The sequence below is a fragment of the Ornithorhynchus anatinus genome, chromosome 11 (assembly GCF_004115215.2).
Source record: "Ornithorhynchus anatinus isolate Pmale09 chromosome 11, mOrnAna1.pri.v4, whole genome shotgun sequence".
In the NCBI taxonomy this organism is placed as follows: Eukaryota; Metazoa; Chordata; class Mammalia; order Monotremata; family Ornithorhynchidae; genus Ornithorhynchus; species Ornithorhynchus anatinus.
In genome coordinates, this window is record NC_041738.1 from 17,152,129 (window position 1) to 17,224,217 (window position 72,089).

Genomic DNA, 72,089 nt, shown 5'->3' on the forward strand with positions numbered 1-72,089 from the left:
TAGGTTGGCTTTTTGGTATGCACTCATTTTAAGGGGAGGGCGGTTTTAGAGAACTGGTGGAGAAAGGAAGCCCCTTTTCTTTCAGGTGAGCGCGGAGGAGGCCGTTCAGAGTGGATTCTGGGACCTATGACACTGCCCGACTGGGGTCCCACGTGCCTGTGGTATTTTTCCACAGTCCGGACAAATAGGCTGGCCGGGCTGGGCCGGGACGGGGAGGGGAGGAGGGGCCCAGTTGTTGACTTAAAAGACCGGGAGCCGGGCCGCCTTCCCCTGCAGGGGAGCGGAAAACTGTACCTGTCAGGACTGGAGGATGTCTGTGCCGGGGGAACGCTCCAACTAACCCTGGATTTGCCGCTGGGCTGTCTCGTGTCCTGTCATTCCTCTTCAGCCTAGGACGCCGGCGGCTCCATCCCCGGTCTCCTGGGTCCCTTGGCTTGGGGCTCGTGCTCTAGGGATCCTTGCTGCTCCCCTGCGCCCCGACGAACCTCAACTTTCAGCCCGAGCCGGGACCCTAGCAGCGGGCACTCATGGGCAAGGTGGGTGGTGCCTCCCCCAACTCGGGGAGAAGGGAAGCGGCAGAGGGCGAAGGGGAGGGAGGTGGGAGAAGGGAAGGGGAGAGGAAGAGGGCGGAGATGAGCGGAGAGGTACGGAGGGGAGGGGAGCGATGGTGGGGAGGACGTGGGGAGGGGAAGTCTGGAAAGGCAGGGCGGAGGACGAGACTGGGGCTGCCCCAGAGCGGCAGGGATGTCTTCTCGATCCGAGCAACCAAATCCCGATTCCTCTGCCCCTGGCGCCTAGAGCTGGGGGAGATGGACCCCAGAGGAGCTGTTCGGGGACTACGGAGTCCAGAGCAGGGGCCGGGGGCGAGCCTCCCGCGGGACCCGGGGAATGGAGTCTGCGCTTCGAGGTCCTGCAAAGCTGGGGTCCTTGTGCACCGCCCCCCTCCCCCCCTCCCCACCCCCACCCCGCCAAGGATGCACCCTTCCCTCGGGGAAGGATAATAATAATAATAATGTTGGTATTTGTTAAGCGCTTATTAGGTGCAGAGCACTGTTCTAAGCGCTGGGGTGGATACAGGGTAATCATATTGTCCCACGTGAGGCTCACAGTCTTACTCCCCATTTTACAGATGAGGTAACTGAGGCACAGGGAAGTTATACAGGACAGCCCTAGAGACTTGGGGATTGAAAGGAGGGACGGTGGGGAGAGAGAGAGAGGGAGAGAGAGCAGTCAGTCAATATCTTGATCTAGCATTTATTGTTTACCTATCTGGTCTCTCCCAGTGGTTGCCAATTCCCCGAGGGCAGACACCGGTTCACACTTATGCACCGTCCCTAATTGCCCCTCCACCCCACTACTCTCGCTTGCTCTCAACCCAGCAGTTAATACTGAATCTACTCCAAACCTTGGCTTCTGTTCTAGAAGAGGTCTGAAGTTTACTCCGTGGAGATCCATGGGACAAAGGATATCGAGAAGACTGTCGAGGGGGTTGCTGAGGAAAAGTACAGGGACCTGAAGAAGAATCCGTTCAGGCGCAAGAAGAAGGACTCTCAGAAAGAAGACTTGAAAAAAGAGCTTGTTCTGGTCAGTTGCCTTGGATAGGGCTTGGAGCAATCTTCCCACTGGTTTTTGCTCCACTGACTCTCTTGCTCTCTCTCTCTCCCTGCTTCAGTCCACAGTCTCTTTCTTCTCTGGCTCTGTCTCTTTAACCTGCTTCTTATAAAAGAAGACTCAATTTTAGGGCTTTGAAAATGCATCTGAAAAATTTGTTCCATGTTAAAATTAGGGAGATAAAAATCTTTGCCCAGCGGCCCTGTACTAGATTGAGTTACTGATTTCACCATGTGTCAAATAGACCCATGAGTTTAGCAGCTATATAGACACACAAAGGTGTATGGCTCTTGAAGCCCAATAACTAGACCTCTAGAGGTCATCTGTTCTATTCTTCAGGCTCTAGGCAAAGACATAAACCAATCAGGATAGATGGCTCTCTATTTTTGTAAAGATCTCCTGGGATAGAGATTCTATCATATTCTGTTGGGCCCTCTCCCTATGTATGGCAGTTGAGAAGTGCTTCTTCTAACTGAATTTCTCTTGCTGCTGTTTGGTTTGGTTCTTCCTTTCCCCAATCCCCATCCCCCTTTTTGGGTGGGCCCTTCTTGAATCATTGCATCTTGCATCTTGGTCATCTGCTGTCAGATTTCTCTCGTGTTTTAGCTAGATTGAATTTAAGAAGCAATTCCAAAGTTTTTAGCCCACTAATGATGAAAGAAAAGGAGATCAAAAGATGAATCCCAAGCTCAGGAAAAGATGTCTCCCCATTGCCCCCGAATCTCTCAAGGGCTCCTTAGGTGTTTAAAATATATTGGAAAGTGAGCTTCTAATATAGGGATTTTAGAACACAGTGGACTTTCCCTTTGTGTTTGATTTTCTTGGAAGTCTCCATTTTGGGAGATATTGGAGGGCAGATGCTTGAACCCTAGGATTGGAACAATAAATCAATCAGTAACATTTATCAAATGTCTATTGTTTGCTGAACCATCTAGAGAATATTATAGAATTAGTATACATGGTCCATGTCCTCAAGGAATTTATACTCTAGTTCAGGGGACAGACATTTAAATCAATTATGAATAGGAGAAAGTATGAGAGCATTTAAGACAGGTAATGATAGGGGTGAGAGGCCAGCTAACATGGAATTCTGGACAGTGCTAGTCAGTGCTAGACAGACATCACCCGAAAGCCAGTGACCTAACTAGCCTCCCAGTTTAAGGAGGGAAAAAGTTTTCGTAGTCAGTAGTATCATCTTAGGGGGTTGATCTTCCAGCATAATAATAACAGTGCTCTTTATTACGCTTTTACTTTGAGCCAAGTACTGGGGTAGATAATCAGGGCATAGATAGTTCCTGTCTTTCATGGGGCTCACAATCTAAGTAGGAAGGAGAGCAGGCACTGAATTCCCACTTTGTAGATGAGGAAGCCAAGGCACAGAGAAGTTAAATGATTTGCCCAAGGTCACAAAGTAGACACAGAGCCAAGTCTTCTGACTCCCAGGCTGTGCTGTTTTTGCTAGGCCATGGTTTGTCACTCAAGTCTGGCAAGAGTAAAGGGAGAAAAGGGAGTAAAGGGAGTAAAATAAAGAGTAAAGAGACAGGGCACTAGGCCTTGCTGCTTCCCAGTATCCACTCCTGGCTGTGGCCCAAGCAGGGTTCTGGGCATGAAGGGATGGGTCTAGCTTGACCAGGTCTCTTGCCTGCTACTCTTGATCTGGGATCCACTGAACTTACCTGCCTGAGGCGGCCATTTTGGGAAGGCATCACTCCCTCTTCCCCCTTGAGGTGATACATCTCCCCTGCCCCCGCCCCGGTCGACAATGTCATTGTTCCCACCATGTTACCTTACCTTAGCTGCCGCCTACGGCCGCCACCCACCCCGGACAACCTCAGGGCCCCCCGCCGCCACAGGGACATTTGGTCATGAGCTCTGGGACTCTCTCGGCCGCTGGCCGCTTGACTTTGAGTCTGATCCGGTAGGGTCGGCTCGTCCCCCGACCCTGGTCATCGCCTGCTTATTAACACTATTGTAGTGTGTCTTACTGTACCATGTTGCTATATTAGCGATTTTGCTTGTTATTGTTTATTGTCGTCAGACTTTGAGTTTGATCAGGTCGCCCCTTAATCGAGTCTACCCCGACCCTGGTTATCGCCCTTTTATTAACATGACTATATTGTATCATACTGTATCATGTTGCTATATTAGCACTACTGTATTGTATCATACTGTATTATGTTGCTATATTACCGATTTCATTTATTACTGTTTATTGTTGTCAGTGCTGTCACCCACCTCTCTGGCCTCACCATGTCCCTCCTGCCCCCCCCCCGGCCCCTTCCTATCCTCCCCTTCCCCTTCCCCTCTCTCGCTCAGTTCTTTCCCGCTCTCTCCTCTGTCTCCTCCCCCCCTCCCCTCCCCTGCCCTAGAACCCCACTTTACCAGCGCTACCCCTCTTCCCCCTCCCCCTACTCTTCCCCCCACCAAACCCCCTCCTCACCCCCTCCCCCCTTCTCTCTTCCCCACCCACGCCCCATCCCAGTCCTCTTGTCCCACCGCTACCCCTCATCCCCCTCTCCCCGTCCAGGGCCCCGCCACCTCCTTCCCATCCGAACCCTCCCCTCCCCCCGCCCTTCACCCCCTCCCCCCCTTGCACCCACAGCTACTTTCAAGTGTGGCCTCTGGAACCCCCGCTCTATTACAGGTAAGCTACCTTTCGTCCATGACCTTTTCCTCTCCCGCTCTCTCCTCCTCCTCGCCCTTTCGGAAACGTGGCTCTCTCCCGAAGACACGGTCTCCGCCACCGCTCTCTCCGGCGGAGGCCTCTCCTTCTCCCACTCCCCCAGACTCACCGGTAAGGGAGGAGGCGTCGGCTTCCTCCTCTCGCCCCGTTGCCGCTTCCACACTATTCCTCCTCCCCCCTCCCTCTCCTTCCCCTCCTTCGAAGCCCATATCATTCGCCTCTACCACCCCCTCCAGTTACTTGTCGCTGTCATCTACCGCCCTCCCGGTCCCACCTCCGACTTCTTCAACCATCTTGACCCCTTTCTCACCTTCCTTCTCTCCTTCTCTCTGCCCACTCTGATCCTCAGAGACTTCAACATCCATATGGATGTACCCGATGACTCCTCTGCCGCCCGCCTGCTATCCCTCCTCGACTCTGCCGACCTCCTCCTCCACCATACCGTGCCCACTCACCGACTCGGTCACACCCTCGATCTCGTCATCTCCTACCGCTGCACTATCTCCTCCCTCACCGACTCTGAAATCCCTCTCTCTGACCATAACCTTCTCACCTGCCTCATCTCTCACACTCCCTCCCCCTGCAAATCTTCGCTACTGCCCCACAGAGACCTCCGTTCTCTCAATCCCATCCGTCTTTCCAATAGCATCTCTCCTCACCTTGCCGCCCTGTCCTCTCTTCCCACTCTCGATGATCAGGTCTCCGCTCTCAACTCCACTCTCTCTACTCATCTCGACTCTCTTGCCCCCCTTTCCCTCCGCCGCTCTCGCTCCACTAACCCACAGCCCTGGATCACCTCCTCTGTCTGCCTCCTACGCTCCTATGCTCGAGCTGCTGAGCGCTGCTGGCGAAAGTCCAAGCACCAAGCCGACCTCACACACTTCAAATTTATCCTTTCCTGCCTTAACTCTGCCCTCTCCTCCGCCAGGCAAAACTTCTTCTCCTCCCTCATCGATACCCATGCCCGTCACCCCCGCCGATTGTTCCGGACCTTTAACTCTCTCCTTAGGCCCCCTGTTCCTCCCCCTCCCCCATCTCTCACCCCCAATGATCTGGCCACCTATTTCCTCACGAAAATCAACACAATCAGGTCTGAGCTCCCCAAAGTCACCCCTCCGCCTCTCCCCTCCCCCCCACCAACCCTCTCCCCTACTTTCTCCTTCCCTGCAGTATCCTCAGAGGAGATCTCCTCCCTCCTCGCAAGTGCCACCCCCTCCACCTGCGCCTCGGACCCCATTCCCTCTCACCTTATTAAAACCATCGCCCCTGCCCTCCTCCCTTCCTTGACTTCTATTTTTAACCACTCAATCTCCAATGGCTCCTTCCCCTCTGCCTTCAAACATGCCCACGTCTCCCCCATCCTAAAAAAACCCGCTCTTGACCCCACTTCCCCCTCCAGTTATCGCCCTATCTCCCTACTATCCTTCCTTTCCAAAATCCTAGAACGAGTCGTCTACAATCGATGCTTAGAATTCCTTAACTCCCATTCTCTCCTAGACCCACTCCAATCTGGCTTCTGTCCCCTCCACTCTACCGAGACTGCTCTCTCTAAAGTCACCCATGACCTCCTTCTTGCCAGATCCAATGGCTCCTACTCCATTCTAATCCTCTTTGACCTCTCTGCTGCCTTTGACACTGTCGACCATCCCCTCCTCCTCCATACCTTATCTCACCTTGGCTTCACGGACTCTGTCCTCTTCTGGTTCTCCTCTTACCTCTCTGGCCGGTCATTCTCGGTCTCCTTTGCTGGAGCCTCCTCCCCCTCCCATCCTTTAACTGTTGGAGTTCCTCAAGGGTCAGTTCTTGGCCCTCTTCTGTTCTCCATTTACACTCATTCCCTCGGTGAACTCATTCGCTCTCACGGCTTTGACTACCATCTCTACGCAGATGACACACAGATCTACATCTCCGCCCCTGTCCTCTCCCCCTCCCTTCAGGCTCGCATCTCCTCCTGCCTCCAGGATGTCTCCACCTGGATGTCGGCCCGCCACCTAAAACTCAACATGAGCAAGACTGAGCTCCTCATCTTCCCTCCCAAACCCAGTCCTCTCCCAGACTTCCCTATCACCGTGGATGGCACGACCATCCTTCCCGTCTCTCAGGCCCACAATCTCGGTGTCATCCTTGACTCGTCTCTCTCGTTCACCCCACACATCCTATCCGTTACCAAGACCTGCTGGTTTCATCTCTACAATATCGCCAAGATCCGCCCTTTCCTCTCCACCCAAATGGCTACCTTACTGCTACAGGCTCTTGTTATATCCCGGCTAGACTACTGTGTCAGCCTTCTCTCTGACCTCCCTTCCTCCTCTCTCGCCCCTCTCCAGTCTATTATTCACTCCGCTGCCCGGCTCATCTTCCTGCAGAAACGATCTGGGCATGTCACTCCCCTTCTTAAACAACTCCAGTGGTTGCCTATCAACCTCCGCTCCAAACAAAAACTCCTCACTCTAGGCTTCGAGGCTCTACATCACCTTGCCCCTTCCTACCTCTCCTCCCTTCTCTCTTTCTACCGCCCACCCCGCACGCTCCGCTCTTCTGCCGCCCACCTCCTCACCATCTCTCGGTCTCGCCCATCCCGCCGTCGACCCCTGGGCCACGTCCTCCTGCGGTCCTGGAACGCCCTCCCTCCTCACCTCCGCCAAACTGATTCTCTTCCCCTCTTCAAAACGCTACTTAAAACTCACCTCCTCCAAGAGGCCTTCCCAGACTGAGCTCCTTTTCTCCCTCTACTCCCTCTGCCACCCCCCCTTCACCTCTCCGCAGCTAAACCCTCTTTTTCCCCTTTTCCCTCTGCTCCTCCCCCTCTCCCTTCCCATCCCCACAGCACTGTACTCGTCCGCTCAACTGTATATATTTCCATTACCCTATTTATTTTGTTAATGAATTGTACATCGCCTTGATTCTATTTAGTTGCCATTGTTTTTACAAGATGTTCTTCCCCTTGACTCTATTTATTGCCATTGTTCTTGTCTGTCCATCTCCCCCGATTAGACTGTAAGCCTGTCAAACGGCAGGGACTGTCTCTATCTGTTGCCGACTTGTTCATCCCAAGTGCTTAGTAACAGTGCTCTGCACATAGTAAGCGCTCAATAAATACTATTGAATGAATGAATGAATGAATTACCTTGTTCTTTCCTTTGGGTTTCAGAATGACCACAAACTCAGCACTAAAGAATTGGAAGAAAAGTACAGTACAAACATCACCAGAGTAAGTCAAGGGGAGATTGTGGACTTAACAAGCACCCCCCATTCTGTCACGCTCTCTCTGTAAAACTGCTCTTGATCAATGGGCCTGAACTGTCTTTATGTGCATTCAGAAGGTGGGGAAAGAGATGTGGGGAGGATAAGAAACAGAAATCGCCTGGGAGTGGAAGCCAAGCAACCCTTGAACTACATGCAATTGCTTTTGTGATGTTTGAAGAGTTCAATGCCTTACTGAGCCACAAACAAAGTTGAAGTGAGAATCACTTCTCCCTCTTGCCTAGGTGATAGTCAGGCTACCACATTCCTGGGGATAGACCGGGGGCAAGTCTGGAGTTGTGACTGATTTGGCTTGATTTCCTTTTCTTTGACTGGAAGGGCATCAGGGATTGGGAAGGTAGACTCACAGGGCAGCAATCTTAAGAGATGGTCAGTGACATCTAGGAAGCCTATTCCTTTGTGGTGACCTTTGAGGTGTATCAGTGAGGATCTCTGAGAATGGGGGGTGGGAAGCTCCCATTTGTGGGAATTGATTTCTGGGGAAATGCACAAAGTCTGATGTAGGGCTGCCAAAGCAATATTCAGTGGTGGCACTGCTGGTTTCCTGAGTTAAACAGTCCCTATCACTGCTTCCCAAGTTTCTCCATTGTAGGAAGTTAGTGGTCTAACTGGGGGAAAGGCCAGTTTTTGACCTCAATCCTAGCAGAGAAGCAGTGTTGTCTTGTCTATAAATCTGACTTTGAACATGTGGCAGAGTTAATCTTGATCCTGGTAGACTGCAGCAGGAAGCACAGATCTGGTTGTGATGGGGGATAATAATAATTATGGGACTTGTTAAGTGCTTACAGTGTGCCAAGCACTGTTCTAAGCACTGGGGTAGGTACAAGTTAATCAGGTTGGCCACAGTCCCTGTCCCCCATGGAGCTCACTCACACTCTTAATCCCCGTTTTACAGATGAGGGAACTGATGATAATGCTGGACCAATCACTAGTGGCTGATGAATTCCCATTTGGTAAAAAGGAGCTAGTGTTTGCCTAAGGGTGAGTGACCTTCAATTAGCAGCCAGGGCAGGCAATATATTTAGTATCTGTACTTGGGCCACCTGCAACTTTACTGGTTAAGAACTATTTTACTGGGGGGTGTTGGGGGTACAGATGCTACTTACATCACCTGCATAGGTCTCAAATCTCCAGATCAGGGCAGTTGCTCTTGTGCAAGCAGGAGGTTGTGGAGTTGCAGACCCTGCCCACCTTGCCTTCCTCCCCTTAGAGCAAAGTGGTAGTCCAGATTCCCTGAGCTAAAAAATGAATGGGAGAGGTGCAGACTGGAGGGTCACAAGGAGGGGAAAAAGGAAGAAGGTCAGGGGGAGTCTCAGGATAGGCCGTAGCATGGTCCCAGCCATGGCTGTCCTTGGACAACATGGCTGGGGAGAAGTGGTAGCAGGGATGGGGTGCAGGGGTTCACTGCTATTTCATTCAACATGGCCCCTGCTGACCTGGCTCACACCTGACCAAACCTGCATAATGATATTGTTTGACCCAATCTTTGCAGCTGCCCCTACTGGCTGGGTCAGGGAACATGCAGGTCTTAATAATAATAATAACAATAATAATAATAATATTTGCTAAGTGCTTACAATGTGCTAAGCACCGAACTAAGCCCTGGGATAAGTACATTCATTCATTCATCATATTTATTGAGTGCTTACTTTGTGCAGAGCACTGTACTGAGTGCTTGGAAAGTACAATTTGGCAACAGATAGAGACAATCCCTACTCAACAACAGGCTCACAGTCTAGAAGGGGGAGACAGACAACAAAATAAAACAAGTAGACAGGCATCAATAGCATCAAAATAGATAAATAGAATTATAGATTTATACACATCATTAATAAAATAGACTAATAAATGTGTACAAATATACACAAGTACTGTGGGGCAGAGAAGGGGGTAGAGCAGCAGGCAGTTGGGGTGATGGGGAGGGGAGGAGGAGCAGAGTAAAAGGGGGGCTCAGTTTGGGAAAGCCTCCTGGAGGAGATGAGCTCTCAGTAGGACTTCGAGAGGGGAAGAGAGCTAGTTTGGCGGATGTGAGGAGGGAGGGCATTTGAGGCCACAGGTAGGACATGGGCCAGGGGTCGACAGCGGGACAGGTGAGAACGAGGCACAGTGAGCAGATTAGCAGCAGAGGAGTGGAGTTTGTGGACTGAGCTGTAGAAGGAGAGAAGTGAGGTGAGGTAGGAGGGGGCAAGGTGATGGATTGCTTTGAAGCCAACAGTGAGGAGCTGATAGTCAGGTCCCACATGAGGCTAACAGTCTAAGTAGGAGGGAAAATGGCTATTGAATCCTCATTTTTCAGATGAGGGAACTGAGGCACAAAGAAATTATTCAACTTGCCCAGAGTCCCTCTGTCAGAATTAGAACCCAGGTCCTCGAATTCTCAGGCCCATGCTCTTTCCCCTAGGACATACTGTTTCATGGACTAGTAACAACCTTAGGCTGTGTAGGTGTTCTGGAAAAGACCCCCAAATACCTCACTACTGCCTCAAGACTTGGAGACATCTCTAGGAAAGTGAAATATATTATTTTCTTTCTCTCAGTCAATCAATCAAGTGCCCAAATTGAACTTACACCACATACAAAGCACCATGCTAAATACTTGGGTAACCTAAATGGAGTAAGAAGACATGATCCCTGCCCTCAAGGAGTTTCCAATCTAATAGATTACCCTAGCCTTTAAGGGGTGAAATCTCCAGGAGATGGCTTTAAGTCATAAATCTAGTTAGGTGTCCCTTATTTATGTTCTCTTCTGTCCCTTTTTCACATTGCTCCATCCCGGCAGGGTCTCACCAATGGAAAAAGCAGCAGAGGTCCTGGCCTGCGATGGCCCCAATGCCCTCACCCCCCCTAAAGAAACTCCAGAAATCATCAAATTCCTCAAGCAGATGGTGGGGGGATTCTCAACACTGCTCTGGGTCGGGGCCATCCTCTGCTGGATTGCATTTGGGATTCAGTATGCCGAGGACCATTCCACCTCCCTGGACAACGTATGTATGGCATTGGTACCCTCTAGAGGCAGGGTCATCATGGCACCATATGGTAGGGCATAAAGGAGAACCAGGTATTGAATAGGCCAAAAGAGAAACTCCAGTTCCAAGTCCTGGATCTTGACCTTGGACAAGTCCCATGACCTCTTTGAGCATCTATCACCCAATCTTTAAAATGTGGGCACAATTTCTGCTTTTCCCTATCTTTCAGAGGTGGCCACGGTGCAGCTTGCAGGCCAAACATGGCTCTTCTTCCCTTGCTTATGCATGTTAACTTTGTTATTCCATGCCGAAATGGGTTTGCAGTTTGCCACTGCTCCCAAGCCCTCTTGAGGGCACAACAGGACCCCTCCCATGTGGACTTTGGCTGGTAAGGGATGACACTTGACCCAACTCCCGGCCTCTTCCTCACCTGTCGTTTGCCCCCACCATTGCTCATTGTCCTCCTCCTCCACTGCTTACCCTGCTAAAGGAGTTTTTTTGATCTGTGGATCTATTATGTTTTTTGGTTTATGACTCTTTAGTTCATGAGGATTGTCCCACCCCATTCTAGATAAGGATGGCTAATATTGTTGTTGAAGCAATATTTGCTATTCTCACCTGATTCCTTGATCTCTCAGCTCTACCTGGGTGTGGTTCTCGCCTTGGTCGTCATCCTCACTGGGATCTTTGCTTATTACCAAGAAGCTAAGAGCACTAACATCATGGCCAGTTTCAGTAAAATGATTCCCCAGGTGAGTGATGGCACTGCCTCTACTACCAGTCAGTCAATCAGTGATACTGTGTGCAGATCTCTGTTACTAAGAGCTTCAGAGAGTGAAGTACAACAGAGTTGGTAGACATGACCACTGCCCTCAAGGAGCTTATAGCCTATATGGGGAGACAAACATTAAAATAAATTACAGATGGGGAGGCGGCATAGTATAAGGATATGCACATAGGTACTGTGGGGTTGGGTGAGGGGTGGGTGTCAATGTGCTGAAGAGTTACAGGCACACAGTGACACAGGATGTAGGGAGAATGGGGTGGAGAAATGAGAAGTTAATCGGTTGTTGCATCTTTCAATACCCTTATCACTATAATAGTTGCTGACTCCTTACAGTTGGCCAGGGTTGGAGTTCTAAGGGAGGAGAATGCATGGCTTAAAATTTTCTTTCCCATTTGGCTTCCTAGAAAGCTCTTGTCATCCGAGAAGGAGACAAAAAGGAGGTTCCTGCAGACCAGCTGGTGGTAGGGGATGTAGTGGAGATAAAAGGAGGAGATCGGATTCCTGCTGATATCCGACTGGTTGCTACTCAGGGGTGCAAGGTAAAAACAATCCTCTCCCAACTCCCAGTCAAATGCTGAAACCTGGTGGTGGCAACATGGAACAGGTGATTAATCCTGTCTACTTCCTAATATCATCTCTTCAGGTAGATAACTCATCTCTCACAGGAGAATCAGAGCCTCAGTCACGCTCCTCTGAGTTCACTCATGAAAACCCCCTGGAGACAAAGAACATTGGATTTTACTCCACCACTTGCCTGGAAGGTAAGTCCAGCTGTCCAGAGAAGGTGCTCCAGTAAAATGGAATATGAATTTAAATCCTAATACAGTATCTCTCAGTCTTTATTAAAAGTGCCTTTTGTTCAGTACTTCCCTCTACAGGGACCAAGGTCTGCCCTTCTTAGAGTTGGATGTCCCTTCTTGTTCTCATACAGGCACTGCCACGGGTATCGTCATCAACACAGGCGACCGAACCATCATTGGGCGGATTGCTTCACTGGCCTTAGGAGTGGGGAATGAAAAGACCCCTATCGCCATTGAGATTGAACACTTTGTCCACATTGTGGCAGGACTGGCTATCTCCATTGGCATCCTCTTCTTCATCATTGCTGTGTCCATGAAGTACCGAGTCCTGGAGTCCATCATCTTCCTCATTGGTATTATTGTGGCCAATGTGCCTGAAGGCCTCCTAGCCACTGTCACCGTAAGTCCCAGGAATCATTGGTCTAGTTCTGTCTGATCTTGAACTAATAATAATGTTGGTATTTGTTAAGCGCTTACTATGTGCAGAGCACTGTTCTAAGCGCTGGGGTAGATACAGGGGAATCAGGTTGTCCCACGTGGGGCTCACAGTCTTCATCCTCATTTTACAGATGAGGTAACTGAGGCACAGAGAAGTTAAGTGACTTGCCCACAGTCACACAGCTGACAGGTGGCAGAGCTGGGATTCGAACTCATGAGCTCTGACTCCAAAGCCCAGGCTCTTTCCACTGAGCCACGATCTTGAACTCTTCAGTCTTGTTGGCTCCTTTCATCACCACTATCAGATGGAGGTGTTGAACACCGAACAAAGCTGCAGAATAACAATAATAATAATAATATTCATAATATTCATACTTGTTAAGTACTTAGTATGTGTTAAGCCCTATATTAAGTGAGGGGGTAGATAGAGGATAATAAGGTTGGACACAGTCCTGTCCACACAAGGCTTACAGTCTTCTTTCCTGATGTACCAAGCCAAGGAAAATCAGTTGTTCCTAGGATCTTGTGCAGACTGAAAAGAGGTTCAAAAGGGACTTCTGAGAAGTCCCCAGTATGGATGAAAGGTCCCCAGTATTTTTTTGAGGGAAGGTTAGAGGTTCCAAAGAGTATATTCAGGTGTCAGAGAGTTCACTTCTAACCATGAGGATAGATGCCTAGGACGGCAACTATCACAATGTTCCTCCATGTGTTTGGAGAGAGAGCCTCCAGCTGGATGAACCATTCATCTGACCTAGTATGACTTACTTTGTAATCTTTGATTCCCATAATTGGAACTGGGAGATTTGGGAATGTACTCCTGTAGAAACACAACATAGCCTAGTAGAAAAAGCCCGGGCCTGGAAGTCAGATTACTTGGGTTCTAATCCTGGCTCTACCATGTGTCTGCTGTGTGGCCTTTGGAAAGTCACTTAACTTCTCTATGCCTCAGTTATCTCACCTGTAAAATGGGGATTAAGACTGTGAACCTTAACTGGGACAGGAACTATGTCCAACCTGATTCTACTCAATAGGAAAAATTAACACCATCAGGTCTGTGCTCCCCAAAGTCACCCCCCGCCCCCCCCAACCCTCTCCTCTACTTCCCCATCCTTCCAGCAGTATCTTCAGAGGAGATCTCCTCCCTCCTCGCAAGTGCCACCCTTCCACCTGTGATTCGGACCCCATTCCCACTCATCTTATAAAAACTATTGCCCCTTCCCCCCTCCCTCCTTAACTTCCACCTTAACCACTCACTCTCCAACGTCTTCTTCCCTCTGTCTTCAAACATGCCCATGTTTCCCATCCTAAAAAAAACCCTCTCTTATCCCACTGCCCCTTCAGTTATTGCCATATCTCCCTCCTACCCTTCCTTTCCAACTCCTAGAACAAGTCGTCTACAGTAGCTGCTTTGAATTCCTCAACTCCAGCTCTCTCCTGGACCCCCTCAATCTGGCTTCCGTCCCCTCCACTCCACCAAAACTGCCTTCTCAAAGGTCACTAATGACCTCCTTCTCACCAAATCCAATTGCTCCTACTCTATCCTAATCCTCCTTGACCTCTCAGCTGCCTGTGACACTGTCAACCATCCCCTTTTCCTCAACACATTATCCAACCTTAGCTTCACAGACTCCCTTCTCTCCTGCTTCTTTCTTATCTCCCTGGCCATTCATTCTCGGTCTCCTTCGTGGGCTCCTCCTCCCCCTCCCATTCTCTAATGCAGGGGTTCCTCTTGGGTCAGTTCTTGGTCCCCTTCTGTTCTCTCATACTCACTGCCTTGGTGAACTCATTCACTCCCACAGCTTCAACTATCATCTCTACGCAGATAACATCCAAGTCTACATCTCCTCCCCTGTTCTTTCTCCTCTCTCCAAGCTCATATCTCTCCTCCTTCAGGACTTCCCCACCTAGATGTCTGCCCACCACCTATAACTCAACATGTCCATGACTGAGCTCCTTATCTTCCCTCCCAAACCCTATCCTCTTCCTGACTTTCCCATCACTGTGGATGGCACTACCATCCCTCTCATCTCACAAGCTCACAACCTTGGTGTCTTCCTTGACTCTGCTCTCTCATTCACTCCACACATCCAATCCATAACCAAAACCTGCCAGTCTCACCTTCACAACATCACCAAGATACTCCCTTTCCTCTCCGTCCAAACTGCTACCTCATTGGTACAAGCTCTCATAATATCCCGACTGGATTATTGTATCAGCATCCTCTTTGATTTCCCATCCTTTCTGTCTCTTCCCGCTTCAGTCTATACTTCACTGTTGCCTGGATTATCTTTCTACAGAAATGCTCTGGGCATGTCACTCCCCTCCTCAAAAACCTCCAGTGGTTGCCTGTCAACCTTCACATGAAGCAAAAACTCCTCACTCTTGGCTTCAAAGCTCTCCATGACTTTGCCCCCTCCTACCTCACCTCCCTTCTCTCCTTCTACAACTATGCCCACACACTCCGCTCCTCTGCTGCTAACATCCTCACTGTGCCTGTCCGCATTGACCCCTGGCCCAAATCCTACTGACCTAGAATTCCTCCCTCCTCACATCTGCCAAACTAACTCTCTCCCTTTTCAAAGCCCTACTGGGAGCTCACCTCCTCCAGGAACCGTCCCCTTCCCTTTCCTTCTGCCCTTCCCCTCCCCTTTCCCCTACTCCCTCCCTCTGCTCTACTCCCTTCCCCTCTCCACAGCACTTGTGTATATTTGTATATATTATTACGCTATTTTATTACTGATGTATATATATCTATGATTCTATTTATCTATTTTAATGGTATTGATGCCTATTTGTTTTGTTTTGTGGTCTGTCTCCCCCTTTTAGACTGTGAGTCCGTTGTTGGGCAGGGATTGTCTTTATGTTTGCGAATTGTGCATTCCAAGCACTTAGTACAGTGCATTGCACAAAGCGCTCAATAAATATGAATGAATAAATGAATGAATGAATGAATCTTGTACCTACCCCAGTGCTTAGTGACTGGCAAAAATGCCATTAGAAAAAAGGGTAGATTTCCTATCTTAAGACACTTTAATTGAAGACTCGCCCTACTGCCTGCTGCAGGTCTCTCAAAAGGCAGGGGGTTGGAATAACTGAACCTAAAGTCCCACCTAAATCTGAGAAGTTCACCAGTCCCAGATGGACACAGTCCCTGTCCCACACAAGTTCAATCTTAAGGTAGAAAAGATGCTTGAATAACAAGTAGCCTTTAAGCTGTGGAAGTTGGGAGATTTTAACAGAGAGGCAGGAGACTTTGGACAATGGAGCATTTGAAAGGCAATGTAAAGGATTTCTTATGTAAAAAGAGAGCACAGGGAGTGCATCCTGGGGACAATCACTTTGGCAGGACTCTGCTCACATCTCCCTTACATGTCCTCACCCAGGATTTCTGTTAAGTGTGACTGTCAAAGGCCCAGGTCTGTTGTTGACTACACCCAAAGATTGACCATGGAAGTATTCCCAGTTATTCATGGGGTCAGTTAGAACTGCCAAAAGGACAAAAAAAATGGAGAAGGATGAAATCTCATGAAAAATAATTGTCTTGTAGCTCTGGAGGCAGTTGTTCTTAGAATTAGATGTCTGATTCCCTCCCCTCCTGTTTCCAGGTGAGCTTGTCACTGACAGCAAAACAGATGGCCAAGAAGAACTGCCTGGTGAAGAACCTGGAGGCAGTGGAGACACTGGGTTCCACCTCCATCATCTGCTCAGACAAGACAGGGACCCTCACTCAGAATAGGATGACCGTGGCCCACCTTTGGTTTGACAATCAGATCTACTTGGCTGATACCAGTGAAGAGCAGACAGGTGAGTCTGGTGTGTCCCCCACAGTGGACATGGATGTGCTGATCAGAAGACAATTCATATATAGAATGGTTGTCAGGCTAGTCCTGTTGAGACTTGTTCTTTTGGGACACCCAGCCCCTGTCTGTCTCATCCTGTCACCTCTCCTTTACCTCACAGTTCATGGTGACCTCCTTCAGATAGCCTTCCTTGATTAACCTCACCCACTCGCCACGCCTTCAGCACAATCTGACCCCATTTCTTTCCTTCAAAGTCATTCTGTCTTTTCTGCTCTATTTGCATCTTTTTATGTGGGTGGTATTTAAGCATGGCTTCTCTCCCCCATCTGATGGTAAGCTTCCTTAAGGGTAGTGGTGGTCTATTCTTTAACATGAAGCTCAAATATGAAGCCTGAGCTAGGTGACCTTGTGAGTGGGCAATAAACTGTCAGGGCTTGTTGACTGACTGAATTAATTTTGCCTCCCAGCTCAAGTCTTTGACCAAAGTTCTGGGACCTGGGCTGCCTTATCTAAAATTATCACCCTGTGCAACCGGGCGGAATTCAGATCGGGTCAGGAAAGCATTCCAATCATGAAGGTAGGTCCTCACAGAGCAAGACCACTGGGGAAGATTCTCTTGATTTTCAAAGATGATAGATTGGGCTTGAACTTTGCTCTGATTTGCCCACAAAACTGCAGGAAATTGAAAGGGAGAGACGCAGAAATCACCCTCTAGAATTGATGGTAGTAAGAGTGGTGTAGTGGCTAGAACAAGAGGTAGGCTAGTCCTAAATCCTGATTACAACTGCCTGATTAAACCACCTCCTATATTCCACTGGCTACAGATGCAGAGAGGTTTGGTTCACTGCTGTTTTAAAGCCATTGAGTACCTCAGTTCAAATGAAAGGCTCATGGTAGAGTGGGATCAGGGAGAAGTGGAGAAAGCTTGTTCCTAATTCATGGGGGTTTTCTTTGGTTCCCAGAAAGTGGTGGTGGGAGATGCTTCTGAAACTGCCCTGCTCAAGTTCTCTGAAGTCATCCTGGGAGATGTGATGGGGATAAGACAGCGAAACCGCAAAGTGTCTGAAATCCCTTTTAATTCAACCAACAAATTCCAGGTATGTTTGAGCTCCTGGCTGGGTTTTCCATCTGTTTCAGGGTGGGTGTCGGGAAGGAGTGGATATTGAACTCACTCTCCACAGGTTGGATGGGTCAAAGCTGAGCCTGTTTGTTGGACAGGTTCTGAATGAGGCTGAGGGTCTTGGCCTTTCAGACTGCCCACTGGAGGTTTTGTTTCCCTGGTTTGTTGTTCTTGGTCTTGGGGAGACAGTTAGGAGATGGCCTTAAACCCTGCTTCCTGCCCTTCTCATCTCCCCACAGTTCTGGACCTCGACTGCTCCAGTGCTCTTGATCTGACTTTGTGCTCTCTGAGAGGTGGGAAACAGTACTGGGAGGGGCACACTGTGGGGTGATAACACCTAGTCCCAGAATCCTTCTACACTGTATGAGGCCCTTCTGCTGAGGTTTCCTTACAGCGCATCTCTATAGTGATGTCCCATAAGCTCTTCAAGCTCAAGATACTTAAACCTAAACTCTTTATCTTTCCTTCCAAACCCACTCTTCCTCTGAACTTTCCCATTAGTCAACAACATCATCAGCTTCCCTATTGCAGAAGCCACACTTTGGTTTATCCTTTGCTCCTTACTATCTTTCAACTCTCTCATTCAGCCATTGTGAAATCCTACCGGCTTTTCCTTCACAGCATTTCCAATCCACCCTTTCCTCTCTATCCATCATCAGTGGTATTTATTGAGTGCTTACTGTGTACAGAGCACTGTACTAAGTGCTTCGGAGAGTATAATAAAGCAGGGTTGTATTGTTGTAACATTCCCTGCCCATAATGAGCTTACAGTTTAGAGGAGGAGACAAACATTAATATAAATAGATAATATATAATAGGCTCTCCATCACCCTGCCCTTCTACTTTTCCTCCCTTCTCTCTTTCTACTGCCACCCCACACGCTCCTCTGCCCCCACTCCTCATGTCCCCTGTTCTCGCCTATCCCACCGCCGACCCCTGGACCACGTCCTCCCGCAGTGCTGGAATGCCCTCCCTCCTCATCTCCGCCAAACTAATTCTCTTTCCCTCTTCAAAACCCTACTTAAAGCTCACCTCCTCCAAGAGGCCTTCCCAGACTGAGCTCCCCTTTTCCCTCTGCTCCCTCTACCCCCCGACCTCTCTGCAGCTAACCCTCTTCTCCCCCTTTCCTCTGCTCCTCCCCTCTCCCATCCATCCCCTCAGCACTGTACTCGTCCGCTCAACTGTATATATCTTCATCACCCCTAATTATTTTGTTAATGAGATGTACACACCTTGATTCTATTTATTTGCTATTGTTTTAATGAGATGTTCTTCCCCTTGATTATATTTATTGCCATTGTTCTTGTCTGTCTGTCTCCCCCGATTAGACTGTCAGCTCATCAAAGGGCAGGGACTGTCTGTATCTGTTACCGATTTGTACATTCCAAGCACTTAGTACAGTGCTCTGCACATAGTAAGCGCTTAATAAATACTATTGAATGAATGAATAAGTGCTGTAGGGCTAAGGGTGGGGTGAACATCAAATGCCCAGTGGTCACAGATCCAAATGCAGAGATGATGCAGAAGGGAGAGGGAACTGGGGAAAAGAGTTTAATTGGGAAAGGCCTTTTGGAGGAGATAGATGTGACCTTAATAAAGCTTTGAAGCTGGGGAGAGTGGTAGCCTAGATATATGGAAGGTGAAGGACTTCTGGACTTCTGGGACGATATGGGAAAGGTATTGTGGTAAAATAGACAAAATTGGAACACAGTGAGCGAACTGGCACTAGAGGAGTGAAATTCATGGGCTAAGTAGGAGGTCAGTGAGGTAAGGTAGGAGAACGAGTTGATTGAGTGCTTTAAAGACATTGTAATGTGTTTCTGCTTGATGCTTTAAGCCAATGGTAAGGATTTCTGTTTGATGAAGAGGTGGATAGGCAACTGCTGGGGTTCTTGAGGAGTGGGGAGACAAGGACTTGACTCTTTTAGAAAAAATATCTGTGCAGCAGAGTGAAGTTTGGATTGGAATGGGGAGAGACAGGGGGGCAGGGAAGTCAGCGAGGAGGCAGATGCAGTAATCAAGGCAGGATAGAATAAGTACTTGATTAGCATAGTAGCTTTTTGGGTGGAGACAAAAGGGTAGATTTTAGCAATATTGTGAAAGTAGAACCAACAATATTTGGTGAGATTAAATATGTGGGTTGAATAAGAGAGATGAGGTTACAGCATTGTGAGATAGGGAAGACAGTGGTATTGTCTACAGTGATGGGAAACGGGGGAGGACAGGGTTTAGGTGAGAAGATAAGGAATATCCAAACTTCACCACCTGATTCAGCTCAAGTTACCTCCTGACTAGACTAGAATATGATTTTCTTAGCTGAAACGCTTCCTCACTAAACTCCATATTCTCAGTGCTTCTCTTTCCAGTTGATGCTTAACTCTGTTTGACTATTTTTTTTTTTAGATTGTCCTTCTGCTCATGTCATTTTACTCTTCAGAAACCTCCAATGGTTGCCCATTCCTCTCTGGGTCAAGCAGAATTCCAGGCAATAGGCTTCAAGGCCTCCGTCAGTCTCCCTCTTATTTATTAGCTCTAATCTCCAACTGGCACTGTTTTCTCCTCCCAAACTAATCTTTTCTTTAAGCCCTCTCCTTCCTCTGATCTTTTTCAGGCCCTCTGCTCCACACCCACCTGAACCTAGCTTTCCTAATCTTCAAGTCCTCCAGGAGTCAAGAGCGTGGCTTAGTGGAAAAGCACGGACTTGGGAGTAAGAGGTCATGGGTTTTAATCTCAGATCCACCAACTTGTCAGCTCTGTGATTTTGGGCAAGTCATTAACTTCTCTGTGCCTCAGTTTATTCATCTTGTAAATGGGGATTAAGACTAAACCTCACATGGGACAACCATGAAAACCTTGTACTACCCAGCATTTAGAACAATGCTGGCACATAGTAAGTGCTTAATAATACCATCAAAATTTATATTATTTATTATTATGTTATTCTCTGATTAAGCTCCAACCTTCCCCAGTTGTATAATCCAATGCTTGCCCTTAGCACTTACATTTTTTGCCAACCTTAGCACTTATGCATATTTGAAACTTAAATGTACTTACACTTATTTATTATTATACTAATTATTACTTGTATCATTATTTATTAATAGTAGTATTTTTAGCTCTTACTATATGCCCACTGTGGCAGATGAACTGTGTCTGGAACTGATTCTGTTTTTTCCTTATGTTCTAGTTCAGGGAGTGTGGTTCATGAGGGATATGGTGGATGTTTTCTTTTTACTGCCAGGGAGGTGCTTGGCCTAAACCCATTAGCAATAAGGATGGTGAAGGTAGGATAGTCCACTGCACTCACTTGCCCTTTTTTACTCCACCCAGCTCTCCATTCATGAGACTGAAGCCCAGGATGACAGACGCCTCCTGCTGGTGATGAAAGGGGCTCCTGAGCGGATCCTGGAGAGGTGCAGCACAATCATGATCAATGGACAGGAGCAGCCACTGGATGAAGGCACTAGGGAAACCTTCCAGATGGCATACTTGGAACTGGGTGGCCTAGGGGAGAGAGTGCTAGGTATGTTGAACCTGGATGGTAGTGGAATAGGGATTGTTGCCATTGCAGTGTGAAGTCTCACAGACTTCCTGTCTGTGGGAGTTGTTAAACCCCTGGGTGGGTTACCAAGGGTTTATGGATTGCTCTTCGAATAGATTAGATCTCAAGGTATCTGGATAATTTGGAATTTCTGCTTGGAGGCATGGGAATGGATCTCTTAGTCACACCTAGGCCCAGAATTCTAGAATTTTTTAGTTTCCTGAATTGGACTTTAGTTAACCTAGAATGATGATAAGCTTAATAGAGAAGCTGGTGAGAATATGAAATTGTTCGAAAGTTTTCAGGTAAGCTAAACTGTTCAAAATCATCCAGAAAGGACTTGAGCGCCTCTTCTGGGGAACACGACTTAAAGGACTCATGAAGTTAAAGGTCACCCTTTCACCTCCCACCTACACTCTGCCCCACACACTTCAGGAAAAGAATTGTGAGGCTTAATGCACTAGTGGGGCATAAATAACCAGTGATTCTATTGTGGGCTACACAATGGTTCATCAAGCCCCCCTATCCTGTCTTCAATAGTGACATTGTTATATCATGAGGGCAGGAACTATGTTTTTATGGTATGCTCCCAAGCACTAGTTCTGTACAATACAGCTTAAGTCAATGATGATAATGATGGTTACAATGATTGGAACAAAAGTGTGATAGTAACCCTTCTTGAAGTCTGTTTTCATGATTAGGGGCTTACTAATTTCCTTAACACTTATAACTTCCCATCTAGTAATTGATTTTGATCTCCAAATCCATCTTGGCTTTTTGTGGTACTGAATCAAATTATACTTTACCACACATTGGGTGAAGAAGTGTTTTCCTTTCTCTTTCTAAAACCGGCCATCTTCATAGTTCAGTGGATGTCCCCTTGTCTGACTGGGATTTGATGAACAACAATTCTGTGTTCACTCTCAGCCTTGGCCTTTCCAGACTTAAGAATCCTAATCTTTTGGTCTATTCTCATTTAGAAGATTGCTCAGCCCTTGACCATCTTAATGGCCTAAGGGAGCCAATTAATCTTCCTCTTCTCCCCTTGGTTTTTCTTCCTGTTGATCTTGTCTCACATCTCCTTTCTTCCAGGTTTCTGTCATCTGTACCTACCAGAGGATGAGTTTCCGAACAGCTACTCCTTCAATACAGAAACCATGAACTTCCCTACCTCTAATCTCTGCTTTGTGGGGCTCCTGTCCATGATTGATCCTCCTCGATCCACTGTTCCTGATGCTGTCACCAAGTGCCGCAGTGCTGGGATCAAGGTAGAATAATCTAGCCTGTTTAGGTGAATAACAAACACCCTCACTTGGTCATTTTCTCTTCTCTCTGGAAGGGTTTACGTCCAGTCAAAAACTAAAAGAAGTTGCTATTTGGTTTTCTTTTGGTATTCAGCCAGAATTATTGTGTCCATTTACTGATCACCAGGAGCCTTGAAGACTAGGCCCCTTCCTTGCATTCCTTACAACTCCATTTCAGTGTCCAAGATCACTACCATGTCACTTGCCTCTATATTTAGAAGATTTAAGATGACCTACAGTTTCTATAAGATTATTAGCTCCTTATGGGCAGGAATCATGCCTATCTCTGTTGTGCTCTTTCAAGCACTTAATACAGCACTATAGGGGCTCAATAAATAGTTTTGCTTGTTTGTCTTCTTGATTGTCCTGGCTCCCAGGTCTTTCAGGAAGGTAGTGGCATCAGAGAGAGGGCCTTTCTAATGACATAAGAAGAGCAGAGGCAGGAATCTGGTGCAGTACTGGGAGACTGAGTACAAATAGTTGGCTGGTTTCTCTGCAATCAGCCTTCAACTAAAGCCAGAGTAGTCACGTGGGCTTGCCACTCCTTCTTTCAACTCCATTTTTGCCCTCTTCTTTTCAGGTTATCATGGTTACTGGCGATCATCCAATCACAGCAAAAGCCATCGCCAAAAGCGTGGGCATCATTTCTGCTAACAGTGAGACAGTAGAGGACATTGCAAAGCGCCTCAACATTCCTGTGGAGCAGGTCAACAAAAGGTAGGGGTCCAGCCACAGTGGTACATCCTAACTCTGAAATGCTGATTTTAAGCCAGCCTAGGGTACCGTTTTGTTCTCACAGTTCAGCTGTATATGCATCTAAGACATGGATCCTTGCCCTTTCACCCTTTAAATGGACTTACCCATTCTCCCTTCCACGTTGATCCTATGCTGATCTGAACATTTGTTTGCTTGGTGAACTTCTTTCATAAATTAGCACTTTTCTTCTGATGAGTTCAGTAGAGCTGGCATACCAACTATGTTCTTTGAAGTAGGTCAGGATTACTACTTCCCAGTTTACAAGCAAGACAAAAAAGGCAGGGAGAATCTAAGAGATTTTCCCATAGACTCAACAATTCATTGGAGAACATCCTGGCAGAGTCATCAGATTGTAAACTCTCTGAAGAACAGGGACCTTGTCTACTTCAAATCTGTGTCTTATCTCCCAGCATTTAGTACAGCGCTCTGCCCACAGTAAGTACTTAATAAATACTAATTCAAGAAGGGTAGTAACTAGGCTGATTTTCAACCTGAATCAAACCACTTATAGAGTCTGTGGGTCAGAGGAATTTGTTTAGGACAACTGGAGAAGAAAGATAGTTGACTGGGTGACAACTTCCCTCAATTACAAGTTTTATCTGCAGCTCTCTATCTAGCAAGAAAGTTGGATTCCTTGATGTCAGAGATTTAGGAGCTGTATCCAATCATAAGGCTTATGGCTAGTGGCCACCCACACACATGTGGCCCTCTCCCTGGGGTTGACCTTCTGCCTCACCTGGGTTCCCCTTGCTCCTGTAGGGATGCCAAAGCTGCTGTGGTGAATGGAATGGAGTTGAAGGACATGAGCTTGGAGCAGCTGGACGAACTCTTGGTTAACCATTCGGAGATTGTCTTTGCCCGCACATCTCCCCAGCAGAAGTTGATCATCGTGGAGGGCTGTCAGAGACAGGTAGGGGGTCAACCCAGGGACTTCTCTTCCCTCATCCCTGCCTCCCTCAGTTTTTCTCTCCTGGACATTCCCTCTATTGACTTTAGAAAACTAAGGTTTTTTATCCCTCTAGCCAAACTTACACATTTTTAATGGAAGGAGGAAAACAGCTGAGCTTAGATTCTGAGATGCTCCTTCAGGGACAGGAACCCCATCTCTGTGGTGCCTATCTCTAAACACCCTTCCTGGTTCTTGACTCCATCTTCATCCAGTTTGTAAAGATTCTCAGCTCTTTCCCTTCTCAAGATCTGGAATGGTTCTGCCTTCAAAACTGTCCGTAGGAGATTGGAACTTTTTGAGCTATTTGGAAAATCAGTTCAGCCTAATGGAAAGAACATAGGACTGGGACTCAGAGGACCTGGGTTATAATCTCAGCCTCGCCACTTGCCTGCTGTATGATCTTGGGCAAGTCACTTAGTTTCCATGGGCCTTAGTATCCTTCTCAGTAAAATGGGCATTTAATCTCTGTTTTCCCTCCTAATTAAGACAGAGCCTCAAGTGGGACAGGTATTGTCTTTACTTGATTGTTTTGCATCTACCCCAGCACTTAGTCCAGTCCTTGGTCCATAGTAAGTGGTGAACAAATTCTGCAATTATTATTATTGAGCTGAAGTCAGTAGGCAGGTGCCTGAGTAATTTTCCACTTTGAATCATCTCAGGATGCAGTTGTGGCAGTGACCGGTGATGGAGTCAATGATTCCCCAGCTCTGAAGAAGGCAGACATTGGAATTGCAATGGGTATTTCAGGTTCAGATGCAGCCAAAAATGCAGCTGACATGGTTCTGCTGGATGACAACTTTGCCTCCATAGTCACAGGTGTAGAGGAAGGTAAGCACAATTTCTCCCCCACCCCCCGGGGTGTCTGGAGTCCTGGGATTGACAGTCAGGAATGCCTCAGAATGATGGCAGTCCCTTGTAGGAGAATTTCCTTCTCCTAGGTCGTCTGATCTTTGACAATCTGAAGAAGACCATTGCATATACCCTGACCAAGAACATCGCTGAGCTCTGCCCCTTCCTCATTTTCATTATGGCTGGCATCCCGCTGCCCATTGGCACCATCACCATCTTGTTCATCGATCTTGGCACTGACATTGTAAGTGGACATTAGGTTGAGAACAAGAGGCCAGGGTCAATGGGGTAGGTGGAATGGAGAATTGGCAATGGAAACCCATCCTGTGACCAATTAACTCCAGAGATGACTATAGAATGATGGCCTGGATGACCTTTTATGGAGTTGACTGTAAAGATTAAATGATTTCCCCTCCCCTACCAATCCTGTAGACAGCATCACCATCCTCCCTGTCTCACATGCCCAGAACCTTGACATTATCCTCAACTCCTCTCCCTTGTCATCTCTCTCATACCTCATACAGTCTGTCATCAAATCCTGTTGGTTCTACCTTCAAACATAACTAAAACCACCCTTTCCTTTCCATCCAAACTGCTACTATGCTGATTCAAACACCTATCCTATCTTGCCTTGATTACTCTACATCAGCCTCCTTGCTGACTTCCCTGCCTCCCATCTCTCCCCACTCCAATCCATACTTCACTCTTCTGCCCACATCATTTTTCTACACAACTGTTCAGCCCATGTTTCCCCTCTCCTCAAGAACCTCCAGTGGTTGCCCAGCCACCTCTGCATCAGACAGAAACACATTGCCGTTGGCTTTAAAACACTCAATCACCTTGGTCCCCTCCCCCTCGTTGATTTCCTACTACAACCCAGTCCAGTCACTTCACTCCACTAACGACAACCTAATCACTGTACATCTTGATTTCATCTATTACGGTGCCTACTCCTTGCTCACATTCTCCCTCTGGCCTAGAACTCCCTTTTCCTTCATAACAAACAGGCCACCACTCTGGGACCTTCAAAGCTTTACAACTCACATCTCCTCCAAGAGACCTTCCCTGACTAAGCCCTCATTTCCCCTCCCTGTTGTCCTTCTGCATATCTCTGGCACTAGGATTTTTACCCTTTAAGCACTTGATATTCACCCCACCCTCAGAGCCACAACACCTATGTACATAGCCATAATTTATTTTGATATCTTTCTCCCCCTATAGACTATAAGCTCCTTGTTGTCAGGGAACATGTTTGCCAAGTCTGTTGTATTGTGCTCCCCCATGTGCTTAGGACAATGATCTGAGCAAAGCAAATGTTGAATAAATACCATTGTTTGATTGATTGATTGAATTAATCTCTCCAAATGCTCCTGTTCTTCTCCCTCTCTCCCTATTTCAAGTCCCGGGTCTCAGTTTTCCCACGTCTAAAATGATCTTGAAATATGTCCTTTTCCACTGGGTTTGCTGCCTTCCAGTGCAACTTGCTAAAGTATCTAAACATCTAAGGGCCTCCAGGATACACCCCATTGTTCTAAACATAAGAACACAGCTTTATGTGCTGTTAGGAAATAAAGGTTACCTATTGATGTTCTGCCAATATGTCAATGGGAAAAGAACTTAGGTTTTGACATGGTTTCTCTCCTCCCTGTTTTCTCTCCCCAACAGATTCCCTCAATTGCCCTGGCCTATGAGAAAGCTGAAAGTGACATCATGAACCGGAAGCCACGTCACAAGAAGAGAGACAGATTGGTGAATGAGCAGCTAGCCATTTACTCCTACTTGCACATTGGTAGGCTGAGGCCACTCCTGCCTCTCTCTCTTCAACTCCTGGGAGGGCTGGCCAATTGGGTTCCTGTTAAAATCCATGACATTCTCCCTCCTTGTCTCCTAGGAATCATCCAAGCCATTGGAGCCTTTCTGGTGTACTTCACTGTCTATGCAGAGCAGGGTTTCAGGCCTGAACGGCTCATTGGCTTGCGAGTAGAATGGGAAAAGGACAGTTTAAATGACCTGGAAGACAGCTATGGACAGGAATGGGTAAGGGGAACAGGGGCGGGATTCCCTGCTAGGCTCACCATCTGCCACTACTGGGGCCTGGCTGGGTCTTCAACTTGCCTCTCTGGGCCTGACTGTGTTGAGCTGTGCCCAGACAATGACATGATGTCCTCTACCGCCTCACCAGTTGTGCAGTGGGAACCTGAATCTCTGCCCAGTTCACTGTTCACATAAATGCTTTTGCAATGACTTTAGCTATGATTGGATGACAATTTCAGCCCTGTCAGTCAGTCAATCAGTGGTATTTATTTGAGTGGTTACTGTGTATTCAGTACTTGGGATACAATAGAATAAGACATAATCCCTGCCCTCAAGGATTTTTCAACCTGTTCTTCTAACTCCAGTTTTGCCCTCTCCTTCAAGTTATCTTTTAAGGCAGCCCACATCACTGGAATTAAATAATTGCCCATAACCCTTCAAAGAGTTTCAGACTCTCCCTGCCTTAACCCATAGCTCCTTCACTGCAAAGCTCCTCAGGTTCAGAACAACTTGCCTTTCTGAGTTAGGCCTTCTACCCCTACTCCAGGAAGACCTCAGTGAAAGAGGGCAGCGATCAATCAATCTACCCAAGAGCTTAGAATAGTGCCTGGCACATAGTAAGGGCTTAACAAATACTATAAAAAAATCAATCAGTGACATTTATTGAGTGCTTACCGTGTGTAGAGCACTCTACGAAGCACTTGGGAAAGTACAAAACAAAAGAATTGGTAGATGTGATTCCTGCCCACAAGGAGCTCACAGTCTACAGAGAGAGACAGACATTAAAATAGATTATGCAGAGAGGAGATAGAAGAGAATAAAAATTTGCAAAAGTATTGAAGGGTTGGCATGAGTATCAACATTCCTAAGGGGTACACAGCCAAGTGCACAGTCAGTGCAGAGGGGAGGACAGATAGGGGAAATAAAAGGCTTATTCCTGGGAAGACCTTTTAGAGGAGATGTGATTTTAGGAAGCTGTTGAAAGTGAGGTGAGTGGTAGATGGTCAGATATGAAGGGGAAGGAAGTTTCAGGCCTGAGGGTTGGTTGCAGGGTATTCAAGATCGAGGAAGAGGCACTGGTATTAGAAGAGCAGAGTGTGCAGGTTGACATAGTAGAAGATCAGTAAGGCTAGGCATAAGAGAGAGAGGTGATTGAATGCCTTAAAGTCTACAGAGAGAAGTTTCTGTTTGATGCAGAGGTGAATGGGCAACCACTGGAGGTTTTTGAGGGGTGGGGAGATATGAACTGAATGGTTTTTCAGAAAAAATGATTCAGGTGGCTGAGTGAAGTATGAACTCTAGACTGTAAGCTCGTTGTGGGCAAGGGATGTCACTGTTATACTGTTATGTTATATTCTCCCAACTGCTTAGTACAGTGCTTTGCACACAGCAAGTGTCCACTAAGCATGATTGACCGACTGCCTGAAATGATAAGTGATAAGTGCCAAGTTCTCCAGAATCAACCCTGCCAACTGACCCTTGTGTCTGCCTTTTTCCCTACATTTCTTCTCAGACACGTTATCAGCGCAAGTACCTGGAATGGACGGGCTACACAGCCTTCTTCGTTGGCATTATGGTTCAACAGTTAGCAGATTTGATCATCAGGAAGACCCGAAGGAATTCCATCTTCCAGCAAGGTCTTTTCAGGTAAACGATGTGCTGAGTCCCATCAGGGCCAGAGGTCAAGCAAATCTGATCCCCTGCGTGAATGAGATTATAATGCAATTTTGTAAAATGGAAAGGCATTCACCTCCCCAAGAAGTGTTTCATTGGGGATCCCCATTACCAGAAGGACACTGTGGTTCAGCATGGACTCGTATTCCATTCTTTTGCAGAAATAAAGTCATCTGGATCGGGATCTTTTCCCAGGTGGTCATCGCTTTGATCCTTTCATATGGGCTTGGAAGTGTTGCAGCCTTGAACTTCACAATGCTTCGGTGAGATATGTTTTAATTCAGGAGGAAAGAACTCAGGTCCATTTCACCAAATCTGTGCAGAGGAGTAGCTAGGGGCTGGAAACAACTTGGAGGTGGAGATGGACAAAGAGGTTCTCTGCATCAAGTTATGCAACTCATGATTACACCATTATGGAGTCAAGGGAGGGGATCTGCTGAGCCATAGATAGTCAGGTCATTGGTTTCTAACACATATCTCCCTGTTTGTCTTTCAGGGTGCAGTACTGGTTTGTGGCTGTTCCATATGCCATTTTGATTTGGGTCTATGATGAGGTCCGCAAGCTTCTCATCCGACTTTACCCAGGAAGTAAGTAGCCAGAGGAAGGGTAGGGTTGCATGGTTACAGATTAACACATCAAAAGTTAAATACAGGGATACAAGGAATCATGGGAACCAAATTTCAGAACCTTGTCTCTAATACTTACCTTGGCCAGCTCCATCCAAAGTAAGCTGATCCAGTTTGCCCACCTTGTTGACCACTGTATACCTCCCTTCCTCCTCTCTCGCCCCGCTCCGGTCTATTCTTCACTCTGCTGCCCGGCTCATCTTCCTGCAGAAACGATCTGGGCATGTCACTCCCCTTCTTAAACAACTCCAGTGGTTGCCTATCGACCTCCGCTCCAAACAAAAACTCCTCACTCTAGGCTTCAAGGCTCTCCATCACCTTGCCCCCTCCTACCTCTCCTCCCTTCTCTCTTTCTACCGCCCACCCCGCCGCTCCGCTCCTCTGCCGCCCACCTCCTCACCGTCCTCGGTCTCTCGCCTATCCCGCCGTCGACCCTGGGTCACGTCCTCCCGCGGTCCTGGAACGCCCTCCCTCCTCACCTCCGCCAAACTGATTCTCTTTCCCTCTTCAAAACCCTACTTAAAACTCACCTCCTCCAAGAGGCGTTCCCAGACTGAGCTCCTCTTCTCCTCTACTCCCTCTGCCATCCCCCTTTACCTCTCCGCCAGCTAAGCCCTCTTTTCCCCTTTTCCCTCTGCTCCTCCACCTCTCCCTTCCCATCCCCACAGCACTGTACTCGTCCGCTCAACTGTATATATTTTCGTTACCCTATTTATTTTGTTAATGAATTGTACATCGCCTTGATTCTATTTAGTTGCCATTGTTTTTACGAGATGTTCTTCCCCCTTGACCGCTGTTTAGTGCCATTGTTCTTGTCTGTCCGTCTCCCCCGATTAGACTGTAAGCCCGTCAAACGGCAGGGACTGTCTCTATCTGTTGCCGACTTGTTCATCCCAAGCGCTTAGTACAGTGCTCTGCACATAGTAAGCGCTCAATAAATACTATTGAATGAATGAATAAATATTTTTGACTCTGTAGGCTTTCAATATTTGGTGATTCTTGGTTATTCAGAATATATTTTCTGATTTTTCAGAAGGAAGTTTTGAGAGATTGAAACAATTCAATGAATGCTATGTATGGAGATCAATTCAAACAAGCTCTGGCTTTCTGGCTAATTGGCTTTTCCCTTTTACAGGCTGGTGGGATAAGAACATGTACTACTGAAAGCACCTTGGTCCCCAAGAGAATGATGGCTCATTGGTGACATCCTCCAACAACCTCTCAACAGCCATGCTGGAATTCTCCTGTGCAATATGGACATCATCAAAGTTCCCCATATGAAGAAATCTGTTGGCGAGCTGCCATCTGACATTGTACTGTAAAGCTGAAATGTGGTGATTTGTAGATTATGTATTTTCCCCCCATGTTATTTAAACTGTACATTTCCAGGTAGAAGGGGGAAGGAACAAACCTGTTGTATATAATGAGTAACCACAGTTTTAATGTGACTGTAAAGCATTAACTTGTACTAAGTTTGTAAGACCATTCTGTTGTTTGGTGCAATCTGTGCAGCACCTGAAGGCCTGCAGAAGGCCTATTTAAAGTAAAGGGCATTTAACAAATCCAGCGTCTTGTTATGTAAGGCCCTCTGCCTTTCTTGATTCCTCTGAATGATCCAGGATCCAGAAGTTTGGTTGTACTTCAACAAAGCAGGAGTGGAAAATGTAATGATGACATATGCTGCTCTTTCAATACTTTTCTTTCTAGATCTGGAGAGAGCAGGTAGAAGAAAAGAGTAGGAGGGAACAGGAAGTTTGGGCACCTCAAGAAGCTCAAGATGTGGGAGAGAATGATTCATTCATTCATTCATTCAATCGTATTTACTGAGTGCTTACTGTGTGCGGAGCACTGAACAAAGAACTTGGGAGAGTACAATACAATAATAAGCAGACAGATTCCCTGTCCACATGAAGCTTACAGTCTAGAGATGAGTTTACATGTGATGTTGTATTCATTAAAGATATCATGGATGGAGTTCTTTCACCCTCACTGGCAGGGAAACCCACAGGTACCAATCTGCCCCACAGTCAAACAATCAATGATATTTACTGAGTGCTTATGCTGTGCAAAGCACTGTATTAAATGCTTGAGACAGTACAATAGACTTAGTAAATAAGATCCTTGCCTTTAAGGGGTATCTTGTCTTATGCTGTTGAGTCATGATTCCATTGACACATATATCCCAGAATGCCACATTTTCCATCTGCAAACATTCTGGTAGTGTATCCATAGAGTTTTTTCTTGGTAAAAATACATAAGTAGTTCACCATTGCCGCCTTCTGCACAGTAAACACGAGTCACAGCCCTCGACTCTCTCCCATGCCTCTGCTGCCCAGCACAGGTGAGTTTTGACTTGCAGTAGATTGCCTTCCACTCACTAACCACTGCTTAAGCTAGGAATGGAATGGGTATGCCTCTGCATGACTCTCCCATCCATAGCCCAAACTGGTTGAGTACTGGAAACTAGAGCTGCGATCCTGAGAGGGGTCAAGGAGCAAAGACAGACAAAAATAGATTACAGATTTATTACAGAAGCAGAAGAAGCAAAGTATATGTATGTAGGTACTGTGTTGGTGCCTCTCAGGATTGCCCCTGGAGGGTTTCCAGTCCTCTACCAATCTCGGCTATGGGAGCGAGAGTCAAGCAGAGGCCTACCTATTCCATTCCTAGCTTGGGCAGTGGCTAGCGAGTGGAAGGCAATCTCCTCTAAGTCAAAGCACCCATGCTGGGTAGCAGTGACATGGGAGATAGTCAAGGGCAGAGACTCGAGTTTACTACCTGGAAGGTGGCAATGGAAAACCACTTCCATATTTTTACCAAGAAAACTCTATAGATACAGTACCAGAATGATTGCAGATGGCGAGCAGGGTGTTCTGGTAGAGATGTGTCCGTGGTGTTGCTTGGGTTGGAAACAATTGGACAGCATAAGACAAGACTGTGGTGGTGGGGTGAATACCTAAATACTTGGGGGGGTAAGGACTTAAGTTACAAATGTAAGAAAGAAGGGAGGGAAATGGGTTGGAGAAATGTGGAATTAGGCAGGAAGGCTTCCTGGAGGAAATGTCATTTTAATAAGGCTTTGAAGATTGGGGAGAATTCTTGTCTGTCAGCTTTGGAAAGGACAGGGAGTTCCAGGCAAGAGGGAGGGCATGAGAAAAAGGTCTATAGAGAGAGACAGTTGGTTAAACCACCCCAAATTTCATCCCTTGCCTTGCCACCCTCTGGGTGACTTTTCTCTGTGGAAAGGAGGGAAAGTTTTCTGATCGTCCTGGGACCCTGTCCTAGGCCAACAAGCTTGCTGTGAATTAGGCGGCACTAGGGAAATGGTTGCTGTGGGTTGGTTCAAGCCTGGGACAAAGATCCTCAGAGGTGAAAGGCAGTAGGTAAGTTGCTACAGCCAAACCAGGTTGCCTCCGTAGTTAGAGGAAAAACACACTGCAAAGTGAATCAAGTGCTGATAATAAGATATAGATTGAGCATCAGTTGCTTAGAATAAGCAGCTATTAGCCATCATTGATCCAAAAGGCAAAGCAGAGGAGAGATCAAATATGGTGCTTTGAGGAAAAGGGCAGGAAATAGATACCCTAGACTTTTGGGGCCAGGGTTAAGTTGCTGATGAAGGGCATACAGAACCCTGTATGGCTGTCAGGAAAATGAATTTGCCCAAATGAAAGATAGTTTGATTTTTTTACAGCTTTGAATAATGAGAGACATGGGTGGGGAGGGGTATATGTGGACAGTATGTATGTGTATACTTTCAATTAAACAAATAGCTTAATGGAGCAATTTTCTTGGAAGGGGAGTCAGAATAATTCTTGACCAGTACTTGAACTCAGATGATGCCACTATGAAAGCTTGTCATTCACAAACCTGTTCCACCCTTAGATTTTAGCCTAATTCCTCGCTGAGAAGTTGAAAACACTTTTCTAATAGTGGGTCCAGGGGGAGGCAGTGGTGGGTAGGGAAGGATGGGGAGAAGGAACTAGAGCCTTGGGCCTGATGGTGCTGGGAGATCTCACAATGGGCTCACTTCTACAGTCCCTAACAGTTCCTGAACACTCTCCTCATCTTCATAACTCTAGGGCTTAATGGGTAGAGCATGGGCCTGAGAGTCAGAAGGACCTGAGTTCTAAACCCAGCTCCACCACTTGTCTGTTGTGTGACCTAGGGCAAGTCACTTAACTTCTCCGTGCCTCAGTTACTGCATCTGTTGAGCCCCATGTGGGACATGGACTGTATCTAACCTTGTAATAATAATAGTGATGGTATTTGTTAAGTGCTTACTATGTGCCAAGCACTGATCTAAGCGCTGGAGTAGATAGAAGGTAATCAGGTTGTAAACTGTGGAGTTTACAGTCTTAATCCCCATTTTACAGATGAGGTAACTGAGGCACAGAGAAGTTAAGTGGCTTGCCCAAGGTCACACAGCAGAGAAGTGATAGAAAAAGGATTAGAACCCACATCCTCTGACTCCCAAACCCATGCTCTTTACCTTAAGCCTTGTATCTAGTCCAGTGCTTGTATCTATCCCAGGGCTTAGTCCAGTGTCTGGAACATAGTAAGTGCTTAGCAAATACCATAAAAAAAGGCTTTCCTGGACTAAGCCCTCACTTCTTCTCCCTACTGTCCCCTCTGTGTCAGCTGTGCACTTGATCACATTCCCTGAAAGCACTCTGATACTTCATATTCATGGCACTTATGTGCATATGGTTATACTCTGTTATAGATTTGTAATTTATTTTAATGTCTGTCTTCCCCTATGAACTATAAGCTCGTGGACAGGGATTGTTTCTATTGTATTGTACTTTCTCAAATACTAAGTACAGTGCTCTGCACACAGTAAGTGCTAAATAAATAAAATTGATTGATTCACTGATTAGGGCTGGTTCCATGGGCTGGGAGCCCAGAGTGGCTTGCTTTGCATAGGGCCTTGCTTAGACTTGCATCATTGTTATCCATGATTTTTACTGCGTTGCCCCACTCCTTTCATCAGAGCACTGGGAAGATTTAATAATAATGTTGGTATTTGTTGGTATTTGTTAAGCGCTTACTATGTGCCGAGCACTGTTCTAAGCGCTGGGGTAGACATAGGGGAATCAGCTTGTCCCGCGTGGGGCTCACAGTCTTAATCCCCATTTTACAGATGAGGGAACTGAGGCACAGAGAAGTTAAGTGACTTGCCCACTGTCACACAGCTGACAAGTGGCAGAGCTGGGATTCGAACTCATGAGCCCTGACTCCAAAGCCCATGCTCTTTCCACTGAGCCACGCTGCTTCTCCAAATCCATCTCCTTGTATGACCCGAAAGGTCAATCCGAGAGAGAGACATACCTGTCAAGCAAAGGTTTCAGGTGACCCATTTCACAGATGAGAAAGCTGAGGTAGTGAGTGTTTGACTTTTTTGCTTAAGTAGTTGCCAAGAAACCCAAGAATTAAATGGAAAGAAGAGTCAAGGATGTAGGTATTAATTCCCACTCTAGAGCATCAGACTGGGAATCAGAAGGTCATGGGTTCTAATTCCAGGTCCATGACTTGTCTGCTGTGTGATCTTGGGCAAGTCACTTTACTTCTCTGCATAACCAGATTGTGGCAGCAGGGGGATGGAGAGGCTTGGGCTCAGGGTCTGGGATCTCATTTCCTTGGAGGAAACACAAGTTGGAGGAAATAAGGGGCCAAACCTCTCTTCCCTCCCAAGCTCTTTCCCCAACTAAGCCCTCCTTTCCTCTTTTCCCACTCTCTTCTGCGTTGCTCTGACTCACTCCCTTTATTCACCCCCCCCATCCCAGCACCACAGCATGAGTCCATATCTGTCATTTATTTCTTTCTAAGCTTTCTATTAATCTCTGTCTCCCTCTCTAGACTGTAAGCTCGCCATAGGCAGGGAACATGTCTGTTATTTTGTTCTATCATACACTCCCAAGTGCTTAGTACAGTGCTGTGCACACAGTAAGCACTCAATAAAAATGATTGGCTGGCTGACCTCCCTGGAGGGTGGGCACTCAGTTGTCTGTCTTTTCTATTAAGGCAAATCTGATTAATGAGCCCCTGGTGCTATTTTACTTCTCTGGGCCTCAAGTGCATCATCTATAAAATGGGGATTGAAACGTGGGATTAATATCTTAATAATAATGATTATTATTATTATTTTAGGAGGCAAAGCTCCAACTACTTGCAGACTTGAGGACACCAAAGAGCAGAGGAAGGGAGGGTGGCAGCAGGGCCTGTTCCTTTAAAAATTCCAGTGGTGTACTGTCCAGCTACTGAGAAATGGCCCTGCCCTACTCCAGGCTCAGCTAAACCAGTTGATCCAGCTTTGCCCTGTGTATCTGAACTCCTTGACATCAGCTCTGCTCACTGTCTTGCTTTAGCCTTTTGCACTCTTTTTTCTGCTTCGGACTAGTTCCCTGGTCTGCACCTTCCCTTTTCCTGCTTTCCCCAACCCTGCCCCATTTCTCCCCTCTTCCAGGTCCCTAGAGATTGTCTCTGAGAACAGCAAATACAGGATGAAAGAGTCAGAACATTTGGAGGTTATTCTCAGGGATAGCAAATGCAGGTAAATAGGAAGGAGCCAGAGCAGAAGAAGATTATCTTCAGCAAATAGGGGAGAGAGGAAAATGGGAACAAAGAAGCAAGCAGAGAGAGGAAAAAGTAGGATAAGGGGAACTTCCAGCTGTAAAGGGGAACCCTGGAGAAGACCCTTGGTCACAAAGATGATACCAGACTGGGGGATGGATGGGGAAAAATAAAATCATGCCAGCAATATGTCACCAAGAACCCCGCTCCAAGAGACCACAGAGAAGAGGAGACCCACCCCGGGGAGGAACCAGGGAGGATCATGGGAGGTTGGAGGAGGTAAAAGAGTTTATTGCTTGGTAATCTTTTCTCCCCTTCACTCCAGTGGACAGACCAGGGATCACTGATCAACATGCTGGTGTGGGATAGCTATTTCCGCCTGAATCTGGTAAGCAGTGGCTGTGGATCTCATAGCATGTTGGTTCATTCTTTGGACAAGATCCAGGATATTGGGGTGGTAGCATCAATGGAGGGCAGTTGTCAGTGACAAAGACTACCCTGTAGGTCCCAGGAGGACAGAAGCACTGGGCCAGGGCTGCTATCTGTTCAGGAAGGGATTCAGATCTTCCTTGCTACTTTAGAATGTACATTGGTACTTTCAGACCAAGATCTAGGCCTGATGCTTCCTGGTTTCCCAGGAAAGCAGGCTGGGCCTTGCCAGGGTTACCCTCCTACTGCCAAGCATCACACTTTTTGACACTGATTTGGAGTCCTGGCTTCTTTGTGGGGGCAGAGAGGAAAATGGAATTGAAGGATGAGGAACCTTTCCAGCCTCCAGTCCATTTCCACTGGCTAAATCCTTGAACCCAGCTGGGGAACATGCCACCTTTCCCCCTTTCTGCTAGCCTTCCCGGCCTCTCTTGATTTCTAAAGCTGACTGTTGCCAGGGCTTAGGACACATCAAAGTACATGGGACTGGACACTAGGTAGTCCAGAGTTTATTGGAACAATTTGTGCTGTGTTTAGGGGATTGCAGAGGGCATCACACCTTCATTTCTAGAGTTATGAGTAGAGCACTGTATGAGAATAGAAAGCAGTATTTGATGGGGTCATTTTTCTCAAGGGGCTTCCACCTCTGCCACTTGCCAGCTGTGTAACCTCACGCAGGTTACTTCACTTCTCTGGACCCATTTCTTCATCTATAAAATGGAAGTTCAATTGTTCTCCCTCTCCCTTAGACTCTGAACCTGGATGAGACAAGGACTGTGTTCAACCTGGTTATCTTGACTCTTTTCCACTGCTTAATACAGTGCTTGGTGTAGACAAAGTGCTTAACAAATGCCATCATTATGATGATGATGATGATGGTGATGACAATGATGATGATGATGCTGATGCTGATGCTGCTGCTGATGCAAGGTGATGTGACACTAACTGCAACCCCAGCTCCAGTCACCCAAAGGAGAATCAGATTGCCCAGCAAGGAATATGGAAAAATTCAGCTGAAACTACAGGGAGCTCTTGGTGAGTGCAGCCAACAAACCCTATTCTCCTCAGAGCTGGCCTTGTGACCTGGCATCCTCTCTAGCCTGCTATCCCCGACCCAGCAAGATAGATTCCAAGAAGATTTGAAATGGGTTGGCTCTTTTACCAGTTTTATTTCATTTATTTAATCCTTGTCCTCTCTTCTCCACTCACCCCTCCAGTTGCTTCCCAAATACTATTTGCTCCCACCTCTTCCCCTTGGTAGATTGCTTTTCTTAGGTTGAGTGATGTGTCCTCAGCACTGTGACCTTTTCAATAAAAAGGTCATGGACCCTTAGCCTACACCAACACCTGAGAAACGGTACCCACTGAGAAATAGCTAAACCCACTCATCCCCAGTTCTCTTAACCTGGGGCAATTTCAGTCCTGGTTTGACTCAGGGTGGAATATCAGAGTTTGGAGAGCATCTTTTTGAATGGACTCAATTCAATCATTATTGATGTTGATTTTAATGAGCTGCAAAAAGTCCCAGAGGGGTATTTTCATAGTTTCAGAGGAGTCCCCACACCCCACCACTCATCTAGTGTGTCTGAAAGCCTGGATTTCTGGCAACTCTTCCAAATTGGAGAATTTCTCCTCCCTCCCACACCATTTAAGAGAGGGCTTAGGGTTGGGGCTAAAGGAACAGGAATGTCAGCTAGTTCTTTGCCTAGACTCTAATTGAACTCTGGCAACTGGCCTCTTTTATGCCTTCTGGATTTGTGGAAGATGGGAGTTTTTAGGGAGCTGAGAATTTGATGTTCACTTCCTTGTAGTTGAAGGAAAGGCACTTTATCCTCTGCCATGTCCTAATTTTCAATATAAATAAATATCCAACATCTTTAAAACCCTAAATATATTTTCAGTTCATTCTAGCAAATTCAGGAATGAGGAAGACATTAATTCTAATTTTCAATTTGCAGATAGGACATTGTTGAGATCCTTGCCCATGGTCACAAATAACACACAAATAAGGTCTTTGATGTGACTGGGATGTGTAACTCTCCTCCCCAGGAGAAGGGCTGGAAAAGTCACTTTCATGTACAACTTGCAGAGCTGACTGAGTTATGGCTTCTTGGAAAGTTAATTTCCCTAACTCAGTGGGACCATTTTAATGCTAATGGAGCAAGGATGACTATTTGGGAAGCAAACTCCAATGTTTTAAGCTGTCTTCAGAAAGCTTTTCCTTTGTCTTTACGTGAATATGCAGACCTCGGCTCTCACCCCTGGCATTTTCTACCCATTAACCATTCGGTCTGGCAAAGCAGGCCATGACACCCCTGGCTTGGTCTTTATTTACCCTAGAAGGCAGGGTCATTATCAATGATTTCCATGTACTTGTGTTGGGTACTGAGGTCAGAAAAACATCAATTGGGTCATGTCTAATGGATTAGATAGCCAATGAGGACTTGCCTCACCCTTTACCCCTGTTCCCACCCCAATAATTCCAGAAGTTGCAGGAAGGACACATTTTGGGAATCAGTCACTGCCTCATCCAATGGACTCTAGCCTCTCAGTAAGTGAATGTCCCAAGAACCCAGAGAAACTAGACATGAGAAGGGAATGAAGCCACTGGATGTCCAAATCTTTATCTCTTCCCCTGTTCTCTCTCTCCCTCCAGGCTCGTATCTCCTCCTGCCTTCAGGACATTTCTACTTGGATGTCCTCCAGCCTCCTACAACTCAACATGTCCAAGACTGAGCTCCTTATTTTCCCTCCCAAACCCTGTCCTCTCCCAAACTATCCCATCACTGTGGATGGCACAACCATCCTTTCCATCTCATAAGCCTGCAACTTTAGTGTCATCCTTGATTCCACTCTTTAATTCATCCCACATATCCAATCCGTCTCCAAAACCTGCCAGTCTCACCTTCACAACAACGCCAAGATCTGCCCCTTCCTCTCCATCCAAACTGCTACCTTGCTGGTACAGTCTCTCATCTTATCCCGACTGGATTACTGCATCAGCCTCCTTTCTGATCTCCCAGCCTCCTGTCTCTCCCCACTTCAGTCAGCTGTCCGGATTATCTTTCTACAGAAATGCTCTGGGCATGTCATTCCCCTCCTCAAAAATCTCCAGTGGTTGCCTATCAACCCTCACATGAAGCAAAAACTCCTCACTATTGGCTTCGAAGCTCTCCATCACCTTGCCCCCTCCTACCTCACCTCCCTCCTCTCTTTCAACAGCTACACCCGTGCACTCCACTCCTCTGCCGCTAACCTCCTCATGTGCCTCGTTTTCACGCGTCCCGCTGTCGGACCCTGGCTCATGTCCTACCTCTGGCCTGGAATGCCCTTCCTTCTAACATCCACCAAACTAGCTCTCTTCCCCTCTTCAAAGCCCTACTGAGAGCTCACCTCCTCCAGGAGGCCTTCCCAGACTGAACCCTCCCTTTTTCCTCTGCTCCTCCTCCCCTCACCATTGCTCCTACTCCCTCTCTCTGCTCTAACTCCTTCCCCTCCGCACAGCACTTGTGTGCATTTGTACATATTTATTACTCTATTTTATTAATGATGTGTATATATCAATAATTCTATTTATCTATTTTGATGGTATTTATGCCTGTATACTTATTTTGTTTTGTTGTCTGCCTCCCCCTTCTAGATTACGAGCCAGTGTTGGGCAGAGATTGTCTCTATCTGTTGCCTAATTGTACTTTCCAAGCTCTTAGTTCAGTGCTCTGCACACAGTATGTGCTCAATAAATACGATTGAATGAATGAATGAATGAATGACTGAATGAATGAATGAATGAACAGCACCTCCAAGATCCTCCCTTTTGTCTTCATCCAAACCACTATCACGTTAGTATAATCATTTATCTTATCCCGACTGGATTGCTGCATCAGCCTCCTTTCTGAACTCCCAACCTCCTGCCTCTTCCCACTTCAGTCCTCTGCTGCCCATATTATCTTTCTACAGAAACGTTCAGAACATGTCTTCCTTCTCCTCAAAAATCTCCAGTGGTTGCCTATCAACCTCCGTATCAAGCAAAACTCCTCACAATTGGCTTCAAAGCTCTTAATCACCTTGCCCCTTCTTATCTCACCTCCCTTCTCTCCTTCTACATCACAGACAGCACATTTTGTTCCTTTGGTGCTAACCTTCTCACTGTGCCTGTTCTCACCTGTCCCGCTGATGACCCCTGGCCCATGTCCTACTTCAGGCCTGGAGCACTCTCCCTTCTCAAATCTGCCAAACAATCACACTTTCCCCCTTCAAAGTGCTACCAAAGGCTCACCTCCTCCAAGAGGCCTTCCCAGACTAAGCCCCCCTTTTTCTCAGCTCCCCCTCCCCTCCACATCTCCCTGATTCACTCCTTTTGCTCTACCCCCCTCTCCCTGCCCCACAGTACTTGTGTATATATGTACATATCTATAATTCTATTTATATTGATGCCTAGGGCACTAGGCCTTGCTGCTCTTTAGGTGGCTCCTTCTTCCCCTTTGCTGCTGCTCTGGATGATGAATTTCTCCTGCCACCAGAGGTAAGTGGAGTGGGGAAAATGCAACAATCCATTTGCTATTTGCTATAACTCTGAGATAAGCCTGAGTTGCAGAAAGGGATTTTGGATTATCTGTGAATTTCAATGACCAGATGCTCCATGGCTGGGGCCCTAATGGCATAAGTAAAGGAGAGTCAGGTGGGACCTGCAGACCTGGGGGCAGGTTCAGCCAGGCACACCTCATTGGAAAAGGAACTCTGGTCCAGCTAGACTGCAGGAAGGCCACACTTGTAGTTATAGTACCAACAAGTAGTTCCAGTACAGGCACTGGACCATGGACACAGCCCAAGGACAATTCAACTATCTCTTCTGTATATCACTGGGTTAAGATGTTATAGTTTTCATTTAATAAATTATTACTGTTGATTATCTCACTGACCCCACATGACCTTTCAATCTCCCAGTTGTTGTCAGCCCATCCCAGGCCTCTTCTCCCACCTCACCTCTCCTACTTCCTGTGCCACCCAACTCCTTCCCTCCCCTTGTGCCACTCCCTTCCCTCTTCCCTGCTCCATCGTTGTTATCCTGTCTGAGCATCACCACTCATCCCCTTCCCCCAATATGGGCCCCCACCCTTCTTCCCCCTCACCCTCTGCAGCCCCCGTCAACTCACAAGAAGCACTGTGGCTCAGTGGAAAGAGCATGTGCTTGGGGGTCAGAGGTCATGGGTTCTAATCCTGGCTCTGCCACTTGTCAACTGTGTGACTTTGGGCAAGTCACTTGACTTCTCTGTGCCTCAGTTACTTCATCTGTAAAATGAGAATTAAGACTGTGAGTCCCATGTGGGACAACCTGATTACCTTGTCTCCCACCCAGCACTTAGAGCAGTGTTTGTTATTGTTTATTGTCATCAGTGCTGCCACCCACCACTCTGGCCTCACCATCCACTTGACTTTGAGTTCGATCAGGTCGGCCCTTAATCATGCCTACCCCCGACCCTGGTTATCGCCTGCTTATTAACACTATTGTATTGTATCATACCGTATCATGTTGCTATATTACCGATTTGGTTTTTTACTGTTTATTGTTGTCAGTGCTGCCACCCACCTCTCTGGCCTCACCATGTCCCTCCTCGCCCCCTCCTCCCGCCCTCCCCTTCTTATCATCCCCTTCCCCTTCCCCTCTCTTGCTCAGCTCTTTCATGCTCTCTCCTCTGCCTCCTCCCCCCTCCCCTCCCCCACCCTAGAACCCCACTTTACCAGCGCTAGCCTTCTTCCCCCTCCCCCTATTCTCCCTGAACCAAACCTCCTCCTCCCACCCTCCCCCCTTCCCTCTTCCCCACCCAAGCCCCATCCCAGTCCTCCTGTCCCACCGCTACCCCTCATCCCCCTCTCCCCATCCAGGGCCCCGCCACCTCCTTCCCATCCAAACCCTCCCCTCCCCCCCCCCGCTTTCCTCCCCGTCCTCCCCTTGCACCCACAGCTACTTTCAAGTGTGGCCTCTGGAACCCCCGCTCCATTACAGGTAAACGACCTTTCGTCCATGACCTTTACCTCTCCCACTCTCTCCTCCTCCTCGCCCTTTCAGAAATGTGGCTCACTCCCGAAGACACGGTCTCCGCCACTGCTCTCTCCAGCGGAGGCCTCTCCTTCTCCCACTCCCCCAGACTCACCGGTAAAGGAGGAGGCGTCCGCTTCCTCCTCTCACCCCATTGCCACTTCTGCACTATCCCTCCTCCCCCCTCCCTCTCCTTCCCCTCCTTCGAAGCCCATATCATTCGCTTCTACCACCCCTCCAGATATTTGTCGCTGTCATCTACCGCCCTCCCGGTCCCACCTCCGACTTCTTCAACCACCTAGACCCCTTTCTCACCTTCCTTCTCTCCTTCTCTCTGCCCACTCTGATCCTCAGAGACTTCAACATCCATATGGATGTACCCGATGACTCCTCTGCCGCCCGCCTGCTATCCCTCCTCGACTCTGCCGACTTCCTCCTCCACCATACCGTGCCCACTCACCGACTCGGTCACACCCTCGATCTCGTCATCTCTTACCGCTGCACTATCTCCTCCCTCACCAACTCTGAAATCCCTCTCTCTGACCATAACCATCTCACCTGCCTCATCTCTCACACTCCCTCCCCCTGCAAATCTTTGCTACTGCCCCACAAAGACCTCCGTTCTCTTGATCCCATCCATCTTTCCAAAAGCATCTCTCCTCACCTTGCTGCCCTGTCCTCACTTCCCACTCTCGATGATCAGGTCTCCGCTCTCAACTCCACCCTCTCTACTCATCTCGACTCTCTTGCCCCTCTTTCCCTCCGCTGCTCTCGCTCCACTAACCCACAGCCCTGGATCACCTCCTCTGTCCGCCACCTAAGCTCCTATGCTTGAGCTGCTGAGCGCTGCTGGCGAAAGTCCAAGCACCAAGCCGACCTCACACACTTCAAATTTATCCTTTCCTGCCTTAACTCTGCCCTCTCCTCCGCCAGGCAAAACTTCTTCTCCTCCCTCATCGACACCCATGCCCGTCACCCCCGCCAATTGTTCCGGACCTTTAACTCTCTCCTTAGACCCCCTGTTCCTCCCCCTCCCCCATCTCTCACCCCCAATGATCTGGCCACCTACTTCATCACAAAAATCAACACAATCAGGTCTGAGCTCCCCAAAGTCACCCCTCTCCCTCTCCCCTCCTCCCCACCAACCCTCTCCCCTACTTTCCCATCCTTCCCTGCGGTATCCTCAGAGGAGATCTCCTCCCTCCTCGCAAGTGCCACCCCCTCCACCTGCGCCTCGGACCCCATTCCCGCTCACCTTTGAAAAAACATCGCCCCTGCCTTCCTCCCTTCCTTAACTTCTATTTTTAACCACTCAATCTCCAATGGCTCCTTCCCCTCTGCCTTCAAACATGCCTACGTCTCCCCCATCCTAAAAAAACCCTCTCTCGACCCCACTTCCCCTTCCAGTTATCGCCCTATCTCCCTACTACCCTTCCTTTCCAAAATTCTAGAACGAGTCGTCTACAATCGCTGCTTAGAATTCCTTAACTCCCATTCTCTCCTAGACCCCCTCCAATCTGGCTTCAGTCCCCTCCACACTACCGAGACTGCTCTCTCTAAGGTCACCCGTGACCTCCTTCTTGCCAAATCCAATGGCTCCTACTCCATTCTAATCCTCTTTGACCTCTCTGCTGCCTTCGACACTGTCGACCATCCCCTCCTCCTCCACACCTTATCTCACCTTGGCTTCATGGACTCCGTCCTCTCCTGGTTCTCCTCTTATCTCTCTGGCCGGTCATTCTCGGTCTCCTTCACTGGAGCCTCCTCCCCCTCCCATCCTTTAACTGTTGGAGTTCCTCAAGGGTCAGTTCTTGGCCCTCTTCTGTTCTCCATTTACACTCACTCCCTTGGTGAACTAATTCGCTCTCACAGCTTTGACTACCATCTCTACGCAGATGACAAGCAGATCTACATCTCTGCCCCTGTCCTTGTTTATTCCAAGCGCTTAGTACAGTGCTCTGCACATAGTAAGCGCTCAATAAATACTATTGAATGAATGAATGAATGAATGAATGTTTGGCACATAGTAAGCCCTTAAATGCCATGATTATTATTATTACCCGGCCCTTTTCCACCCCTTGCGCCACCCTCCTCCCTGCCTCATTCCTGTCCTCCTGTCCCAGCACCACCTTGCATCCCCCTCCCCCGACGCCGTCCCCCATCAACTCCTCCCATCCAAACTCTCCTCACCCATTACACTGCCCCCTCTCTGATTACCCCCTCCACAGCTTCAGCCAAGTGTGGCTTGTGGAACCCCAACTCTATCATGGGGAAGCTTCCCTTCGTCGTTGGCCTGTTTCTGTCTCAGTCACTCCTCCTCGCCATCACTGAAACCTGGCCCTCCCCACATGATACAGTCTACCCTGCTGCTCTCTCCAGAGGGGGCTTCATCTTCTCCCACTCTCCCAGACTGAGTGCAAAAGGAGGAGGTGTTGGGCTCCTTCTTGTTACCCAATGCCACTTTTGCACCTTTCCACATCCCCCATCCCTTTCTTTCCCTTCCTTTGAAGCCCATATCATCTGCCACTCCAGATTCCTGAAAATGTCATCTACTGTCCCCCAGGTCCCATCTCTAACTTCAGTAACCATTTTGATCCCTTTCTCACATTAGAGAAGCAGCATGGCGCAGTGGAAAGAGCACGGGCTTTGGAGTCAGGGCTCGTGAGTTCGAATCCCAGCTCTGCCACTTGTCAGCTGTGTGACTGTGGGCAAGTCACTTCACTTCTCTGTGCCTCAGTTCCCTCATCTGTAAAATGGGGATTAAGACTGTGAGCCCCACGTGGGACAACCTGATTCCCCTGTGTCTATCCCAGCGCTTAGAACAGTGCTCGGCACATAGTAAGCGCTTAACAAATACCAACATTATTATTATTATTCCTTCTCTCTTTCTCCATGCCCACATTGATCCTTGGGAACTTCAATATCCATATAGATGTTTCTGATCATCCTTTTGCTCACTCATTCATATTTACTGAACACTTTACTAAGCGCTAGAGAGAGTACAATATCACAACAAACAGACACATTTCTGCCCACAACAAACTCACTGTCTAGAGGGGGAAACAGACATTAATATAAATAAATAAATGGATGAATAAATACATAAATAAATAAACTACAGAAATAGGCTTTAAAACCATTGCTGATTAATTTTTGTTGGATGCAGAGGTAGATGGGAAACCACTGGTGTTTCTTGAGGAGCAGGGAAACAGTCTGAACATTTTTAAAGGAAAATGATTCAGGCAGCAGAATGGAGTATGGACTAGAGTTGGAAGAGACTGGAGGGCGGGAGGTCGGCAAGGAGGCTGATACAATAATCAAGATGGATTAGGATAAATGATTAATGTAGTAGCAGTTTGGACAGAGAGGAAGAGTAGGATTTTGGGGATGTGAAGGTAGAACTGACAGGATTTAGTGATGGCTTGAATATGTAGGTGGAATGAGAGAGAGGAGTCAAAGATAATGCCAAGCTTATAGCTTGTGAGACAGGAAGAATGGTGGTGCCATCAAAGGTGATGGGAAAGTGAGCAAAAAGACAAGGTTTGGGTGGGAAGATAAATTCAGTTTTAGCTATATTAAATTTGAAGTGACAGGAGGACATAAGAAGGCTGCCTGCCTTCTCATCTCCACTGACCTCCTGCTCCACCCCACCTCACCCACTCACCAACTTGAACACACACTAGATCTCATCATCTCTAACCACTATACAATCTCTACCCTCACCAAATCTGAAATCCCTCTCTCTGACTAAAACCTCCTCACTTGCCTCTTCTCCCACATTCCTCCCCCCTGAACAGCTGTATTATTTCTCCAAAGAGACCTCCAGTCTTTGGAACCCATCTAATTTTCTCAACTCATCATGCCCCTCTTAGCCTCCATAACCAAACTACCCTCCCTTGATGACCAAATAGTCATTCTCAACACTACCCTCTCTACTAAACTCAACTCACTCCCCTATTCTTTGTTGATCTCAAACCACTAACCCACCACCCTGAATCACCTGCACAGTCCACCTCCCTCACCCTTATGCTCGAGCTGCAGAGCACTGCTGGCAGAAATCTAAATATCAGGCAGACTTCTTCCAATTCAAGTTTAGCCTTGTATGTTTCAACTCTGCTCTCTCCTCTGCCAGACACAACTATTTCTCCACCCTTATTGACACCCATACCCATCACCCTCACCAGTTGTTCCAGATATTTAACTCCCTCCTCAGGCTTCCTGTCTCCTAACCCCGCCACCCCCCATCCCTTGACCCCAGTTACCTGGTCAACTCTTTTATTAAGAAAATTGACACTATAAAGTGATAGCTCTCTAAAATCTCCCCTGTCCCTCCTCAGTCCCTCCCATTTCCGGCACCCTCTTCAAGTCTCCTACCCGTCCCAGCTGTATCTCTAGGGAAGATCTCCTGCTTCCATTTAAAAGTCACCCCTTTCACCTGTGCATCCAACCCCATTCCTTCACACCTTATCAAAACTCTTGCTCCCTCCCTTCTTCACTCCCTAACAGCCATAAGAGGCATTCCCAGACTGAGCTCCTCTTCCCCCTCTACTCCCTCTGCCATCCCCCCTTTACGTCTCCGCAGCTAAAGCCTCATTTTCCCCTTTTCCCTCTGCTCCTCCACCTCTCCCTTCCCATCCCCACAGCACTGTACTTGTCCGCTCAACTGTATATATTTTCGTTACCCTATTTATTTTGTTAATGAATTGTACATCGCCTTGATTCTATTTAGTTGCCATTGTTTTTACGAGATGTTCTTCCCCTTGACGCTGTTTAGTGCCATTGTTCTTGTCTGTCCGTCTCCCCCGATTAGACTGTAAGCCCGTCAAACGGCAGGGACTGTCTCTATCTGTTGCCGACTTGTTCATCCCAAGCGCTTAGTACAGTGCTCTGCACATAGTAAGCGCTCAATAAATACTATTGAATGAATGAATCTTCAGCTGTTTGCTCTCCAATGGCTTCTACCCTACTCCTATCAAACATGCCCATGTCTCCCTATCCTAAAAAACCCCTCCCTTTATCCTATGGCTCCCTCCAGTTATTGTCCCATCTCCTTCCTACCATTCCTCTCCAAACTCCTTGAGCAAGTTGTCTACACTCACTGTTTCAAATTCCTCTCCTTGACCCCTCCATTCTGGCTTCTGTCCCTTTCACTCCACAGAAATCACCTTCTCAAAGGTCACCAATGATCTCCTACTTGCCAAATCCAATGACCTCTATTCTATCCTTATCCTCCTTGACCTCCCAGCTGCCTTTGACATTGTGGAACACTCTCTTTTCCTGGAAACATTATCCAGCCTTGACTAAACTGACTCTGTCCTTGCCTGGTTCTCTTCTTATCTTTCTGGCTGTTTATTCTCAGTCTCCTCTGTGGGCTCCTCCTCTGCTCCCACTCCCTAATTGTGAGAGTCCCTCAAGGTTCAGTTCTGGATCCCCTTTTATTCTCCATCTACACGTACTCCCTTGGAGAACTCATTTGCTCCCATGACCTCAACTACCATCTCTATGCAGATGATACCCAAATCTACATATCCAGTCCTGTTCTCTCTCTCTCTTTCAGGGCTCGCATTTCTTCCTACCTTCAAGACATCTCTACTTAGTTGTTCTCCCATCTATCTGAAACTTACTATGTCCAAAACAAAGCCCCTTATCTTCCCATCAAAACCCTGTCCTTCCCCTGTCTTTTCCATCACTGTAGATGGCACCACCATCCTTCCTGTCTCACAACCTTGACACTGTTCTTGTCTTCTCCCTGTTATTCAACTCACATATTCAATCCATCACTAAGTCCTGTTGGGCCCACCTTCACCACAATGCAAAAATCAGAACTTTTCTCTCCATCCACACTGCTACCACATTAATATAGTCACTTATCTTATCCCACCTGGAGTACTGCATCAACCTCCTTGTTGACCTGGCTCCTTGTTGAGCTCACTGTGGGTAGGGAATGGAGCTGTTATATTGCTATATTGTACTTTCTCAAGTACTTAGTAAAGTGCTCTGTACAAAGTAACTGCTTGATAAATACAATTGATTAATTGAAACTCAATGTTGGCAACAGACCACCTTATCCAGGATCTTAAAGTGAGGTTCATTACAGTCTATAAACTATCTGGGTAGCTGAGAAAAAAAATAAAAACATTTGCCTAAAATATCCAGATGGGAGGTGGTACTAATTACTGGATAATTTGCTCATGTAGATATAAGCAATAGTCAAGTTGTGTACTTCCTATGAAATACAGATCTGTCCTGTGGAGAACATGAAAAGGATCACAAATGATATCTGCTTCTCTCATCTGGCCTAGAGTTTGTGCCTATGGTAAAGATTCCCGCTAAATTGAGTTTGGTTTAAGCCAGTGAAGATATATGGACTCATATTCACATTCACATTCACATCAAAGTTTTTTGGGCTTGGGCAGAGCAGCCCAGAAATGATTGATATTCTGCAGGGAGTTGTGCTGAGGCTAGCCAGAGGCTGAGGAATGGACAGGGTGTGGGCTGTCTTGAAACAGAAGGACAGACCCTCCCTGCTCTGCATAAGGATTTGAGCCTGACGTTGTTTTAACAGGAGAGAAATGATCAGGAAATCTTCTTGGACAAGTAAGGTAATTTCTCTTTAAACAAGAAGTCAAAGCCGGAAAAGGTTTTCTTGCTTAAATTTGATTGTCTTTCCTTGAATTCCTTGCGTTGGTCCATGGTACAGACAGGGTGGTGGAAGCCAGGGAGACAGAAGCTAAAGGGGGATACAGAGAGGACACAATCCCTTCAGGCCATGAGAGTGTGCAAGTGAAAATTGTTTTCTTACCCTCACAGTGAAAGAAGGACTTTGGTATGGTGATTTCCTATCTCTCCCATGTAGCCTTCCTGCTTTTTACCTTAGAAAGTTTTCTGAGAGATCAGGCTGAAGGATGATGACTGGAATGCTCTATTGTTCAAGGAAGGCAGTCATTCTGGGCCCTCAGAAACAACAAGGCTCCTTGGGAATTTTGAGGGGAAGAAACACTGTGCAATGTCCACTTATATATGGCTTGATTACTCCCAGACTGGGGGTATTTTTTTCTCAGCTAAGAAGGGCTAAGACTAACACCTTGAAATTTCATTGTGCATTTTACTCTTTCCAAAGCACTTTCACATCAGCTATCTTATTTCAACCTCACAGCATTCCAATGAGGGGAAAAAAGGATTGGTGTTACTAATCCCATTTTATAAATGGGGAGACTGAGGACTAGAGAGGTTAAATAAATTATCAGGTTACCTAGCAGGCCAGTGGCAGTACTGGGACCAGAACCCACTATTCCTGACTCCCAGCCCTATGTTCTTGCCACAAGATCATGGCTGTGCCAAATCGGCCTTCCTTTGTAGTTGTTTCTTCTCAGTCTTTTTCACAGGTTCTTCCTCTGTCACCTACTCTCTAACTGTGTGTGTGGGAGGGAGGGGAGCTGGGGAGCAGCCCAAGATTCACTTCTGGGTCCCTTCTAATCTCCATCTACCCCAACTCACTTGGAGAACTCATTCAGTGCCATTGCTTCACATACCATCTCCATGCTGTTGATTCCCAAATCTACATCTCCAGCCCTAAGCACTCTCCTTTTCCCTAGTATCACATTTTGCCCTGCCTCCAGGACAACTCTACTGGAATATCCTGCCACCATTCTCAAAGTTAATATATCTAAAACCAAACTTCTTATCTTTCCACCCAAACCCTACCCTCTTCCAGAATTTTGCATCACAAGTCCATAACCTTGGTATTATCTTTGACTCATCTCTCTCATTCAATCCCCATATTCAGTGTGTCACCAAATCCTGTTACCTCTACCTTCTCAGCATCTCTATAATCTGCTCTTTATTTTCCATCCATACTGATCCAGGCACTTGCCATATCCTGCCTTTACTATCACAGCTTCCTTTCTGAACTCTCTCCCTTCTATTTCTCCCTTCTTTAGTTCACATTTCACTCTGCGGATTGGATCATTTTTCTACAAAACAGTTCAGTAAACCAGTCAGTTAATCGATTTATTGCTCAATAAATTTATTGAGCACTTATTGTGTGAAGAGCACTGTACTAAATACTGGGGAATATACAATATAATAATAAACAGACACATTCCCTGCTCACAGTGAGGTTACAGTTTAGAGGGGGAGACAGTCCATGTCTCCTTTCTCCTCAAAAACTGCCAATGCCTGCCCATCCAGCTCCTCCTCAAAGAGAAACTCCTTACCATCATCCTTAAAACACTCAATATGCTCTACTCTTCCTATCTCACCTCAGTGATCTCCTATTACAACCCAACCTGCACACTTCACTCCTCTAAACGCCAACCTTCTCACTGTACATTGATTTCATTTCTCTCACAGCCTTCATTTCTTTGCTCATGTCCTCCCTCTGGCCTGGAACTCTAGCATGGCTCAGTGGATAGAATATGGGCCTGGGAGTCAGAAGATCATGGGTTCTAATCCTGGCTCTGCCACTTGTCCGCTGGGTGACTTTGGGTAAGTCACTTCACTTCTCTGTGCCTCAGTTACCTTATCTGTAAAATGGGGATTAAGACTGTGACCCACACATGGGACAACCTGATCACCTTGTATGCCCTCCAGCACTTAGAATAGTGCTTTGCACGTAGTAAGGGCTCAACAAATACCATTATTATTATTTTTATATTATTATTATTGTTATTATTATTATATCTAAAGACCACGCTAACTTCTAAGACCCACTCATATCACATCACCAACTAATCCCTCAACTAAGCCTTCTCTTTGGTGCCTCCTATGCATTTTGATATTCACAAGACCCCCAGCCTAAAGCACTTAAGTGCACAACTATCTGAAACTGATTTTAGTGTCTGTCTCTTTATCTAGTCTGTAAGCTTCTTGTGGGTAGGGATGGTGTCTACCAACTCTTTGGTGTTGTACTCTCCTAAGTGCTTAGCACAGTATTCTGCACACAGTAACTGCTTAGTAAGTGCTCAGTAAAAACCATTGATTGATTGTTGTCCCTTTCCATGGTTCTGGTCTGTGTAGAACAGAGGCAGGTTAGATTAGTGAATAGAGAGTTCGGGATAGGGTTAAGGAGTCCTACATTCCAATCCCAGTTCTGCCACGAACATGTTATGTGATCTTAGCCAAGTCACTTAACTGTTCTATGCCTCACTTTCCTTATCTGCAAATTGAGGAGTATGATGCCTGTCTCTTCCTACCTCTTAGAGATGGGAGTAGGAAAATTATGTTCTGGAACAAAGATGGAGGCAGTGTAGTTATACTGCTACCAAGTGCCTTTTTCCCCACTACCATATAGGGAGAATGGATAGCTGGGGCAGCTCAATGTTACTCGACAGGGTGGACAGGGTGGGGTGGAATATAGAGTAAGGAGGGGACTAACCGTTTATGAGTGGTCGCAGGAAAAAGTCCACTGCTCTTCCTGGAGGGACCAGTCCATTCTCTGCCTTCTGGGGTCCCCACCTTCCTAGTCCCACATCCTATCCTCTCTCGGTTACACTATCTGCCTAAAGGTAACAAGATTAGAGCAATACACTTGTCACTATCTTCCACCAGGGACTTCTAGCCAATAGCTAGCAATCTCTAGAGCTTGTCTCAGGGACTGGGAGGGTCTCGGAGCAGGGAGAATTTGCTGCAGGATGCAGGCCTCAGGACAGTGAGGAGGGAGATGGGGGGCTAACAGCTTTCCAGTTACTCATTGTGAATAATCAGGGAATTGCATTTCCAATTAAGGTTGCATGAACAGGTTAAAGGAAATCCACGTTTTTTTTTCGGGGGTAATTTCCAAAATACTCTTTCATGGATCAACCCATCTAGAGGGTCCGTTTAGGGATTCACCCAGTCCATCCACCCAAGTCCCCATTCTCCTGCACTTCTCCCATGCAAGGGAAAGTCTTTGAGGATGAAAAGGGCATGGGCTGTGGCCTAGTAGAGAAGCAGCATGGCCTAGTGGAAAGATAACAGACCTGGGAGTCAGAGGACCTGAGTTCTAATTCTGGCTCCACCACTTGTCTGCTGTGAGACCTTGGGCAAGTCACTAAACTTCTTTGTGACTCAGTTACTTCATCTGTAACAAGAAAATTAAGACTGAGAGCCCCATGTAGGGCAGGACTATGTCAAACCCAATTATCTTGTATCTGCCCCAGGACCTAGTACACTGTTTGGCACATAGTAAGCACTTAACAAATGCCATAATTATTATTATTATTTTATTATTATTATTTTTATTATCCCTTCTGAATATCATGAAGCTCTCAGTGACAGGCCCCACACAGGCCTGTCCCAACACTTGAGACAGTAGTCTGCATCCAGGCAGTTTTTCACCTTTGTCCCTTGTGGGAAAGTTTCTCTACCAGAAGCCTGAAAGCTTCACAAGAACTCCAGGATGCCCAACCCCCAGGTAAGGTCTGTTCCTGGAGACAGGGTGAGAGGGCCTGTGGCCAAGTTTCTGGTGGAAGGTCCTCAGGCAACAGGGGTATTCTGGAGCTGACCAGCCACAGAGCCAGGGTCACCTTACTGTCACTCCAGCTGAGATGAGCTGAGGTCCCGGGGAGGAGAGTTAGATGAGGCAGGCTCAGGTTGTTAGATGAGGCAGGACTGGGGCTGGGTTGGCTCCTGTCCAATATTACCCTTGGGGGAGTAATAATAATAATAATAATAATGTTGGTATTTGTTAAGCTTTTACTATGTGCCGAGCACTGTTCTAAGCGCTGGGGTAGACATAGGGGAATCAGGTTGTCCCACGTGGGGCTCACAGTCTTAATCCCCATTTTCAGATGAGGGAACTGAGGCACAGAGAAGTTAAGTGACTTGCCCACAGTCACACAGCCGACAAGTGGCAGAGCTGGGATTCGAACTCATAAGCCCCGACTCCAAAGCCCATGCTCTTTCCACTGAGCCACGCTGCTTCTACAGCGAGTACAGCTTCTACAGTGAGTACAGTTCACTAGTCCAAGTCCCAGGTACTCAACAATGCAATAATGATAATTATAATAATAATAGTTACAATAATATTTATTAAGTGCTTGCTCATTCTGCTAAGTATTAGGGTAGATGCAAGATAGATCAGACACAGACCCTGCCCCATATAGGGTTAGCAGTCTAAGTGAGAGGGAGAACAGGTAGTTGATCTCCATTTGATAGATGAGGAAACAGGCACCAAGAAATAGCAGAGCGAGGATTTGAACCTAGATCCTCTGACTTCCGGGCCCGAGCTCTGTTCATTAGGCTACTTGATATCCCTGCTTGGCTTCTCTGTCCAGTTAAACAGCATGGACACCAACCTGCTCATCAGAGGCATCAGCCCATGGCTGGCAGCAAACCATTCAATCTATGGTATTTTTGAATGTTACTGTGGGCAGAGCACTGTATTAAGTAGTTGGTGGAATACAACAAAATTGGTAGACATATTCCCTATCCACAAGAAGCTTACATAGTTAAGCTGCAAATTAATCATCCAGTCAATGGTATTTACTAATACAGTGCTCTCCACACAGTAAGCACTCTATAAATACCACTGATTGATTTACTAATTGAGTATTTTCATTGTGCAGAGTAATAATAATAATAATAATGTTGGTATTTGTTAAGTGCTTACTATGTGCAGACCACTGTTCTAAGCAGGGTAATCAGGTTGTTCCACATGAGGCTCACAGTTAATCCCCATTTTACAGATGAGGTAACTGAGGCCCAGAGAAGTTAAGTGAATTGCCCACAGTACTGAATTAAGTACTTAGGAAAGCACAAACCAGTAGCTCCTAAGATCCAGAGTCAATCCAGTGACTAGCATAGAGTCCCTCTTTCCATTACTTCACCCAGTTTTCCTCTGCCCTACCATGCTTCACTGCCAGTCACCCCAGTTTTCCTACCTTCACCCCCATAACTAGAAGCCTTCTTTCACCCCCTGGAAAATGAAGTTCTTTCCCCTTATGTTTCTTTCTTTGCTTCTCTTCCCTTCTCCTGTTGGAATGAACCAATTCATCAGTAGCATGTATTGACCACTTGCATCTGCATCAAACAATAACTCCTCTCTATTGGCTTTAAAGTACTCCACAACCTTGCCCCCTCCTTCCTCACCTCACTTCTCTCCTTCTACAACCTGGCCCACTCGCTTCGCTCCTCTAGTGCTAATCTCATTGTGCCTCAATCTCACCTGTCTTGCTGTTGTCTCGCTGCTGACCCCTAAACCACCTCCTGCCCTTGGCCTGAAATGCCCTTCTGAAATGCCCTCCCTCCTCAAATCTGACAATCACTCTCCCCCCTTTAAAGCCTTACTGAAGGCACATCTCCTCCAAGAAGACCTTCCAGACTAAGCCCCACTTTTCCTCATCTTCCATTTCCTTCTGCGTCACTCTGACTTGCTCCCTTTGCTCTTCCCTACACCCCCAGCCCCACAGCACTTCCATATATATCTATAATAAATCTCTCCCTCTACCCTTGGTAGAGCCCAGCATTGAGAATAACAATGAATGAAAACACAGCAAAGACCAGCAGTGAGGATAAATCTTAGAATAAATGAAACCCCACCTACAAGGAGATCCCATGTGTGTTTTCAAACATAGAACCTAAAAGGCCTTTAACCAGGAGTCTCAGACCTTCTTTTTCTAGAGTGGAAAAACATGTTTCAGGCATTTATATTTATTTATCAAATTATCATTGCCTTGCAAAAAGGTTGAAATGAATCTATCAGCCCCACAGGGAAGATCAGAGAGGCCCCAAAACTTGATCTCCAGCCTGGGGATCATCTTTTCAAACCTTTAGAAATGTTTTGCCTGAACCTTGGTTTCTACTGCCCAACCATCATCTCTATGCAGATAATTGCCAAATTTACATATCCAGACCTAACCTGTCTCCTTCTCCGGAGTCTCACATTTCCTCCTGTCTCTGCATTGGTTGTGTACTTGATGCTTAAGCATTTTGATATTCACGCCAGCCCCACAATACTTATGTAAATAAATAAATAAAATAAATTGTGGTATTTGTTAAGCGCTTACTATGTGCAAAGCACTGTTCTAAGCGCTGGGGGATACAAGGTTATCAGGTTGTCCCAGGTGGGGCTCACAGTTTTCATCCCCATTTGACAGATGAGGTAACTGAGGTACAGAGAAGTTGTGACTTGCCCAAGGTCACACAGCTGACTAGCAGCAGAGCCGGGATTAGAACCCGTGACCTCTGACTCCCAAGCCTGTGCTCTTTCCACTGAGCCACGCTGCTTCCCCATAGTCTTATACTGATCTCTATCCCCTCTTCCTAAGATTTTAATGACTGTCTTCCCCTTTAGACTGTAAGATTTTTTTTTCTTAAATGGTATTTGTTAAGTACTACTTTGTGCCAGTCAATTTACTAAGTGCTGGGGTAGATAAAAGATAATCAGGTCCATGTCCCACATAGGGCTCACAGTCTTAATCCCCATTTTACAGATGAGGAACTGAGGCACAGAAAAATTAAGTGATTTGTTCAAGGTCACTCAGTAGACAACTGGTGGAGCCAAACTAAAATGGAGTTAGATTAAAACCCAGGTCCTCTGACTTTCAGACTCATGCTTTTTTGGTCATGTTGCTTCTTCTTGTGGGCAGGGATCACATCAACCAACTCTGTTGTACTGTACTTTCCCAAGTGCTTGGTAGAATGCTCTGCATCCAGTAAGTGCTCAGTAAATCCCATTGACTGATTGACATCTGAGAAGCCAAGTATTGCACTAAAATAGTCATATAAGAAGACTACCTTTTCTTTGACCTGAAAGCATTCACTGGCATTATCTAATTCAGACTTGCAAACAAGTATTCAAACTTTACTTGTCTACCAAACCATTGAGTGTTTCCCATGGAACTACACAGGATGGCAACTTCTACTTGAAGTGAAGTTTTTACCCCTCCTTGAGGTGGGGTCTTTGGGGACACTCTTGCCCAGTTCAGTATCCTCTCTGCTGCTCTTTAAAGTTGTCTTCCCCTCCCACAGTGTATATCTTATGGGCATTTCCAAATATGCCCCCAACCCTGTCTCTAATGTGGCCCCATCAGCCAAGCCTAGCACAGTTTTATGTTTAGTTAGTTTTTATCCTGTGTCTGTTACAGGAAAACTTTTCCCCACTGTCTGAGAGTTTGCATAATGTTCCCTTCCATAGCAAAAAACCCAAAAAAACAAAAAACTGATCAACTATGTTAGTACAAAGAGTAATCTTTATTGCTAAATATTCCCTCTTACCTCAAGTTCTTGCCTAAAGGAGCAGCTGACCCACAGATGAACAGAGTCCATGTTAAAATGCACCTCCCCTTTACTTAGGGCACACCCTGAAGGAAACCTTTCCAGCTGACTAATAACAGGCAAGAAAGACTTCATACAGGATGATTGATTTTGATATTCGTATACTCTTAACACTTGGTCTTCTCCTTCCATGATAGTGCAGCATGTCATGGATTTTTCCTAGAGGTTTCCCATTCTTCCCAAAGAAGCAGGACATGAAGAAGCAGGCAGCTTCAAGATTGGTCATTAATTTCTGCCTTCTGGTTTCACATCATTTGACTTTTCACCCAAGTTGCAAATCTGACCTTTCTTAACACAATCATTACATCTTGTTTCACCCTTGGCTCTACATCTGACCTTCCACCATACATCCTATGTTTCCTGCTTTTTATCTTACTTCCTTCTTTAGGACCTGGCCTCTCACCTTACATTCTGTGGTTCTATTAGGGTTGCAGAGCCAGTGCTTACAGTCCCCTCTCTTTTCAGCCAAGGTCATGTTATCTCCAGAAACAATTTCACTGCAGCAGGTGCCCCTTTATGACTTACTTCTGGAACTATGCAGACCGGCCAGATTGGGTCAGGAAGAAGGTCTGGAAAGGGAATTTTGCTTCCCTTGGCAGGGTTAGGTTAATCAGATCGGGCACATTCCCTGTCCCAGTGGGGTCACATTCATTTATTCATTCATTCAATCATATTTATTGAGCACTTACTGTATGGAAAGCACAGTACTAAGTGAATGGGAAAGTACAGTACAACAGTTGAAAGTGACATTCCCTGCACAACAAGCTTACAATATAGGGTGAGGAGAAAGATATCAATACAAATTTTAAAAATTACAGATATGTACATAAGTGCTGTGGGGCTAGGAGAGGGAAAGAGCAAAGGGAGCAAGTCCAGGTGACACAGGAGTGGGAGATGAGGAAAAGTGGGGCTTAATTTGGGAAGGCCTATTGGAGGAGATGTGCCTTTAATAAGGTTTTGAATGGGGGAGAGTAACTGTCTGTCAGATTTGAGGAGGGAGGGCATTCCAAGCCAGAAGCAGGATATGGGCTAGGTGTCGGAGCTGAGTATAGGATGAGTGATTGTATTAATGTAGTAGAAGTTTGGATGGAGAGGAAGGAGCAGAGTCTAAAGTCTAAAGAGGAGAGAGAAAAGGTACTGAGGTCCCATTTTACAGATGAATATAGTAAAACATAGAAAATTGAAATGAGTTGCCCATGATCATCCAGGAGGCAAGTGGTAGATCTAGAATTAGAACTCAGGCCTTTTGACTTCCTACCCTGTGTGAGCTCTGGGTATCCTCAAAGGACATCACTGACCACCCTTTCATAGAGGATGTAGGACTTTTGGATAACTAGCTTCCTGCCACCATCCCATGAACATGAGATCTGGACTCTCACTTTGACTGGGGAAGAATCCAGGGTTCAACTGGCCACTCACGTTCCCTATGTCTTGGCTTCTAAGGATTGGAGGGATAACTGCACCCCACTGCAATTGTGAATTTCCCAATTAGTAGTTTCCAAACACAGATTAAACAGACATTTCTGGGTGTAAGCAGATAACCAGTATTTACTTAGTTAAAGATTTCTATGGTAGTGGTAGTTGTTTGACAATATCTCAATTTAGATACATGATTAGCCACCTATCCCTGATCTGAAGCTAATTCTGAATTCATCTTTATGGTTCCCCCACCACTAACCTTTTCTCAGGAGTTCCTCTAGAATCATACTCATGTTCATGCCTTCCCTGATCATTCACTCTTCTGATCCACAGTCTTCAGAATGAATCCAAGCGTCAAGATACCATTCCTGTTGGACCTAAATTAGAAGTCTCTCTCCTTGTGTTTCAGAACTTTCTAAAATGGCTTGGGGTGTTTTTGTTCCCTTTCCAGGCCCCTTCTTCCTCCCCCAATCCTTCCTTATAATTGACTATGCTCAAGCTGATGTCACATCAGCTTACATCATACCATTATCAATCAATCATATTTTTTGAGCACATATTGTGTGCAGATAACTGTACTAAGCACTTGAAGAGTACAATATAACAGAGTTGCTAGATATGTTCCTTGCCCATAATGAGCTTATAGTCTAGCTTGTATTCAAATGATCTTTCCCTTTGGGAAAAGTCCTGAGATTTGAGGAGCTGCTTTGCTATCCAACTTTCTGGGCCTTTCCTTCTTTTCTATATGCTGGGACCTTCCTACTAGCTTATGATGAGATGACAATTTTGTTGTGAGCAAAAATGAGTCCCCCTGTTGTAGACTACTCTTACTAGGTAAATTGGCCCTGGGTGAAAGGTGAACGGATATTTGCTGGAATGAATCAGAATCCTTCTGGAAAGAGGACAGACACAGGACTACTCTTTTACAAGTTGAAAAATTTAGGTTCAGAGTTGGGCTTAAATAAAAGGCAGTTAAGTCTCAAGCCAGCGGCTTGAATAGTTCATGGTTTTGACTGTCTTTGGTATACTGGTCCACATGTATACTGTCTGTGCCTAATCTTTGGCTTTTTACAAACCTCAGCACATTTCTCTGTTTTTACTCTCTGCTCCAGCCAAGCCAACAGCACCTTGTCACTCCTTGAATAATAATAATGATAATAATGACTGCAGTGCCTGGCCTCTCATCTCTTCTTTGCCAAACCTCACCCCCATCTCCATCAGAACATTCTTAAAAGCTTCCATCTCCTTCTGAAAGCCTTCCCAGATTAACCCAGCCAGGATCTCCAGTTTCTCCAGAAACTCTTACCGCATGCCCCTGTCTCTAACCATTATAGTTAGATGTTCTAATGTGGTGCTGTAAAGTATTTTTACAATTTTATTCAGAAATCTTTTGCTTTTATATATATAGGTTTGCTTGTAGATTTTTGTGCTTTGCTTCACCACAATAGATAAGAAATAAGCTCCTCGAGAGCAGGAGCTAATTCTCCTTAGCACCCAGAAAAAGGGTCTGTGGATTTAACATTGATCCAGGGTCTACTCCTCCACACAAAGTCCTGCTCTAGGCACTTGGAGAACAAAGCAGGAGAAGTATAAGAAGCAATGATGCACTATTCTCAGGTTTCCAACTCCCACTCTCTTTCAGAGAGTGCTCAAGAGGGTGCTATTCTCTGGCTTAGCTCCACTGATGGAACGTCAGCTGACTGTGAACATTACTGCTAAGAATAACTTGGAGAGAAATGTGATTGCCCCTAACCCCCACCATGTAATAACATACTTCTCCATGAGTTCCTCTGTACTGTTCTCACCTCTTCTACAACAGGGAAGCTCGAGTTGATAGGAAAAGGAAGTTCTGGGATATTTCACCTCTTAGCTGGACAAAAACAATGTCTATAAATGCAATAAAGAGTAAGCTTCTTTCTGCATGGGTCCATCAAACCATTTGTCTGCCTTACTAGGTTGTAAGCTCTGAGAGGGTAGGGATAATGTCTTTTAGTTCTGTTGTCTATTCCTAAGATCCTAGGTCAGGACCCTGCACTCAGAAGATGGTCACTGTAGTGCTCATCCTCATCCTGACCTGAGGATGAGGATGAAAATAAGAATACATCAGCACCTAAGTCAATCAATCCATTAGTGATATTTATTTGAGTTCAAAAGTGCTGAGTTATTAATAACAGGGAGATGGGGAGAGGAAAAACAATTCCAGAGAAGGTAGGATTTCAGAAGGGTTTTGAAGATGGGGAGGTCTGTGGTCTAACAGAGTTGAAAGGGGAGGGAGTTTCAGGCAGGAGGAAAGACATTAACGAGGGTTTGGAGGTGGGAGAATCAATAATGAGACAAAGAGAGGAGGTGAACTTGGGGAGGAATTAGGTGTATTAAGAATGGGGCAAGCTGGAAGGTAGTAGAAGATGACAGATAGGAAGAAAGAGAAGAGTTGCTGTCAGGCAGAGATAAATCAATCAATCAGTCAGTGGTATTTGTTAAACTCTTACTATGTGCAGAGCACTGTACTAAGTACTTGGGAGTGTACAATGCAGTGAAATTAGCAGGCATGTTCCCTGCCCATAATGAGTTTACAGTCTAAAGGGGGAGATAAACATTAATATGAATAAATCAGTCATTTTAATATATAATTAAAAGCTATGCACATAAGTGCTGTGGTGTTGGGGATGGGGCTAATATCAAAAATGGATAAGCATTAGATAGTTTATGAGGAGTGGAAGAGTCACATACAGAACGATGTTTTAGAAATATTTTCTCAACAGAACAGTGAAGAATAGATTAAAGAGGGGAGAAGCCAGAAGCAGGGAGCTCCTTGAGGATGCTAATACAGTAATCAAGGTGGGATAAGGTGAGTGCCTGAACCATGGAATTAGCCATTTGAATGGAGAAGAAAGGGTGTATCCAGGAACCATGGAGGAAAAAGTGTCAGGATTTAATTTCAGATTTGACGTGAGAGAGTTGAAAGAGAGTGAGGAATCAAAGATAATTCCAAGGTCGCAGGCCTTGAAAACAGGCAGGATAGTGGTAGTGTCAACTGCGATGGGAAAGTGAGGTGAAAGGATTAGGAAGGAAGATGAGTTCAGTTTTTGATATACTTGAGGTGTCCATGTTCCATCCAAATATAGATGTATTGCAGGCAAGAGGAAATGAGAGAATGCAGACTACGGGGAGAGGTCAGGGATAGTGAGGTGGATTTGGGAGTCATCCTCATAGAGATGAAATTTGAAACCATGAGAGCAGATGAACTCCCCAAAGAAGTGAGTAGAAAAGAATAAGAATAAATGACCCAGAACAGTCTTGAGGGATTCCCAAGGTGAGTGACTGAGAGGTGGAGGAAGAGCAGTGAAAGGTATTGAAAAAGAATAGTTGAAGAGGTCAGAGGAAAATCAGGAGAGAACTGAGTAAGTGAAGCCAAGATTAGATAGTGTTACCAGGAGGAACAAGAGGTGGTAAAAGGCGGCTGAGAGGTCAAAGAAGATTAGAATGAGAAGAGACTAGATATATGTTTGTTCTCTGGAATATGATCTATTTCCCTGTCCTCTTCTCCATTCTCCTGCACAAGTACGTTCATGCCCTCTCTTAAGAGTGTGGACAAACTCGGCTTTTATGGTCCTGAGGAAACCAAACAAGTCTGAACTTACCTTGGGATTCCAGCACCCTGTCACCTATAAGGAGTTGCTTTGACACCAAATAAAATTTGCCTTCATGGAATACTGGAGTGAGGGAAGGAAAAGCTTCTCCAGGCCTGTACCTCATCTGGGACTCTGAAACAATTTGACTCTCTGTAGAAAAGGGGGGAAAAAGTCCTAGAATTTGTGGCCTGGAGAGGTGGCTAGGGATCATCTCATCTATCCTCCACCTCTAAGCAAGACTATATATAAATCTTGCAAGGCCCAGGAGAATATCCTGTTTTTAAAGGTCCTGGGAAAAGAAAATCCCTTGGTCACTCATTCCAATGTTCAACAACTCTATCAGTAAGTTCTTCCATACATTTAACTTTAATTGGTCCTTCTCTATTATGTGCCCATTTCCTCTTAATGTGGCCTCAGTGGAAATGGAGATCAGTACTGGGAAACTCACTATCCTCTATATAATAACCCTTCTTATTCTGGAAGCCTCCACCCCTTCTCTTGTCTAGGCTGAATAATCCCAGGTCCTTTCCCTTTCCTTCTTAGTCTTGGAGGTTAGAGCACACAAAAGATTCCTTATGTAGAACAGTATGATTTATTGCTCCATCTACCCTGTCCAGAGGTGATTACATTGCCTTTAAAGAATTTTCAGGTCCTGTTGAGACAAAGAACACTCACTCAGTCATTTGCTGTTTTCCAGGAAGAAGAAGAAGCAATGAATTACACCTCCTGGAAAATTTGTGTCACAGATACTATCATATGCCATTAAGCATACCCATGCTTCCTGGTATTTGTGGGCTGCATAGGTAAGAATAGCCACCAAATCCTCAGCAGGGAATAAAGGAGGAGAGAATGACTCATCTATTCAGGATGGCACAGATGTAGCCCTGCCTGGAGGCAGGGAAATGAAGTAATTTGTCAAAAGGTCATTGCACGATGAGGGTTCTTGGACTTGGATGATCTAGGATGTTTGGGAGAGCATGTCCTCTGTATCATCCCATTCTGTTCCAACCCCTTCTTCCAAATGCCACATCTATGTCCTGGAAACTTGGAATGTAGGCCTTCCTAGACTTGCAGCAGGTTAAAGGCCTAGAAATGGTGGTTCTGGTTCAGATTTTACACCTGGTCCTCCCTTATCAACCAGATCCATTTGCTCTGTGTCTCAGCAGAGGGAAGGGGAGAAATTGCTCTCCCATTAGGGTGTTGGAGTCTGGATCCTCCTTTCAGTCAGCCAAGCATTTCAGGACCTCATGCTTTCCCTTGCATGACACAATTACACTGCTCTACATGTTTTTTTTAGGGCTTTCCCCATCAACTCACCCCATTCAGACCTCAGCCTTATCGCTAAGGTTCCACCTCGCCTTCCTCCTCTATCTAATAATAATAATAATGTTGGTATTTGTTAAGCGCTTACTTTGTGCAGAGCACTGTTCTAAGCGCTGGGGTAGACACAGGGGAATCAGGATGTCCCACGTGGGGCTCACAGTCTTAATCCCCATTTTACAGATGAGGTAACTGAGGCCCAGAGAAGTTAAGTGACTTGCCCACAGTCGCACACCTGACAAGTGGCAGAGCTGGGATTCGAACCCATGACCTCTGACTCCCAAGCCCTGGCTCTTGCCACTGAGCCACGCTGCTTCTCTATCTCTATCTCAACAGGCTCAGCAGACACAGACAATCTGCTGACTCAGGAACTCCTCGGGTGCACTAGGAAGGAACACCCCAAAGCGGAGAGCAAGAGAGGTGGCTTGTTCTGGTCCCCGAAGATTCTCCAATGGGACTTGTAGGTGTGGCCAGATATGGTTGGTCATTAGTCTAGTTGTATTTGTTTACAAGGATGACGGGAGTCTAGTGTAATTGAGAGCTTTTGGAGAGCTCCTTTCCAAAAAGAATCCATGTCCGTTCAGGGATCTATTGAAATCAGTTGCCCCTTTCTGGCCAGGACCCTCTGACTCAGACTTCAATTTCTCCCCTCTTGCACGAGTTCATGCATGCCCATCCTTAGAATATGGACAAATTCAGTTTCTATGGTCTGAGGAAACCAAACAGTCTAGGAAGGGGCAGAAGCATCCAAGTAGGGAGACAGAGAGGTAGCAGGAAAGTCTATGGATGAACCCTCCCAACTTACCCTTCAGCTTCACGACTACAACTGTACTGGAATACTGCTAAGGGCTGCCACACCTGGCAGGAAAGGTTTAAAAAAGGGTCTTTTCAGGGAGAGAGCCTCTGAAGGAAAAAACCTTGGTTTCCTAAGATGGCAGAGAGCCATATCTGGGCTCCAGAATCTTTCTTTCCCAGACTTAGCAAGAGGAATGGTCCCAGCCAAAGTCCTTTGGTTTTAAGGTGACAATGCAGTTAGTGAAAGTATGTTCATTCATTCATTCATTCAAATTTACTAAGTGTTTATTGAGTGCAGAGCACTGTACTAAGTACTTGGAATAATAATAATGTTGGTATTTGTTAAGCGCTTACTATGTGCAGATCACTGTTCTAAGCGCTGGGGTATTCATTCATTCATTCAATAGTATTTCTTGAGCGCTTACTATGTGCAGAGCACTGTACTAAGCGCTTGGGATGAACAAGTCGGCAACAGATAGAGACAGTCCCTGCCGTTTGACGGGCTTACAGTCTAATCGGGGGAGACGGACAGACAAGAACAATGGCAATAGAGTCAAGGGGAAGAACATCTCGTAAAAACAATGGCAACTAAATAGAATCAAGTTGATGTACAATTCATTAACAAAATAAATAGGGTAACGAAAATATAGACACAGGGGAATCAGGTTGTCCCACATGGGGCTCACAGTCTTAATCCCCATTTTACAGATGAGGTAACTGAGACACAGATAAGTTAAGTGACTTGCCCACAGTCACACAGTTGACAAGTGGCAGAGTTGGGATTCAAACTCATGACCTTTGACTCCAAAGCCCATGCTGTTTCCACTGAGCCACGCTGCTTCTCTAATACATGTATTGTACTTGGAAGAGTACAATACAACAATAAACAGACACATTTTCTGCCCACAATGAATTTATAGTCTAGATTGGGAGAGACAGACAATACAAATAAATAAATTACAGATATATACAAAAGTTCTGTGGGGTTGGGAGGAGGGAAGAACAAAGGGAGTAAGCCAGTGTGGTGTAGAAGGGAGCGGGAAAAGAGGAAAGGAGGGACCTAGTCTGGGAAGTCCTCTTGGAGGAGATGTGCCTTCAATAAGGCTTTGAAGGGAAGAGAGTAATTGTTTGAAGGGAAGAGAGTAATTGTTTGTCAAATTTGAGGAAGGAGGGCATTCCAGGCCAGAGGCAGGATGTGTGTTAGGGGTCGGCAGTGAGATAGGTTATAATGAGGCACAGTGAGAAGGTTAGCAGTATAGGAGTGAAGTGTATGGGCTGGGTTGTAGAAGGAGAAAAACTAGGTGAGGTAGGAGGGGTCAAGGTGATGGAGTGCTTAAAAGTCAATGGTAAGGAGTTTTTGTTTGATAAAGAGGTTTACGGGCAACCACTGGAGTTTTTGACATATCGTGAACGTTTGTATAAAAATGATCCAGGCAGCAGAGTAAAGTATGGACTGCAGTGGGGAGAAGCAGGCCTGGGGAGTCAGCAAGGATGAAGTAATTCAGGTGGGATAGGATAAGTGACTGGACTAACTTGGTAACAGTGTGGATGGAGACGAAAGGTCAGATTTTAGCTTTGTTGTGAAGGTGGAACCAACAAGACTTAGTGATGGATTGAATATGTGGGTTGAATAACAGGGACAAGACAAGAACAATGCCAAGGTTATGGGCTTGTGAGGTAGGAAGGTTGGTAAAGCTCACCTCCTCCAAGAGGCCTTCCCAGATTGAGCTCCCCCCTTTCTCTCTGCTCCCTCTACCCCCCACCCTTCACATCTCCGCAGCTAAACCCTCTTCTCCCCTCTTTCCCTCTGCTCCTCCCCCTCTCCCTTTTCTGTTGAAAAGGTTGAATTGCTTTTGATGGGTCATCATTCTTTGGAGTTTTACTCTGGGTAGAGCTAGGGCCTTTGCTCTCAGTTTTATGCAAATATTTCAATATATTCATCATTTTCAGAATGCTAGCTGGTAACCTAACTATAGGCTAAGTCACTGTACCGTGCTTGGGATGTAACCTCTCTTCTAGGTGACTTTGGTCCAGTGCCAGAATCTTCTTAGCGGCTGGACCCTTTTGGGTGATTAATTGGAGAATAAAAATAATAATAATACTAATAATAATGTTGGTATTTGTTAAGCTCTTACTATGTGCCGAGCACTGTTCTAAGTGCTGGGTTAGTTACAGGGTAATCAGGTTGTCCCACGAGAAGCTCACAGTCTTAATCCCCATTTTACAGATGAGGTAACTGAGGCACCGAGAACTTAAGTGACTTGCCTAAAGTCACACAGCTGTCAGGTGGCAGAGCCAGGATTAGAATCCCTGACTCCTAAGCCCGTGCTCTTTCCACTGAGCCACTCTGCTTCTCCTGAACTGTTCAACTGCTTTCCTCTGGGCGCATGAGCAGTTCTGACTGTAGGCTCTTATTGTAGTCTAAGGTTTTGGTTAGCCTGAGTTATTTCATGGTATTGTTTGATCACATATTGCCCTTTGTTAAAATAGAAAGATATAAGACATTTCCTTTGATTTAAAAAAAATACCTAAGTGAAAAGGCAATAATTTAAACCTCAAGAAAACCATTTAATCAGCTAAAAATGTTCAGGACAATGAATAATAATTCAGGGAGTCTTAAACCCACCAACTCATGAGACTGAAGATTCTAGTACAGTTTGGTTAGAGAGTACTATGTGGGATCTGGATTCTGGCTTTATGCGCACAGGCCTCCTAGCTGTCCTACACCCATCCCAACCCAGATCCCTACAGGAGGGTCCAGAGCTTCCCTGATCACCTCGAGATCTGCTGTTCATAGGCACAAACCCCTCAGTGAGTCTCAGAACCAAAAGGGCAGCTGGTTTCCATTCAGCCTCCCTTTGGACCCCCAGTCAGACATTGCTTCCCTTCTTCCAACTCTACATGTTCACATCTTCTCTCATGCAGTCTTCTCCATCCCTCTATAATTCTATTTATATATATTGAGCTATTGGTGCTTGTTTAACTTGTTTTGATGCTTGTCTCCCCCCTTCTAGACTGTGAGCCTGTTATGGGCAGGGATTGTCTCTATTTGTTGCTGAATTGTACTTTCCAAGAGCTTAGTGCAGTGATCTGCACACAGTAACTCTCAATAAATATGAATGAACGAATGAATGAATGAGGTTGTAGTCAGTTAGAGGGATTTCAGAGTTGGTGAGGGTAGAGATTGTGCAGTGGTTAGAGATGATGAGATCTAGTGAGTGTCCAAATTGTTGAGTGGTCGAGGTGGTGTGGAACAGGAAGTCAGTGGAGATGAGGAGTAATAGAAGGTAGGCAGCCTTCCTATGTCCCCCTGTCATGACAAATTTAAAATGACAAAAACTGAATCCCATCCAAACCCTGTATTCCCACTCACTTTTTCATCACCAAAACAGGGAATAGCAGTAGTAAAAGAAAATGCATAATAAAATGAAGATCAATAACAATAAAGGACAAGGAAGAGGGAGTAGGACATGGAATGGGGCCTGTGTTTGCCCAGAGTTATGCCAGCCCCGCAGCTTCTTCAGATTCCAACAGCCCATCTGAATGAAGGAAGCCACAAATGCCTTCTGGACCCAACAGGGATTGGCTTCTGGTTGTGAAACTCTGGGTTTATGCACAGGGCCTTGTTGGCCCTGGAGTTGAATTGATTGACAGTTGTTGCCCTGGGGTTGGAGGTGTAGGGATTTGAGGGTTGGTGCTTTATGGTCCAATTCAGCTCCCAGCCCACCTGGACTCGAGGGATGGTTACAAGCCTCCCCCATGTGGCAGTGCATTGTGAGTCAGGTTGGGGAACTGAAAAAGCCAACCTGCTTTTGGTTCATTAGGAAACAGAGCTGGCACTCACTTGTGGAGTGGTTTGGGGCAGGACTGGAGTGGCATACGTAACTCCACAAATGTTTACAATGTTCTTCCTGTAAACATAGATCTCAATCTAAGTGATAGCTCGACTTCATGTGGATTAAAGTCAAAATTGGATGTTTCCACTGGAAAATATCAATGTTCCAACAGAACATTTACGCCTGGACAGCTTCTATCACTGCCAAGTTATTTGAATTAGCTTGATGGTATCTGTCCCCAGCATAGCCCAAGGCTCCAGAAGTCCTCCTTCAGTGATGTGTTGTGTCTTGTCTTATGCTGTTGAGCCATTTCTGACCCATAACAACTCCATGTACACACCTCTCCCAGAATGCCCCACCTCCATCTGCAGTTGTACTAGAAGTGAACCATAGAATTTCCTTGGTAAAAATATAGAAGCGATTTACCATTGCCTTCTTCCACATAGTAAACTTGAGTCTTCACACTCGACTCTTTCCCATGTTCCTGCTGCCCTGCACAAGAGAGTTTTGACCTTTAGCAGATTGCCTTCCACTTTCTAACCACTGCCCAAGCTAGGAATGGAATGGGTATGTCTCTGCTTGACTCTCTCTCCCATAGCTAAGACTGGTAGAGTAATAATAATAGTGTTGGCATTTGTTAAGCGCTTACTATGTGCCGAGCACTGTTCTAAGCACTGGGGTAGATACAAGGTAATCAGGTAATGAGGCTCACAGTCTTCATCCCCATTTTACAGATGGGGTAACTGAGGCACCGAGAAGTGAAGTGATTTGCCCAAAGTCACACAGCTGACTGGGAACTCTTCAGATGCAATCCTGAGATGGGTCAGGGTTGTGCAGTAAAGGGGTTATATCTCCTCCTTCTTTGCTCCCATTTTCAATTCCCAGCAGAGCCAAAACTGTTAGGCAACTACCCCAAAGGAGCACACTGATAAACACTTAATCAGCCCAGAAATAGGTCTACCTCCTCTGTTCTACACACTACCAGGACTTGTTTTCAAGTAATAATAATGATATTTGCTAAGCACTTTCTAGGTTGCAAGAACTGTTCTAAGTGTCGGAAAAGTTACAAAGTTATCAAGTCAGATACAGTTCCGGTCCCACATGGAGCTCATAGTTTTCTGTGTAGGAGAGAGAACAGGCATTGAATCCCCATTTTGCAGTTGAGAAAACTGAGGCACACAGCAGTTAAGTGATTGGCCAAGGTCACACAGCAGGTAAGTGTCAGAGATAGGATTAGAACCCAGGTCCTCTGATTCCCAGGTCCAGGCCTTTTCTGCTAGGCCACGTTGCTGAGGCTTGCCTGGTCCTTCCGGAGAGGAACCTTAAGCCAGCAGGATTCTTTGATCTCAATGTGCTTTGAATAAAAATCCTTGAAATCATTGTAATTATTGAAATATGACACCTAGGCCAGATAAACTGGGTTCTGCAGTAGTAATAGTGCGTGTTTTGTGAAAAAGTGCTGGGAATGAAGTACAGACTAAGAAATAAACACAGTCCTAGCCTCAAGGGGTTCATACTCAAAGAATAAGGCTGAGTGTGGAACTGGCAACAAGACACAAGACACAACTGAATACAATATGGAAAAAAAATGAAAGTTTTTAAACGTTGTAATGTGAAGTTTGCTTTGTGAAGGTATAAAGAATTAGTGAGGACAGTACTTTGACATTGTAGACTAAGATCAAATGTGGTTTTGTGTTATATTTGGGTATTATTTATATTTCTTTTTACACTTGGATTTTTGGATTAGCACCTTCATTCAGTCTCTTTCAGTCTCACAGCATTTATGAACATATCTTTAATTAATTTGTTTGTATTGCTGTCTGTCTCCCCACTAGATTGCAAGCTTATTGTGGGCAGGGAACTTGTCTACCAACTCTGTTATACTGTACTCTCTCAAGCTGTTAGTACAGTGCTCTGACTACAGTAAGCACTCACTGAAGCTCAGCAACAGAGCAGCCCTAGTCCTGGATGAGAGGAGAATGCTCAGTCTGAGTGACTGAGCATGTGAACCCTGAATAGGCAGACCTGTTGTCCCCCTACTTGCAAGACTCCCTCTGTCAGTAAAGGGGGTGCCAGCCAAGGAAAACCAGGTAGAGACCCTCCCATGCTTTCTGCACTTTATTACTTCCTGGATGCCTTTTCTGAGGCCCAGCTTCTTGGAAGAGCCTGTCAACATTTGCTTAGGCTGATGAGATCCTGGGGCCCAGACTGGTTTTGCTTTGGGAGCTTTCCAGAGCTGAGCCCTTGAGTAAACATCCGCAATTCAAAAGCACTGGACCCAACTCCGCAGGGAGACCATCACCCGGGTGGGTTCCCTCTGGGAAAGCATGACTGCTAGCCACCTGACACTTCCTGGTGCCCTGTGTGGGTGAGCAGGGGCAACTGGAATGGAGCAGGTAGAGAGACAAGAAAGTGTTCCAGGGGAGTTTAGATGGGCGGAGTTCATCCCTTTCACTCCTGGTGAAGAGCAGAGAACAAAGAGCAGGGCTGGGTTTCAGCAGGGGCTTTGGTCAAGTGGCCTAGGATGAGGGCAGCCTTGATCTCATTCCCCTGAGGGGATGGAGAAATGAGAAGCAACATGGATTAAAGGAAAAATCATGTGCCTGGGAGTTACATGACCTGAGTTAATAATAATAATAATAATTATGGCATTTGTTAAGTGCTTACATTGTGTCAAGGCAGTTTACTAAGAGTTGGCCGGGGGGTACAGCAGATAGGGTTGGAGACTTACAGTCTCAAATCCCCATTTTACAGATGAGGTAATTGAGGTACAGAAAAGTTAAATGACTTGCCCAAGGTCACAAAGCAGACATGTACCAGAGTCAGGATAAATACAAGTTAATTTGGTTCGACACAGTCCCTGTCTTGCATGGGCTCACAGTCTAAGAAGGAGGGAGAACGATGTGATCTTATGCACTTAACCTCTCTGGGTCTCGATTTCCTCATCTGTAAAATGGTGATTCAATATCTGCTCTCCTTCCTACTTGAACTGTGAGCCCCATTTGGGACAGGGACTATGTCCTCCCTGATTATCCACAGGGCTTAGTACAGTGGTTTGCACAGAGTCAAGGCTTATCAAAACTGTTTCCCTCAGCTCTAAACAGCAGCCCATTTTGGCTTGTGAGGTGCTTAAGCTGAAAGGTGGGAGATGTCAACTGCCAACATCAAACACCCTTCAGTCTTTTACCCTCAGAGGATAATGCCCAGAGAGAGCTTGGACAGACAGGGTGGCACCCATAGAGTGGATAAACCGTGATTTCTAGGACAGAAGACAGCTAAGGAAATGTACACTGACTACAACAATCATTGTAGACTTTTAATTGGTAAGCCGTCCACCCCAGCCCAGGCAGAACATGAAGTGGTAATACAATAGAAAGTTCAGTGGGGTTAAGGTGTAATTCATCCCAACTGTGGAGCTGGCCCAATGCAGCCAGTTGGTCATGCTTTCTCCACCATTGATAGGAACCTGATCAGAATGGCAAGGGGGTGATGGCAGGATCAGTGCAGAAATTTTCTGAGAAATTATAGGAGTTTAATGAAACCTATGTTTGAGAGTGTTAATATTGGTCAACGTGGCAGTAAAGATCAGGGCAATGAGTATCAGTGTGAACTGGTCAGGGCTGGTTGGGACCAGGAGAGGAGCAGAGGGTCAGATTGGAATCTAGCCTGGATTCCTCTTAAGCATAGTTAACTTGGTTGCCTGGACTAACATGGGGTGAAGTTTTCAACTTTAATGGCAAGAAGCATCTACAGGCAATCCCTGTATGCTCACTCCTGTGAGGAAGGGATCAGCTCCAAGCTGGCATGCAGTGTGGACTGGACCCCCATCTCCTGTAAATTTGGATCTGTAAGCTGTAGAAAAAGAGACAGCTCCCATTCCACATCCTCAATTCTCTCAGCCAGGTAGCTCCTCCTGATTTCCAGCAGAAAGGCCTGGTCATGTTTGAAGGCCTCAGCTTCCAGCTTCTCACCATCCAGCTCTGCTTCCTCTCTGGAGTCCAGACAGTGCTGCTGCTGCCCCTGCTGCTGATCCTGCTGTTGCTGCTGCTGCTCCTGCTCCTGCTGCTGCTGGGCAAAGACAGATGCTCTGAATCCCTGTAACAGGCAAAACCCATGAATCTACTGAACACCTTTTCTTAACTCTCCTGAGCTAGAAAATCCACACTCTGGGGCTGGGAGTTCCAACTTCTTCCTTGCCTCTGACCTGGTGGGTGACCTTAGGCCAGTCCCTTTACCACTCTGGGCCTGGCTCTTCTGTTGGATTAACAGAAGGGCACGTGGTTTAGTAGAAAGAGCACAGGCTTGGGAGCCAGGTGCTAATCCTAGCTCTGCCACTTATCAGCTAATCAGCTTTGAGTAAGTCACTTAACTTATCTTTGCCTCAGTTCCCTCATCTGTAAAATGGGGATTAAGACTGTGAGCCCCATGTGGGACAAACTCATTACCTTATATCTACCCCAGCACTTAGAACAGTGCTTGGCATATAGTAAGTGCTTAACAAATACCATCATCATTATTATTATTGTTATTATTAAATGCAGACCCACCTGCACAAGCCTTGCTGATGAATAGCTACTACAAATAAGGTG

General features: G+C 46.2%; 1 protein-coding gene across 1 annotated transcript; it reads left to right on the forward strand.

The window, feature by feature from the left end:
- Positions 1-258: 258 nt before the first annotated feature.
- Positions 259-30,879, forward strand: LOC100092554 (potassium-transporting ATPase alpha chain 2). The gene is given in 24 exon segments (XM_029074425.2): positions 259-536; positions 1,423-1,584; positions 7,446-7,505; positions 10,338-10,349; positions 10,351-10,542; positions 11,163-11,276; positions 11,716-11,850; positions 11,955-12,072; positions 12,243-12,511; positions 16,155-16,353; positions 16,817-16,926; positions 17,312-17,446; positions 20,800-20,992; positions 22,103-22,278; positions 22,895-23,031; positions 23,830-23,980; positions 24,679-24,847; positions 24,958-25,112; positions 26,534-26,657; positions 26,760-26,905; positions 28,416-28,549; positions 28,738-28,839; positions 29,073-29,164; positions 30,339-30,879. Coding segments are annotated over 24 exon segments (3,123 nt in total). The 5' UTR covers positions 259-527; the 3' UTR covers positions 30,368-30,879.
- The last annotated feature ends 41,210 nt before the right edge of the window (positions 30,880-72,089 follow it).